The 65432-nt window shown below is 47.8% G+C and overlaps 1 protein-coding gene across 3 annotated transcripts; it reads left to right on the top strand.

Moving 5' to 3' along the window:
- Positions 1–15399: 15399 nt before the first annotated feature.
- Positions 15400–60561, top strand: CREB3L1 (cAMP responsive element binding protein 3 like 1). Of its 3 annotated transcripts, none has more exons than XM_058829589.1 (12): positions 15400–15692; positions 39365–39593; positions 44325–44485; positions 46042–46120; positions 47034–47191; positions 47811–47960; positions 48725–48783; positions 50599–50667; positions 52953–53052; positions 57081–57201; positions 57651–57894; positions 58292–60561. In XM_058829589.1, exons 1-12 carry the CDS (start codon positions 15585–15587, stop codon positions 58326–58328), a joined length of 1515 nt encoding a protein of 504 aa, XP_058685572.1. In that variant the 5' UTR covers positions 15400–15584; the 3' UTR covers positions 58329–60561. The 3 variants fall into 3 exon arrangements, with proteins under 3 accessions (XP_058685572.1, XP_058685573.1, XP_058685570.1); XM_058829590.1 differs by having other exon boundaries at positions 47031–47191; positions 57081–57195; XM_058829587.1 differs by having other exon boundaries at positions 47031–47191.
- The last annotated feature ends 4871 nt before the right edge of the window (positions 60562–65432 follow it).

The following is a 65432-nucleotide window of genomic DNA, read 5'->3' as shown; positions in this document are numbered from 1 at the left end:
TACCCAACACAATTTAGACCCCTTTGTCAAAAACTTTGGATGATGTCAGTGGAATAAATGGTATACAATTGTCATTTTGTCTGGGAAGATGTTAGATCTGTTTGCTCTTGCAATGTCTTGCTATGTGTGGCCATATGGGAGTGTGGCAACAGCTCCCCTAATCTTCAGCCTATGACTGTAGTGGAAAAAATAACATAGAAATGTCATGTAATTGTTTTTTTTTAATTGTGTTGTGGTTTGTTTGGCTTTTTTTTAACCACCTCCCAGTTCTCCTGTACTAGTTGCAGTCCAGGAAACTTTGTGTTTATTAAGCACTGTGTAAATTTGCAGCTCTCTATAAATGTAAAATCAATAGCAGTGATAACAGCAACAAAGTGCTCAGTCCAGCCCTGGTAATAACCCAAGAGTGCTAATTTCTTGATAAGGTCACTTGCTTCACACAGGCACCTCCTCTCCATGTGTGAAAACACAGGGTGCAGCACAGAAAATATTTGTGTTCCCTGACAAGACAGGAGACACTGAAAACATGTAATTTCTAGCAGGTGACGATTGTGGACAACAACCTGAAGGACTCTAACAATCTTTTGTAGAGGCCTTCATCCCTCCACTGCGTGCTGCAAACATGTTCTCTTCTCAAATCTTAGCAAACATCTGTTACCCTTTTTAATCTCTTCTCATAAGCAGATGAGAAAGGGAAATCTCCAGTAACCTTATGAAGTGAGCAAAATTGTATTTCTGGAGGATGAACAGAGTGACAAGACAAAGGGTTGTGTGGCTGACCCCTCTGAACCCCTCTGGTGAAGTGATGCCACCACTCATAGCCTGGGCAGTTTCTGGGCTTTACTGAGTGTGTGTAGGGACCACACTCACACCTTTTCCCAGGTGTTCTAATGTCAGCTCTGCCTGCACAGGCTACCCCACTTCCATCCAAACAGGTGGAAGGGCTTTGGGATTTTCGTGACTGGATCTTTACCACCAGTGGCAATAATTAAGTATTTATGGAAAAATTGCTTGAATACCCCTAATGACTGATAGTCCCCTCTACTTTCTACTGTGGTGATCTCTTAATGGTGGAATTGCTGCAGACAGCTCTGGTTGGCTCCATGCAGTCTGCTCCGCTTCCCTTTCAGGTCCTCTTTAAACCTGGTTTAAGGTTCCCAGGTGGCTTACAGCCATCTCGCCTCTGTCATGACCTCCCCAAGAGAGTTCTCTTGTAGAACTGAGAGCCCTCCTCCCTGCCTAACACTGTCAGTGAGTCTGGTGTCATTTGGCTCTGTGGTGGGTCCAGAGTCACCTTTGGGCTTTTTCTTTGCCATACTGCTGCAGTGAAGCCAATCCATCTGCACATCAGTACCCTTCTGTTTTCTTTTTCCCTGACATCTGCCTGCTAATGCATCCCTAGGTCCAGTGACCATCGGCACAGGAAGAATCCCAAAGGTGGCAACTCCTGTTATTAAATAATAATCATAGAGTAATAATCACCAGAGGGCTGGCAGGGACTTTGGGAGATATCTAAAGCTATCCCCCCGCTTTCCAAGGTGGAGTCACCCAGGAGTAGAGCATGATGTGGGCGTTAAATGCTTCCAGCAATTGGGATGCCGCAGCCTCCCCAGCAGCCCCCTGCGGCCCAGGAGACCGTCCTGGAGAAAAAGCACTTTCTTGAGCACAAATCCTTACTCCTGCAAATAAGGCTGATTATTACTTCTTCTGGTGGATCTGGAGTAGAACTATCACTGTCTGCTTTATACAACCTCTTATATAATAACAAAACAGCTTTTAGAGTAACTGAGAAAGAGGCGTTTGCTCACTTGCAAAGTCAGGAAATTCCCTGCCAATGGACATTCTTTGTCGGAGATCCTTTGCCAGCATAGGCTGAGTACTAAGCCCCACAATCTGCATTTTCCTTTTGAATGACTCCCACAAAATAAACCAAATATCACATCCAAGGAGATTTATTACATCCCTTCCAAGGGTGAAGCATTCCTCAGCTACATTCCACTTCTGTCTTTTGTGCTTAGGAAAGGGGAAAAAAGTCGCTGTGATGCCTCTGGATCCCACCCCTCCAGGGCTTCTGTCGTTAATAAAGTCGAGCAGCTGGAGCCAGATTTGTCAGACTAGTCCTGAATGGCTGGCTCGCTCCTGCTGCAAAAGCAGCACCATCAGAGCAGCGCTGGATTCCTGCTTCTGCTGGAAGACTAATAAGTCGTGGCACCACGTTTCCTCAGTAAAACCACCTTTTGTTGTTCCCAGTGACACCCTATCCCCGTGGCAGCAGCTTGCCAGAGTGGATCTTCTCGCTTCCTAGCTGCTTTGCCTTCTCCTGCCTCTGCATGATGCAAGAGTTTGCAATGCTTTTTGGGAGCTCAGATGTGCTCTCAGAGACTCTGCTTGAAGCAATTGCTCTCTCCAGGCTTTGCAGTGAAGCTTTTATCCAGATGTGTAAATGAGGATGTATATAGAGGGAGGGCAAGGAGATGAAACCTTTGTTGTGTTATCTGAGCTTAATTAAGCTTCTCCCCTAGGCAGTTGCTAATTGATTGACCCCAGGACTGTAAAAGGGAGCAAATCTACCAGAGCTCATTAAAAGAGCAGAGTTTGGTATTTGAATTTTTTTTTTTATTTTATAGATTAATACTTTTGACTGACATCCTGCTGACTGATTCATGAAACAAACTCTGTTCAGCAAACGTTGGTAGGTGGATTTGGCTTTTTAAATCCAAACGAGAGAAGCGGTGAGTACACAGATGCCTGTTCATCCTCACTGTGTCCCTTGCCAGCATTTATAGGTATCACTTAACTGGAGCTCTGATACTGCTTTCTGCCCCAACCAAGGCTGTACTAACCAGCTTGTTGTCTCTTCCAGCAAGGTATCAAGTACATTTCAATTTCACAGGCTTCAAAAGTTTTTCACAAAATTGACAAAAAACCCATTCCCAAACCAGTTCACCCGCCATAAAATGAAGTCCCTGCAGGTGTGGGTGAAGCCAGCTGTGCAATGGCACAGGGCAACACCTCAGTGCAATGTTGTAGTAAGTGGAGAAGGGGGAAGATGCTGTGTCCAAGGGGAGCTGCAGGAAGAACAAAAGGAAGAGGATTGTCTTTTCCCAAACAGCTAGAACATGGACTATACCAAACATTCAAAGATCATTTCCAATCTGATGGTGTTCACATCTGTCCTGCACAATCAAAATCCCATGCAGAACGGAAGTCACCCAAGTGAGAGATGCCTTCTTCTTAAATATATCAAGGCACTGTTTGCAGGTCTCCTCTCCAAGTACTACTCTTGACTCTTTGTTGGTGAGGTTTGACACAAAGGGAGCTCATCCTCTCAGGACTGAGACATAGCCAGTGTGCAGAAAAGGCTACAGAAAATATGGTATGCAGAACAGTGTGGAATCGATATGCACACCTGAAGATGTAAAGGATGAAGGAGACAATTACAAGCAGCCACTGCCCAGGTGACAGGCAGCTATTAGAAGGCCAACTTTTACAACCAGCCCAGCTAAAGCTCCTTTTATCACTTGGAGCCAATTCACTGCAGCTCCCGTCCGCCTTAAAACCATTTCAGATGGGTTTTAAAGCTATTTATAGTGTGGAGGGGAAAATCCTATTGTGTAGCAAACTCAAAAAGTAGCATGTGCACCCTGGTTGTGAGAAATTGCAGCACATTTGAAGTTTCTCCTGTCAGCCTATGAGTTGCTTCCCTTTTTTTCCTTGCAAGGACAGACTGGTGTCCTATTCCCTCCAGGTCATCACTCTCAGAGAAGATGCTCATCTCTCCTGAAGAGTTTTCATGCGTTCTATGAAGGCTTCCAAAATTATATGGAACTGTCAGTTGAACAGCAACATAATGACACCTGTCATACATGAGTTTCACTGTGACCACATCTCTACGGTTATGATTACCTATGTCCTAGGCTTGTTTGTCTCTAGAGTCTTCAGAGCCCTTCTGAGTTGCTTTTCTGTCTCTTCTGTTTGTAAAATGTGTAACATCTGTGAGCACACACAGGAAAGTTCCAAGTTTCACGCCATGTTTGAAAGTTGCTGGCTTGTTGGGTTTCTGGTTTAGGTAGTGGTTCCCAAGAATAAGTCCCTACTTGTGGCTATGAGGAAGAGGGACTGTTACTCTCTCAGTAGTGAAATAACATTTGTTGACAGGAAGAACTGACCTTCCAGGAGATGTTACTGAGGAAAGAGAGGAAGCCAAGTGTCTTCTCCTTGGAGCACATGGACTTCCCCCTCCTGAGAGCACTTGTGACCCTCACAACTGTCTCCCCTACTGTTTGCTCTGTCTGCTTCTTTCTCTTTCTTCTTTTCCTCTCTCCCAACCACACCCACTATTTAACCATTTAGATATAAAAATAAAAAATAAGAAAACCACCCAACCCACTAGACAGAGGGTTTGCTAAAGAAGGGTAATTTTAAAAGCAAGTCTTTGAGGTCAGTGTGTAATTGTACCATTGGGACTATGTGATCTGAGACAAAAATAATCCACTGGGTATCTGGTCAAGAAGGAGAGGATGGCAGATTGCAGTGAGGGAAGAGTGACTTACATGGGATTGACCAGGCAGCAAAAGACCAGGCAAAACTACTTGCTGGCACTGGAATTAATATTTGTGTAGAATACTGCAAAATATTCTGTCTGTGATGGGATCATTACAGCTGTTGCTCAGGTCATGGCCTCCCTTGGTCTGTGCCAGGAGGCACTGAGTACTTCCTGGAAATTTAATGGTCTTCCACACAAATAAAGATATGATGTGAAGTATATTTATATATTAACTTGCTCATGAGGAACACTTCTGGTTTGATGTGGAGTTTAGGGTGCTGAGGTTTTTTTAATGGCTCTCCATTTTCAAACCCTGTTTCAGGTACTTTATGAAAACTTGAATTCTGCAAAGGGTTTATAGGACTGTAATCCATGCCCTTGGAATAAAGAAGGATGCTTTCACACCTATAAATATCAGTTCCTTTCTTTGCAGTTCCTTCTAAGTGACAACAGTAAGTTATGTGGGCCATTCATATAATGTATTTTACCAGTATTTTCTTTAGTGCATTATAAAGGAAGACGTGAGCCTGCTAGATGCCCAAATATTTCTGCTGTCTGGTAGCCCTGAGAGTACAATACAGGGTGTAGGAGGACCACATCACAGTGCTTTGTTTTGTTTATCATTCTAGCAGAGACAGTGGCAGCCCCCATCACTTGGAAATAATGATGCTAATTCCCATACTGGGGCAAAACACCAACTGCTTACAGAGAATCATGATTTTCCTGGCTTCAGAGCTGGTTTGGTGACACCAAGCAGACTTTCATCTCTGTCAGTCCTAAGACAGAGTTACTTTCACACTATGCCAGATAAAAGCACCATAAAAATCAGTTTTACTGTGAAAGTTAAATTTGAGAGAAGGGAGTACGCTTGTACATTGATGCCAGTGGCTGGGGGTATAGACCTTTACCTGAATTGATGCCACTTGTGTTTCTACTCCAAGGTGTCCAGCCATGAGCTCTCCAAGATTTCACTGCAGTTCAGTATTTTCCTTCCTCAAACCACTGTCTGTGCATGAAAGGATTTATTTTTAATCAGAGGCCAGTGCTGTTTGCAGGGGTCTTTACTTTGTGACTTTCAATTCTGTTTTTAGGAGGAGACAGTGGGTTTCAGTACCTTCTTGCTGTGGCTGTCTCTGGGCTAGCCCTTCCCAGAACAGATGCCACTGATTCAGGAGGTCTTGCTGCCTCCCCTTTATTTAAGTGCTGGTTACACAGCTCCGCCAGGATCCATTGCCGTTGCAAACCACGTTAAAGGGATAAGCAGTTTAGGGTTTGGATTCACTGTAGACCAGCCCTGGAGACCTCATGCAATTGTTTTTCATCCCTCTTACACCCACATTTCTGCTAGATTAGAGTTACTGCAAAACCCAGACACTCTCTGACTTGAATTCGAGTTGGGAAAGACACACAAAAAAGAGAAATTTTTGTTGTAAATTAGATTTCTCAGATTTCAGTGATTTGTCATGGTAATGTGGCTCAATCTATGCAGTCATAGAAACATTTCACAAGTTCAAACTCTTCTGATGTTATTAACTTCCCCAGTGTGGCAGGGTGCAGTGACTGTAGGAGGTAAGGTTAATTTCAGATCATCTGCGGTAGAAAAAAGACATGGGGAAGCATTAAACCTGCAAAATGAGGACTAAGCTAGAAAGCATTCCCCAGCCCTAGAGATCTATTTGGGAAGACTGGACTCTTGGCTTAATTGTTTTGTGCCCCTTTTGGACCCTGTACAAGTCCTCCACCAGTCCCTGTCCTGTGCTGCCTCTTGGTGCAGCTCAGGTCAGTGGGACAGCACTCGAACATTTTCCTGTGTGCATTGTGCTTGCCCACAAGCCAAACCAAAAACTATAATTCAGAACTCACTCAATGGGGATGATCTAAAAATAATGCAATTAAAACCAGTAAATGATGGTTTCCTAGGTTTGCCTGCCTATGTTGGAGCCAGTGGGGTGCATTTTCAGCCAGTCCCCTGCAACTGTCAGAAGTCACCTAAGAGCAGGGAAGGCAAGAATTTTCCTTGTTTCCAGGACATCAGGTGCCTAGGCTTTGAGAAAATTGCTAAATGTCCTGAGATACTTGGAGAAAGGAAGATCTAGCAACTGTTATCCCTGTTTGCCACACAAATCAGAATGTCTCATTTCTCTAGTACATCTTTTCCTAGAAAAACTGGCTGCTTGCGGCTTGGATGGGTGGTCTCTTCGATGGGTAAAAAACAGGCTGCATGGCCAGGCCCAGAGAGTTGTGGTGAATAGAGCTAAATACATTTGGCAGCTGGCTGCTAGCAGTGCTCCCCAGGGCTCAGTTTTGGGGCTGGTCCTGTTTAACATCTTTATTGGTGACTTGGATATTGGGATTGATGGCACCCTCAGTAAATTTGCAGATGACACTAAGTTGTGTGGGAGTGTTGATCTGCTTGAGGGTAGGAAGGCTCTGCAGGGGAATCTAGACAGACTCATTCAATGGACTGAGGACAACTGCATGAGGTTCAGTAAGGCAGAGTGCTGGGTCCTGTACTTGGGTCACAACAACCCCAAGCAGCACTGCAGGCTGGGGGAGGAGTGACTGGAAAATTGCCCAGCAGAAAAGGACCTGGGAGTGCTGATCAGCAGTGGCTGAACGTGATCCAGTGTGTGCCCAGGTGGCTAACAAGGCCAACGGCGTCCTGGCCTGTATCAAGGATAGTGTAGCCAGCAGGACCAGGGCAGTGATCTCCCCTCTGTACTCAGTACTGGTGAGGCCACACCTTGAGTGCTGCATCCAGTTTTGGGCCCCTCACTTTAAAAAGGACACTGAGGTGCTGTCCAGGTAGAGGGACTGATCTCTTCTACCATGCTTGCAGTGAAAGAACCAGAGGAAATGGCCTTAAGTTGATATGGGAGATTCAGATTAAGTATTAGAAAAAAAAATTCATTGTTAGGGTGGTCAGACATTGGAATAGATTGTCCAGGAAGGTGGTGAAATCACCATCCCTGAAGGTGTTTAAGAGGCATCTGGATATGTGCTGGGTGATATGGTTTAGTGCTGGGTGATTATGGTTTAAGGGTTACCATGGTACTGCTGGGTGGATGTTAGGACTTGGTGATCTAAAACGTCTCTTCCAGCTTTGATGATTGTGGCTGATCAGTGGATGTTAGGGATGCACAGGCGCAGAGCCACAGGCAGGGAGTTCTTGAGTACTTCAAGGAGACTCTTTCTTAGTGATGCTGCCTTTGGCCATGTTTCATGCTTCATGTTTTAGGCTGCTGCTATACTCAAGTTCTTGATGAATCAAAAGCTGTACAGGAAATGGCAGAACCAAAGGGACTTGCTTGGTATGCCAATGAGACACAGGTACTCTGGGACAGAGGACCCAGGGACTATACTGCTTTGCCTTTCTGTGGCTAACCTATCTACCCCACAGTCAGCTGCAGAAACCACATCTCTCCCCACTTCTGTTTCCTTGCTGGGTATCTCTCTAGCAATCATGAGGGATTTGCTCAGTGGGGCTTACAGAAGACAGCTGATAATTTTTATTTCTTTATTTCAGCTCTCAATCCATGCATGAAGAGCATGCCACACTTGGCAGCAGCTGTATGAGACTTGTTGATTCAGGTGGTCCCTCCCCTCCTTTCTGCAAGTTAATAAAGTCACACTAGGGGCAACTACATTCACCAGACTTCCCCCAAAGTAGTTCTTGCTCAGCAAGAGGGCTGTTGGCTGGCCCGAGTGAGCTCTCCTGAGACTGGGAGAGCAGCGAGACCAGTTCCCAAGAACAACTGCATGCCCAAGTGGTGTGGACAGTGTCAGCCTCACCCAGCTTTCCTGCATCCTGCCCCAGCTCCATGCACTGCTTGGGCAGGGAGAGGAGGGCAGGAGAGTTCACTGCCAAGAGTGACAAGTCTGTGTGCCTGACAGCATCTGTTGCCATAGCAATGCGTATTTGAGCCTGAGCCGAGTTGCATCTTCCCTGAAGTTGTGAATTGAGCTTAGCTTTATTTATTTAAAACCAACCATAACAAGTGAAAGAAAGACAAGAGACACATTACAAATCCCTCTGCACAGGACGTAGCCAAATGAGTCAGAGGCACTGCAGGCTTTAATCAGCCCACCTGACGTCAAACCTCTCCATCAGAGGAAAGTGCCGCCTGGAAATGTCAACATGCCCAAATGGAAAGGCCAGAAGGTAAATCTTTTCCTGTGCTCACTCACTGAGTGGTAAAGAACAATTAAAATTCAGCCAGTTCCCTAGACACATCTTAATAGCACTCTGATTGAACGTTTTTCTCCTCCTGGTCCTGTCCCATTCCTGCTGTTTGCTGCCTGGGGACAAGGCCTATTGGTTTGAAGGATCTTTCTAATGTAGCATCGAACCCCAGATCCTGCAAGAACAAGGTGTTACCACCAGCAACAAAACAGGGTTCTGTTGGAAAATTTTGTCACTGATATGACCTCTCCCACAAACAATGAGTTTACCATGCCATGATAGTGGTTCTCAGTTTCACACATGTGAATGACCGGGGGTAAAAATAGCAACTTAGCTTGGACCTATGCCAGTTGTCAACAGAAGGTTAAAATGAGGAAAAAAAGCAGCAGGTAAGACCATTTTTTTTTTTGCCATAGGTGTCAACCACCTGAGGGTAGGTCAACACCAACCCTGACAGATGCACCACAGCAATAGGAAATGGACATGGGCTGTAATAGATGCATGACCTACTGGGAAAAACCCTCTTGCATCTTTTGGAACAAAACTCATACTTTGGGGCCCTGTAATACACACAAGGTGAGAAGGAGCCCCCAGCTTTGAATACAAGAAGCCTATTCTGGAGTGTATACTTAAGCTAGGTGTGCAAAAGGGAGAGGGGTCAGCCAAGGACACCTATAGCTTTATGTGCCCTGTTAACAAACATCAAGCTAGGAAGCCTAGGAAAACCATCCATTCCAGCCCACTGGTGATTGCCAGGGGTGACATGCAGACACCAAGGAAAACAAGCACCCGGAGAAAGAGGAAGGAAGGAAGGAAGAATGTAAATGCAAACCACACCACTTAAAAGCAGGGCAGCATTCCAGTTCCTCCGAAGTGCTCCCCACACCCAGCAGTGTACAGCAGCCAACTTGATGGGCTTCTGATCTTCCCAAATCACTTAACACTTCTCCCCCTTTTATTTTTGTCCTAAATGTGTTTTGGTTTGGTGGCTGATCCTGGCTATGTGCCTGAGACATTACATTGGGGGTTGCTTTTCTCTAGGAGATGTCTGTAATGAAAGTTTCTTCGACCGTTTTCTCTTCCCCTGTAGTGAAAGTCTGTAATTACCATTGAGGGGTGAGGCAGACAGCATTGAAACAATGTCATTTGAACGGGGGTGAGACATGCCTGAATTGCTGGGTTGTGCTTTTCTCTTCACAGGATTTCTTGTGGATCTGGACCTTGCTTTTAACCCTTGGCAGTGCAGGGAACATCATCCTCCCACTCCCCTGACCAGCCTGTGTGTGCTGTATCTGCTTGGTTCTGACCAGGGCAGATTCTGTTGGATGTAGCCAAGACACAAGTGTCCAAGTTCTCTACCATGCCTGAGGGGTCAAGTGGCACAAATCTGCATGGACTGCACTCTAGTCATTCATGTGGGTAGCTGGGAGTTTGGAGTTGACTATGGCACATATAATGTGTCAAAGCAGAGTTGTTGCCATCCCTTGCCCTGACTCATCCAGTCCTGATCCAGCAGCTCTTCAGCTGCCTCCTGTACCAAAGCCATTTGCTTCCCACTCCTTGATGCAAGGTATTTTCTTGGGGTAAAATTCAGCCAGAGTATGCAGCTCTTCAGCTTTCCTAGGGAGATTTGAGTTATAGGAAATGGTCAGGAAAAATAAGACACTACATCCCCCTAAGAATGACTTTACAGGTTGTCTCCAGCCCTGTGAAGTATGCCTGGGTCCCTTTTGCAAGCAGGTCTTGAAACCATGAAAGCTAAAAGCCTAGTAAATAAAAAGTAGTGCATAGGAAGCAGAGGTGGCTACCCTCTTCTGCTGTCCTGCAACTTCCCATTCACAGTGTCTTCAAATGCTAACAAACTGCTGGAAGGAGATGCAAACCACAGATACAAACCACAAACTCCCTCATACTGAAGCTACTCTGCACCCAGTCAGCCTGAAAGTTGTCTGATTCCCCAGGGAGATTGCCAGCCTATGCTCTTTCTGAGGTATAGAGCAGGAGCGGGGGGGATTGTGACAAGGCAAAGGAACAATCTTAACTTGCCATGAAAAACTAAGGAATTACAAAGGTGCTTTTCTTCCTACATCATTTACTTCCAAAGTGGTGAGTTTTCAGTTCTCATATTTTGTTACAGTACCCATTTACTATTTGGGGGCTTTACTTTCTAACATACTGGCAGAAAGACACACAGCCACAGGCAGCTCAGCCACATTCCCAGGAGGCAAAAGGAGTTTTGTGAAGGGATGTTCCTAGGTCCAGTGTCTTGTATTCAAAGCTTTCCTTTTCCTAGGTCTTTCCTCCTTCCTTGTCTGTCATTTGCTCCTTGTTTGCAAGGCTGATTTAAATCTATCCAAGGGCCCCAAGTTTACCCCAGAAAGAATAATAATTGCAGTGCTGAGCTCTGTGGCTTCCCTTTCATTCCCCACATAGCATTAGGGTGCTCACTGAAACCACAACATTCATGGATCCTTGCCATATGAAAACATGCAATTAATATGTTCTTCACTTTCCCCTCTACTTCCTAAGCAAAATGGGGGGGAAAAAGCACAACTTGGGTGCACATTTCCTTATGACACACGTGTGTGTCTGATCTCTGCAGGCTCCAGCGTGGCTCACACCTACCTAGATTTGGTGGTCACTGATGAAGTGAATCTGCTTGCAGGCAGACATTTGATTTTATGTTCTGTGTAGCTGCACACAAAGCAACATGCAGAACACAATTCATTCCCTCTTTCACTTGTGGCAGCAGACCTATGAACATTCTGGTTTCACAGGTATTACCCCCTTCTCTGTTTTTAGCAGGGAGCTACGATGGATGTGATCTCTGTGCTGGCTCCTCTCCCTGTCCCACTGCTGCTTGCTGGTGGTGGAAACAGGTGTGCTGGGTACCTGGCTGGGAGTGTACACAGCAGGAGGAAGGAAATGGAAAGCAGCTGAAGCCAGCTGGAGAGAGAAGTGTGTGTGCAAGAGAGTTTAAACCAGCTGCTGGAAGGAAATCAAAAGGGAGATGAAGTTCCTGGATGAGGCAGAGCTGTGAATCGGAGTGGAAAGAAAGGGTCCAGAAACTACAAGTCCTTCCACAAAAGTTACCTTTTGCTAGAGAATGTTTTGCTGTATCACTCCCTATCTTGACTTTTTCCTGGGTTTTTAATTGTCCCATAAAAACCTAAGTGAAGAAATTACAGTCAAAGGGTTGGATACGTAACTACTTGTGCCATCACACATGACCCACCTCCTAAGAGTCTGTCTGGGGATTGTAGTACCTCTTCTTTGAACTAGGCTGAAAGATCCATTTCCATCCTCACCTTGTTCTCAGTTCCTGCTTCAGGAGCAGAGGGGACCTACAATGCAGCAGTTTCTCCCTCTGTCCGTAGTGCACAAAACAGTGAGCAAAACCACACCAAAGCGATATACGGAGAAGCAATCAAATCCAGAGAAAAGACAAAGCAAAATGAAGGTAAGACTGTTGCAAAGAGCTACTGAAGGGGTCAAAGTACGGAGCCTGCATGACTCCAGAAAATATTCATGGCTAGGAAGACAGCTTGTGGCAGAAGCTGTCTATTCCATCCATATGAACACCAACACTGGAAAAATAAGCAGGACAAATGGTATTGTTCACAGACTTTAAGTAAAAGCTTGTCTTTGGTGGCAGTCCTAAAGAGCCAGCCTGACACCCAAAGCAAAGGAGTTCTAACAGCATGAATCATTCCCATACTAGCCATCCAGGCTGCAAATGCTATGCAGATGACCCTTCTGTAACAACAGAGCCTGCATGCAGCAGACCAAAAATCACCGACAATTCACCCTACATTCCTCAAGAAACACTTGTCCTCGAAGAGTCTGTGAAACCTCCTGGCACAAACCTGGGTGAGGGAACCAAAAGCTTTAGCCTGACTTGTAGCAGAATGGCCTGTATTGCTGTCCACGTGTTCAAGCCCAGGGCCTGCTTACTTTGTCTTATGTGTCCTACTCATAACAATGAAGGGTGAAGGCAAAGCAAATGCAAAGTAGTACAACAAGAGACTTGCAGTTCTCACTGCATGGACATGAAGGCAAACAGTGAGAGCAGGACCAGGCAGGATGGAACACAGGAGATCATGAAAAGAAAGTAATTTCTTATGAGAAATGGACTGATGATTCACTTCTCAGCAGTGATAAATTTAGCTTGGTTGGTCATACATGTGTATTTGCAGTACCAAATATTGTGAGGCCAGGAAGACTTACCTGTTGTCAGTTTGACTTGTTCAGCCTGAACATACCTGACTGCTATTTCAATCTCCTGCTGTAATCAGATTGCAAATAAATCTAATTATAAAATCAGAGAAAACTGGGTTGAGAAGGAATTTGAATGATCATGTAATTCAGCCCCTGCCCCAAGGTTTCTTCCTGCTCCACTGTATCTATGTCCAAAGAGATGGCTGCAGAACTTGGTTTAAAAGATGCTCTAGTAAGGGTGATGCACCATTCAAGCGTTGCAAGTGCTGCAGTAGCCATGCCTTTGCTTCAGCAGTGCTGCTCAGCCTGTCCTTTTCCCCCTTTGCTGCAGGCACCCATGACCAGCTGTAGCAGCACATCTGAGTTTTTCTGAATTGTAATCACCTCCCCTCACCTATCAATAATTTACCTGTCTCCAGGTCTCTTCTGGAGCACAAAACTGCTTGCCTGAAGAAATAACTCTCCTTTTTGGCTCCAGGAGATCAGCAAGCAACACTCTCTGACCACCTAGATGACATTTCCATTGCCTTTAGTGAACTGCACTCATGTCTGACATAAGCAAAGTGTTCATTTCAAAGCTCTACACAAATGCTAGGGATGGGGGGTCCCATCAGAGCTCTCCAAGATGGGACAGAGCAGCTTTCCTGTTCAATACCAAAATGCAATATTTATTATGATTCTTCCTTGCCTGCAAAGGTGCAGCAGTAATAGGCAGGGAAGCTGCATCTGGGCAGTTACACTCAGTACTAAGAACACTGAATAGAAGCAGGGTTTCAGACCAGGCTATTTAATTTTTTTTTTCTGAGATATTTTAATCTCCAGAATGGATTTCACAGCTCCTATCTGACTGTGCCAAAGCATTTTCCCTTCAGAGCACAGACAAACAAGTGAGGTTTACTTTGCTTGACCTTTTCCGATGACACTGCCACCCATGCTGTGCAAACCGTAGCTGACACCATCTGAGCTTCCTCAGCCTGAGGATAAATAGTGTGTGTCCTGAGAAGAGGCTTCCTTGTGTTAGCTTGGGTGAGGCACTGAACCAGAAACTCTTGGTTTCACGAGTGAGTCTTCATAGTTAGGGAAGCGATATCTGTGTTTGGTTAGTGGCAGGAGGGGAAGCTGCCCCTGCTGTGGCTCTGGCTGTGCTCTGTGACCCTGGCTGTCACTCCATTGCTATGGCAGGATTCGGTCTGTCTACCCTTGCAGCTGAGAACCCTGCTGACTGGGATGTTAAAGGAAATCTTCCCTCTTACTTGGAGACAGCTTTACTTCTTGCTGAAATATGTCTGGACATATTTCTTCTTCCCATCTTACTGTGGTAAAGGTTTTCATGTTCCCCCTTTAAACCCACTGGCATCCACATTAACAAAGAGGTTACTTTACCATTCAGGAAGTAGGAACAGCATTATTTTCTCAGTACAACTCCATCCTGGCTGAATTTATGTTTCTGACCTTTTACCCAAAGGCTCTTTACACTTGACTGAAACATAAGGTAAAAGTAAATGTAACTGAAAGAGCTCATTGTGTGCGTAAGTATAAAAGCTTTTGTGTGCAGGATGTGGCTGCTGGTGCAACCAGTAGCCAAGGAGCACCTTGGGTTGTGCTGTTACTTCTGACAGCCATGGAGAATGGGGAGCACGAGCCTGGATGGATGAAAACCCCACGCCCAGTTTAAGCACAGGCTCCAGCCAGCTTCAAATCAGCGCTTCTTTGCCTTCTCACCGCTGGCAACTTCCGGCCAGGTTTCCCCCAGGAGAGATGCACTGCTGTCTTTGGGGTTTTTTCCGCCAGATGCCTGTGACCAAGAAAGCCCCTCCTTGGAACTGGGACACTTAGTCTGTTCTCTGTGGAGCCGTGAAAACAGGGAGAGATTAATAAAACATAGGGTTTCTTCAACGGGATTATTATAAGTGGTTTTCCTGAGTGTTGGTTGGAGTAATGATCAGAGAAGACAGGGATCCATAATCCTGTTTATCTGAAACCATATAATCTTCCTGATGCTCTTTAATGGTGCCCAGCTCTTTAATTACAGAGCAACCACATGTGCTGCTGCAGCCAGGCCTACCTGCAAGCCCACTGCGGGGAGCGGGGAAAAGGAGACCTCCCTGCCGGCTGCCCTTCAGGCTCCCACCCCGCGGAATGCCCATCTTTCCCGGCGTCGCTCCCCGAGGGATGCAGAAGAGCCACCAAAGCCGGCCGGCTGCTGAAAGGAGGGTTTGTTCGGTTCGTCAAACTGACACGGCTCTGCCGGGGACCAGCACCGCCCTCGGGTCCCTGCGCAGCGCCGCGAGAAGCACGGGAGCCCCGGGCAGCCACCGGGCTCGCCCCGCCCGGCGCTGCGGGGGCTGCCCGGGAGGCGGGGGCGCTGCCTCGAGGGGGTGTCTGCGCGGGAAGTCCCGCCCCGGTGGCTCCCGGAGAACGGCGGGGGCGTGCCGCGGCCGGCCCCTCGGCAGCGGGGCACTGACAGCCGCCCTGAGCGGCACCGGCGCGGCGCTCCGCTCCCGTGCCCGCCCGGCGGTCGCTGCCGCCCCGCCGCCTATGGGCCGCCGCCGCCGGGGGGCGGGCGGGAGCGTACGGCCGCAGTGAGCCCGGCCGGCCGAGCGCGGGGGGCGGCCGAGCCCCGGCGCCGCGGGCACCATGGACAGTATCCTGGAGCCCTTCCCCGCCGAGCGGCTCTTCCCCGCCGCCGGCACCGGTTTCCTCGACTTCGGCGACTTCAGCGAGGCGGACTTCCTCAGCAATGTGGTAAGGGACCGCCGGCAGCACCCCCGCTCCGGCGGGCCGGCCCCGGCAGCGGTGACGGGACACGGCGGCGGGCTCTGCTCGGTCCCCGCCCTGCCCCGCCTGCCCCGAGGTGCCCCGGAGATGCGGGGAGCCGGGTTCCCGCCGTCGCACACGGCCAGCTCCCCGCTGGACTGACCCGGCCGCTGTTACCCCGAGGAGACCCCGCCGGGGAATCTCAGGGCTGCCCTACACTATGGTTTTATGAGCCTGACGGCTGGGGAGAAGTGTGCGGTGCCAGGCGGAGGCTGTCCGTCCTGCCTGTCGTGTGTGAGCTCGGGCAGCACCGGAGGCACGGCCGGTTGCCGTCGGGAGAGCTTTGGGCTCAGCGCCTCCTCTCTCCTTTGCCTGTAACTTTTCCTCAGAGTGGCATTTGGGAGAGGAGGCATCTATCGCCTGGCGCTTTAGCTGGGTTGATTTACTTTGGAGAGAAGGGCGAGGGGGAAGAGTGACTCGGGAGGAAAATGTGTTGCCAGTCTCAGGGAACCAAAGGGGCATTGTTCACCTCTAGGGAAACTGCCCGGCCTCTCCCAGGAGTCAGGCGAGTTCTCAGTCCAGCAGCTCTCCCTGAGAGCACGCACAGACTCTTTGCTGTAGAGCCCGAGCTTTCCATGGGAGTTTCCATGGGATCCTGCAGCCCCTCTGCCAGGCAGGATCCAGCCCTGTTGCAGAAGTGGGAAGGTCCCCACCCCAGAGGTGCTTTGGAGTGAGGGTATCCGGCGCTGGGCAGCAGGGCACTGCCTGAAGGCGAGGCTCCGCCAGCCTGTGAGCGGCTGCAGCCGTGGGACAGTGTGCCTGCCCCGGACAGAGATCTGAGCAATGGCTTGTTACTCCCCTTTCACAGTACTGGCACCTCCCGTGTTCCCGGTGTTAGCACTGTGAGCGTCCCGGAGGACTATCCTTGCAGTGGGAGCAGGGAGAGGGTGAATCCACTGATGAATCCACATCTGCTTTGCTACACAAAAGATGTCTAAAGCCTTTTATGTTGCCTCCTTTGTGAGGGAGACGGTAGAGCTGCAGAATGTGCATAAATATTAAATGCACTGCACCAAGCAGAGGCACACAAGCTCTGGGAAAGAGATTATGGAGGCAGCCCCATCCCTCAGAGATCTTGCCAGCTGCTAATTTCCGAGATAGCATTGTGCCTCAAGGACTGATTCCACTGGGCTCTACCAGAGGCAAGAGTCCACAGTGTTCAGGCAGACCTTCCAATGACACATCACCCCAAGACTGAGCGCTTGCCTTGGCTGCTCATATCTGAGGGACCTGTTGCTAGGAGTTTTGTGCTTTCCCTAATTCTGAACACATCCAGCGTGGATGAAGCTATGCTGATAAGAAGTGCTTTATGCCAAGACCATTTATTCCTTTACCAAAATGAAAATAGTATGTATTGCCACCTTTTACCAGGTGCAACATGGGCTGTGGTCAGAAGTCAGGGAACACCTAACCAGTATAGGTGGTACCTTTTTATAGTTAAACACAACTTCTGCTTGCAAGCAGACTCTGTGAAAAGGAAGCTTTTGTGTAAGAGTGCCATCTGGTGCCACCTGCCAGGACAGTGTGTTTAAAGTGTGTGGTGGCTGTGGGCAGGCTGGCGCTGTCCTGCCTCATTTAAATGGCTTTTCTGCTTGGCGAGCTGCTTCTGGAAGCAGCTTGCCCTTCTCATTTAACTATGTTGCAGTGACTCAGGCATCGTTGTGCTCAGCTGACAGCAGAAAGGCGCTTTTTTTAAGGCTTTTTTTTCTTTTTTTTTTTTTCCTGTGGATTTTTTTCCCAACTGCCAGCACCACAAACTTCTGCTGGAGTGAGAGTCAAGCTGAAACCTTCTCTTCCTGCAGATGATATATATGAAAGATTCTGTAGCCACTTCTGGCCTACCAAATCTATTGATGATACAAAAGCCAGAACATAAAATACATCACTCTCTTTGTTCTCACTCTGCATGACAATGGGGAGGATGGAAGAAATACACTTGGATTTTCTTACTAAATGCAGCAAATCTCCTGGGATCTTGCAATATGTGGAGAAGTTCTTTTGACATCACCGTGCACAATAGCTCACAAAGTTGCCAATGCCTTTGCTTCAAAGATGGGCAAATTTTTCCAGATATTAATCAGGAGGCATTTTTCTAAAAACGGGCCAGGAATTTCAGTCATAAAATGTCAGTATGAAATTTTTGTGAGTAGGATTTCCTCTTTTCAGAAAGGAAACAGAAATAAAAGATGGATGAACCTTACCGCAGAGTCTGTGCTCCTTTGGGGCAAGAATTGCGTGTGTCTAAACTATTCTCTTTTCCACAACCTTGGCAGTCCTAATGAGTCATCTTGGTCTTTAAAAAATGGTTCTCTGTATTGTTCATATGAAGCTGTGACAAAGAATTAATTAAAGCACATCTGTAGATGCATCTTCAGAAAGGTCTGTGTGCTTGCAACAGAAAAAAAATTTGTGTGGGGGCTGCCTTTCAGAGACATCTTCCCAGGCTGTAGGAATAGGTTGACAGAAACATAATGAAATTCTACAAGAACAAACCCTGACTTGTGTCCCTAGGATGGATGGATGGATGGATGGATGGATGGATGGATGGATGGATGGATTGATGGATGGACGGACGGACCCACCAGGGGTCATGGAGGACTGGTGTGCCCCAGCAGCAAAGGCAGCTAGGAGCAGGAGTGACATGGTAGATAGACCCAGGGAAGTAATTATCCCCTTTTTCTTGAGAATAAAACTGTCTTGAATACAGTGTCCAGTTTTGGGCTGCCTGATAACAGAAAGACATGGATAAATCTGAGTGCATCAAGGAGGTTGTCACCAAGGTAACTGGGAGATGGAGAATTTCTCCTGTGAGGACTAGCTAAGGGAGAAGAGGTAGCTCCAGGAGGACCTAGCAGAAGCCTACCTGCCAGGCTCTTTCATAAGTAAATAAATAAAGGTCATAAATTGGAACGGGAAGTTTTAGACTGGGTTTAAGGAATTGATTTATCACTGTGAGGACTTGGGGGGTTTATTTTTTGAAAATCTCACAGAGTGGTGTCTACTTGTTTGTTGGAGGGGAAATCTCCAAAGGACACAAAATGTGTCTCTTCACTTAGCTTCTGCTAAACAGACTTACACAGGGCAGCTGCTAACAGCACTGTCAGTCTCTTTTTGCTTAAGAGACCACATACAGCTCTTGAACTTAGGCAGATTTACTCATCTTTTTCTCCAGAAGGACCTACCATATTACCATAAGCTAATCCTTCATGCAGTGCCTGTTTATAAATTTCACCCATTTGTGTCCTGCCCAGTCCAGCATTTATGATCATTTCTGCAAGCAACCATCTATTTGCTTATGGACTATTACAACTGCACTCAGAGAGCTCTTACTTTCTAATTCAGCTCTTATCAGTGCTGTGAAACTCTTCAAAAGACTTATCTCTCGAGTCAGATTCACCACTGTGCTTCACTGGGTTGTGACACTTGATGTCAGAAGGAAGCCAGAATAAACCAACCAAACAGGAGTCATGTGTTTCTTTTTAACTCAGTACCCCAGTGGGTTTGTTCCTTCCCTCTGCTTCTGTGTTTTATAGTGCAAAAAACACCTTCAAAGATGACTTTGGATATTTATGTAAACACAGCTTTATTTTGACTCTGCTTTTCAAAGCATATACTTTATCTCCTTCAAGAGACATCAAGGCAAGAAAATAGCCTGCATGCTCACTGAGGTCTCCACTGTTAGAAGCTGCAGAATGGCTGTTCAGGCTGTCTCAGGAGTGCTAACCCAGCTCCTCTGGGGAATGCACACTGTGTGCTCTTTCCTTTAATATTGTCCCAGCCTGCAGGAGGAGGAGAGTGGCAGGACTGTACGTAGTGAGCAGGCTGAGAGTGATGCTGGTGCAGCTCAAAGGGGAAGTTTCCTCTGAAGATGAAGAGAGGCTATTCACCATGGATGACTTTCACAGGAAGCCTGCACACACTTTTACTCCTCTTATGCCTACTACAGGGACATAAATAGCACTTAAGTGGTGCTTAGGTGTTGGACTGACCTTTGGTCTGAGTGAGTTTCATGCTCTGTAAACTCCCTCTCACCATCTCAGTGCACAGGGAGAATGGAGAGCTCAGGCAGATTTGGTCACCCACTTTGTATCCTTGGCATGGGAGGCTGGGTCTCCAGGACTGAAGGCAATCCCTTGTGGGGACACATGCAGCAAGTATTTTGGCCCTCTATTCCTGTGCCTGGTAAAATTTGGTCAGTAACACATTTATGGTTAGTCTGCCAAGTACTGGATATGGAAAGGCTGTTTTCTTAAATTTTTTCTTGGAACTTGCCAGCCAGATTACTGTAGGATCTGGAGCACAGATACAGACAACTGATGGGGCCATCAGACCTGGCCTGATGGAAATGAATCCAAACATAATAGTTCCTATAATTTTCTATTTGATTAGTCTCTTTGGATCCATCTCATGGTTTCTACACCTTGTGGTCCTGCTGCTCCTTACTATCTCATGGTGGGACTTACACTTGCAGAAGTGCTACCAGCTGGATGAAACCAGAGCTGAACATGGGTCCATGGATCTCTGAGTCTGGGTCTCTGAGCATCATTGCCATAGAGTCACCACCAGGAAAAATGTTTCCTTTTTGGTAAAGAAGAGGGAAAGAGACTTAAACTTCATTTGGAAGACTCTAGGTGAATACTTTGTCCAGAGACTGTGGCTCATTTGTGTGTCCTATCTGCCAGGAAACTGGTAAACATTTGGGATACTCTTCCTAAATAAACACATTCATCTGTTGGGCAACTGCCTACATGTGCTGGGAACCCATTGTCCTAAATTATCATCTCAGCCAAAGTGGGAGAACCCATTAACTGTGCTCTTGGGCCAGAACTAGGAGAGAGGGTGCAACTCAGAGCAGGAATGCAGGAAGGCATATGTCCAAAACAGGGTTATACAGTGGAGACAGAGCCATCATCTTGGTGGGGAGAAGCAGGAAGGTCTTTGGTGAAGTGCTTGCAGAGTAAACAAAGGGAGGGTTTGGCAGGAGGTGGAAGCACATCTGTGCACACAGTCCACTCCTGCAGAGGGAGGGTGTCATCAGCACCAGCTGGGAGATGCTGGAGTTGTGTACTGCTCAGTCCATGTCTGCTAGGTGATCCTCATCCCCTATGGCATAAGGCAGCTCTTTAATGCCACCACCACCGCTTTCAGAGAGGGACAAACATGAGGTCTCATTTGTATAAATCACGCTATAGAAAACCTCTAAGACTGGCCCACTGCACCTCCTCTTGGTACCAGTACAAGTGGACAAGCTTGTACTGTGTGGTGGCTTCTGAATTTAATGAAGTGTGTTGTACTCATCGATGCAAAATGTCTTCTGCTGTTCAGGACCTCATCTGGTACTGCACTGGTCCCATCCTCTGCTGCTCTGGTCTCATCTATGGCTGGGGCTGTGCTGGTCCTATTGGTGCTGCACTGTTCTTGCTGAAGCCTGGAATGGAGCAGTCTCTGGTAAAGCAGGGATTAGAAAAGAAGAGCATTTTCTGAAGCAACCCCTTAAAGGGGAAATTAGAACTAGGGATTTCATAGCCACACTTGTAGCTGCACTATTTAAAATATGGCCAGGCTGACACCTCTGTGACTTACTGCTGCGTTTCCTCTGAGGAAAGTTATTCCTCTGCTTGCTCCCTTTTTCCCTCAGCATTTCTCCCTAGGTTTTAAGGTAGTATTTAATTAGCATTTAGTAATTACTTATTTACTATTTAAAGAACTCTCAGTGTTAAAGGAAAGAAATGAAAATGTTTAACTCTCTGGAGCTGTCTTTTGGGATGGCCACATGGCAGATCCTCTGCACATAACTGCACATAAGGATTGTTCTTGATACAGCGATTTGATTCTCAAGACTTACTTGTTCCAGTGCATTTCAAGGAAGGGATGAGTCAACCCACTAAAGCTTATGCATCCTTGTCTTGTTGTGGACAACCCACTGTAAGAAACCAGATGGTTCACAAAAGCCAATTGGTGACTCCTTGCTGCAGAGTTACATGAAAACAGGTAGAGCACCACCAATGAAGCAAACCATTATTGCTCTCCTAAGAAATGCCCCAAACCTTTCTCTCGGCCTAATGTGGCTCAGAGATTTTACAAGGAAATTCCAAGTCTGTGCAGCAAGGTTCAATGCAGTCACCTGTGCTTCACAGGCAACCTTGTGGCCAGCATTGTTCTTCTTCAGATCACATGTCTGCTGGAGGAGCCAAGTGTGTTAGGTCCTCAATTCCAAGTTCATGTTAGTCCTGGTGTTACAGTCTAAGCTTTTTGCCAGGGACTGTATTTACACAAATGAACTGCTGGGGCTTCATGTCTTCACATGGGAGATGAGAAGTGAGAACAAAGGTAGAACCAAAAGCCGTCTTTCTCAGCTGACCCCCATGCTGGCACCATCTTTTTCCTTCTGCAGCAGGTGACTTCTGTGCAAGCAACCTCAGTGTAGTCTTGTATCCTCTGACTGAAATCATTGATCCAGTTTTCAGCCTGGCACTAGGACAATGTGGGTGCTTGCACAGAGCTGTTCTCTTACTTTTCCCCGTATCTGGAGCTCAGCTAGTGTTGTAAGTTGTTAGGTGTTTCCTTGGGTTGGTGTCTGCATGTTTTGCAGCGTTCCTCAGAGCAGAAATAGCTGAAAGGTGGTGAAGAGCCAAGGGCATGGCCAGAGTGGTAAGGGACTGCAAGTAGCATGCTGAAAGGCAGGCTGTGTCTTTCAACCCAGTTGTTTCCCATGTCTGTCATGCAGTGTTTACATCTATCTAACTTATTTCCAGCAGCTCAAAAAAAACCAAATTTTACTTCTGCTTTTCCTTTGACTTCCTACTTCTGATTTCCTGGTTATATAATTCAAAGTTTTCTTTTCCTGTAGTTTCCTGAACTGACCCAAACACTCCAGCCTTGTCCTCTCACCCACCCCTTCTGACTTCTTTATCCACCTTCTTTTCTCTTTCTTTCTGTCTCTCCTTTGACTCTTATTTTCTTAAACTTTCACATGGCTATCTGCCTTTGAAGTCATGTGGTGCTGCTCTGGTCTGGTCTGTGTCCAAGTGATAGATGCTTGACACTTACCTTGACACATTGATTAGCCAGAACAAGGTCCCATGAATGTTAGAAGTGTGCATATCCACATACTCTTCCACTCCTTTCTTCCTTGTTCTATTTTATATTCTCACTTTCTAAGATTGAAGAAATTCCCCATACAGTACTGTGCAAGGCTATTCTCCCTGAAACTACTATGTAATCTAAACCAGTACTGGAGTAATTAGTACCATCTTTAGAGCTCAAAGGTGATGCCTTGTGTGAGGTCATTTATTACGATCACTGTCCAGGCTGTTCCAGAGGAAACTCACCCCTGACTACCTCGGCGAAGTTGCTTTTGGCTTCTTTACACTGTGACTTTGTCTTGATTAGGAAAAATGTTCATTTAGGTCAGTCTGGCTGACCCGATTAGAAAAGCCTGCTCAAAATGCAGTTAGCATTTTTCCTAGAATAGATGTAAAACATAATGCTTTCAGCTGAGCAATTTGTGCCAGGAGTTCCCCTGCAACAGGAATGTCAGGGCTCCCTTGGGAGGAACCTGGCAGCTAAGGCTGGAGGAATACTATAACTTGGGCCTGACACCAACTGTGTTAAACAGGAGGGAATTGGATGCTACATTGGTTGTGGACATTCCTACTGGATTGTCAGCATTCCTCCTGCAGGTGAGCTTTCTTAGATCAATGTCCAAACAACATCCTCCATGCTGGCTCCCCACCACAGTGTCATGGGGTCACTGGCTCCTGCTCTCGATGGCGTGGCACATCCAGGGGGAGCACTGCAGCTCGACAATAACCCATCTCTGCTGTTCAAGGCACAGGGGGTCTACCATGAGAACCTGCTCTGGCTCTGCAATATTTGCAGCCCTCCCACTACTTGGAGGAGGGCTTTCCCCTCCAGAAGGGGAAAGAGGTAGAGGGGGACCAGGATGAAGAACAGGACCCAGTTCCAGAGCCTCAAGAGTTAATTGTTGCGTGTCAGAGCAGTTGATGTTAAATGAGTCTGCTAAATTCATGACAGTTGAAGGAAGGAGCTGGGCAGGTGCTTTTGGCTAAGCTCACTGCTGTCCCGGGGGGAGGGACTGCAAGCCAGGCAGCTCAGGGAGGAGGAAACCAGCTCTGACATTTGTTGATGGAAGGTTTATTTCAAAGACTTTTCAGTCTCTCAATCTGAGAGCTCTTTGCCCAGGGAGTGCTGGAAATGTGGCTCTTCTTTCCAAGCAAATGTGGCAGACTCTCAGAGTTGATGAGGTGCTGTTGAGCCATAAATACTGAATTGCCAATTGATTGATGTTGGGTTTGTTTTTGTTGTGTTTCTCCTGTCTTTATGGACAGTGCTGGAGCAAGGTTGTTCAGAATGGGAGAAGTATAGTTTAGTCCTGGCTCTGCCAGTTTCTTAGATCCTCAGGGTGTCACTTGCAGTGATGCAGCTTTTGCTCACTATAAAAAAATGGACATCCTCATTCTTACTGTAAAGAAGCAATGTCATCAGTGAGTGAAGCAGATTAACAAAAACTAAGACTGGAGTGCGGTTTTACTAGTAAGTATCTGCCAGGAAAGGTCCATAGGAGCTATTACTTTGCTTCCCTGGTTAGAGTATTTTTCAATGACTTTGCAGCTACACATGATATTTGCCACATTTTCAGTTTGGCTGATCTGTTCTCCACTGCTATCCCAACTATCCCTCACCCCTCTTGTGTTCCTTATCCCTCTGGACTGCACGTGTCTCTATCTGACCTCAGATACTTCAAGCTAATCCAGAGTAATCTTTCTGTGTAAGTATGAATGACTGCATTGGTCAGCATCAGGATTTAAACTAAAGTACTTTTGGCCCATGCTGTTACTGGCTTTATCACTCTGGGTCTTACTGAAAACCAAACAATTTGTGCTTTATAAAAACAGTGAATAGGCTGTACTCATACCTCATCCTCCACTGTACAACCAGACCCTGGCTCAGGCACAATACCTAACTTCTCTGTCAGTTTGGTGCAACTTGCTGAGAGCACCCTGTTACAGTTTTGCCCCAAATTGCTGCATGGTCAGTGCTGGGCTGAGTTCTCAGACTCCCAAACGATTTCTCCGCTGGTTTGTAAATGCGAAGGAGGTAACAAGCAGAAAATACCAGAATGTCATGGCTTTATCAGTCCCTAGCAGGACATTCAAGACCCATGTCAGTCCCTTGTGCTGCTCAGTGCATGATTTTGCACTTTCCCTTTCTTTGGAGGTGCCTTTTCTTCACAGTAACTCTGTCTGGCCTGCTGTAAAGTTAGGATCACCATCATCCATTGGGAGGAGTGATGCAGAGGTTGCTTTTCTATTCTCTTCTCTTTCTCCTGCTCTTCAGGTTTTGTCAAATATAATTGGCAGCAGCTCAGCAGCTGGATTAGCAGTAATTAATGAGCAAATGGCCTGCAGCCCTTTTTCAGACGTGGCAAAGCACATACCTTTCACTTTTTTCTTACATGGTTTTGAGCTCTTTTTTATCATGCTGGGAGAGAGCGGAGTAGCAGCAGATGCTGCTCTGCTCAATACTGGGGAGTGAACAGAGGCTGCTGCGCTCCTTTCTTTGCTGCTAATTAGTACCAGGGTGGTAGGTAGAGGTTGCTAGCTAGGACAGCAAAACTGTTTTCTCCCTCCCCTTGTAGCTGCAGCCATAGTGAACAGTCAGTAGCAGCTGTAAGCAGCTGGGGTGAGCTGCAGCAGAGCAGGAGCAATGCTGATTTCTTAATTTTCCTGCATGCTTCAGGCTCCAGCCTTTGCAACCTCCTCTTTGTGACCTGGAGTTGAAGTCCCAGGTGAGGTGAAGGCACACATTACTGTGTCAAGCCCAGCAGCCACATGGTGTGGTGAGATCACCCAGCAGGCATAATACCTACAAGTAAGTGCCAGAGACCCATGTCCAGACCAGTTGCTCATCCACTGGTCTCAGATGCCTTTCTGATATTTGATGAAATTGAATTACACAGAGTTGTCCAAGGATTTATTTACTTCTCCTGGGAAAGAGTGAAGGACGCCAGAAAGAATGGAGCACAGGGAAAGAAAGAGGGAAGAAAAACCCAAGATGAGAGAGGTAGCTATGCAGTTAGCATTCCTGAGCCATCTGGACCTGTTGGCATGGCCCCATCTGGATGGGCTCACGTGTTCATCCACAGCATGATGTAATCTTCATTGTCCAGCATTTGATTTTTCTTCTTGTGCTGGATGGCCTCATATCTAGTGCATGTCTGGAGCGGGCATTTTGATTTCCTGTTGCTATTTGTGGACTTTTCCTGGCGAATCCTCAAGCACAGCTGAGGCGGTTTGCATTCCTCAAGCAGAAGAAGCAATGCCACCCTGCCAGCAGGAGCAGAGGCCAGCTGCAGCCAGCCTGCCAGCCCAGGAGAGGCAGCTCTGCACAGGGAACCAGCTGTGGTTTGCACCATGCTGCAGCTGGAGAGAGAGTGACACCTCTGTCTGGTGCTTGGACCATGGCAGCTGAGCTCCAGAGCCTGCTCAGCCTTCAACACCAGCCCAGGGAGGGTTAGTGGGACCACTGCTCCCAGATGTTCATGGGCTTTCCTGCCCTGCTGGATCTTGTAGCAGAACAGGAGGAGGGAGAGTTTTACTTAGACCCCAGACCCTTTGGGACGTGTGAGTAAAAAGCAACTGATGATCTCAGTCTGTCTTTACAAATACCAGCACCAGAGAACACCAGGCCTCTTGAGTGCCCTGTGAAGCAGGTGGGCTTCCAACCACATAGGAAGGGAGGCTAGGAAGGTTCTGGTCTGACATTGCCAAGTACCCAGTCTTGATAGTGGAAGGCCTGTTGTCCCCTTCCCTCCATCACTCAGTGCCATGTGCAGGAGGCAGTGCAGTCTAGTGACAAGGATTCACTCAGGTTGCCACCATGTTCTGTGGGAGACTGCCATGCCTCACCAAGACTGCCATACCTCACCAAGACCAGCCATCTCTTTTTTTCTTGTGTCCTTCCTAGCACATGAAATGAAGAAGATTTGTACATCTGCCTCCATAAGAGCACACTGTTTGAAGGTCTTTAAGTCACAGGAGCCACACAGGAACAAAACAGCCTTCTTCTCTATGTAAAGTCAACGTGTAGAAGGGCAAACAGTCAAGCCATAGGTCTCCTCCTGCTTTTAGAATCAGAGCAATTCCCACCCTTGCCTGCATGGCTGGGAAAGTCTGAGACACTCAGAGGATGAAGATGGGATTTCTCTACCATGTACCACTGCTGCAAGCAATCTTCAAACCCAGCAATATGAGGGCCTGCTTCAGATGATGCCATTCCCCACTCTGACTCAAAATGTGGGTAGCTGAGTGATGATACATTAGGCAACAGTCTGACCTGAGCATCCAGTACTCCCTCCCTTACAATGCCTCATCCTGTCCACATGACTCCTTTAGCTTTGTTTCCTCCAGGGGCTTAGGAATGGGGAAATTGAGGGCAGTGACCCCCAGGGAGCAAAATTATTTTCAGTGGAGAATCCTACTGCCTGGTTCAGAAATCGTCCTGTTTGCACGCAAAGGGAGCAGGGCTTTGCTTTCATAATAACCCAGGGACAGCCTGTCCACCAGGGATGGACTCCCTGGAACCACAGAGCTGAGCTTTTCCACCCAGCTCAGCTCTGTTGAGTGAGAGAGTAGCTCTGGAAAATGATTGCATCTTTTTAAACCCATTGGCAAAACTCTTGCATCTCTCCTGGGAACAGGCCAGGGATTCTGAGTCACTGCTTGAGTGGGTTGTGGCCAAGGTAGTCGTACCCAAGATATTAAGTGAGAGAGGAGAGATCCACCCAGGAGTGCCAGCAGAAAGAGAAATAGTCATGACCATAATTAATAATAATATAATGATGAAAAGATTCAGAAATGCACTGCCCACTCCAAAAATAAAGTTTGAGGACAACTCAACTGTTGTAAAGAAAAGAGAGGAAAGAGTCGAGAAAGACCGCCAAAGCCTGCATGTCAGCTGCAATGCAAGGAGTCCTGTCCAGCTGGCCTGGGTTCAAAGAGCTCCTATTGTCCAACAGCATTTCCAAGACACCATTCAAAACTTTCAGAAAATGAACCCAAGATGCAGGGTGAGATTTATCACACAATAAAGGCAAGCCAGATGTGTGCACCCTTTCGGAGAAAGACAGGAGGAAGGCGAAGAAGAGTGAAGCAGAGGGGGTGTCAAGCAGCAGAGGCATGAAAGAAGAGGTTGGCATGAAAAGGCCTGATGCTGTGAGGATCCAGGGAGGAGCAGGGGACTGGATCTGTGCTGGGACACAAATTGGGCACTTGTGAAAGGTTTCCTGTATATTGAGAGCACGATACTTGGGAAAATTCATTTAGCATCAAGGTTAAGGGACAAAAAGGGAAAATCTCACTGATGTTTTGTTTTTTTTTTTTCTTTTGCTGCACATAGAACCATGATGGATACTACAAGGTTGCTTCTTGTCCTGAATAATATATTTGCAAAATAAGGCCCTGTGTGAAAGAATGTCCAGAAGCCAAACCACTGTAGATTTTGTCTTGATTTTCTAAGGCTCACACGGTCTTCATTATTGCTTTGCAGCACTGGCCACCATGGCAGGGCTGTAACTTCTTTTGCCACAGGAATCACTTACTTCCACCTGTGATTTGATTCTGTTAAAATCTATTTAACATAATCAAATAATAATAATAGAAGCAATTAATTACACAGAGAGATAATTTAATCTTTGAATATGATGCTAATATGGAGTTACACGAGTACAACCTGCCATCACTAGATAACTCCTCAAGTTTTCCCTGCCTGCAGAACAACCTGGCAAGGTAGCCATGCCGTACCACACTCCACAGATGAAAAGGTGACTTAGATTTGCTCTCAGGAAAATCTATGGTAGTAAGGACTTGTTCATCTAAGAGCAAAAAGCCTGAGAAAACATTTTGGAGGCTTAAGTTAGAGAGTCCCTCTTTGCAGTGACTCGTTTGGTGACTGTATTTCTCTTCTACAACAGTTGGTTGTTTTTTGTGGGTTTTTTTTGTTTGTTTGTTTTTGGTTTGTTTTTTTGGAAAGGTCTGGATATATGTGGAGCTTTTAAACTGAGCTCAGTTGTAGATGACAAATTTGAAGGAGGAGGCACTCAGCTCTCTAAGGAACCATATTTGATTACCAGAGTGGTTCCTTTAAGCCCTAAAGCACATGAGGCTATCCATCATCTTCCTTGTCCAGGGATATTCAGAAAATGGATTCCCAAATCCACCAGCTTCCGCAGAGACCACCCCAATGCTGGGGTGCAGATGTCTGTTTGATTTCAGACACAGGAGCTTTCACAGCAGGAGTTCAGGGCATAATAGGTTTCCTGGCTTCAAAGGAACGTGGGATCTTTTCTTTTCCAAAGCTTCTGACATTACTTGCGTACATGATACCATGCATCTCCACATTTCAACTTCTTTTTACCAGCTAGAGGGTCCTTAGCTGCTGGGCCTTGTTGTGGAGTAGTCTGGCTTGAGGAAGGGATAGCTGGAGAGCCAGGTGTGGGAAAAGGGTTTACATAGGCTTAATTTTCTCCTTCAGCTGTGTTTTTCATCCCATGGTTGAAGTGACTGCCTGATCTCTGACCAATTGGATATCCATCCTTATCTTTGGAGATCCAAGGCTTTTACCCCTGGCTCACCAGCATCATCACATCTTCGTTCTACCCAAGGATAGTGTTAATGCAGGCTACCCCAACAGTGAGTGACAAATGGTCTGAGAGGTGTTACTGCTCTTTGTGGCCTAGGAAGAATTTGATTTCCCTGTTCTCCAGAGATTTTGGTTTTTGCAGCTCCACTGCTGAGGTGAAAATGGTACCCTCAGCACTGGAGCTGAAGTTTAATTTCCTATCTGCTGCTTAGGGCACAGATTTTCCACTGAGATATTGGCAGAAGGTCAGAAATCTGCATTCCAAGTTGAATTGCTGTCCTGGTGCAAGACCCTGTTCAGTCTGCTGCTTGTAAAACCCAACTCTTGCCCAGCCTGGCCACTGAAGAGAGTCCCAGCTCTTGCTCTCTCAAGATTTTATGTGAAAATCCCTCACATCCTTGAGTCACAAATCAGCTGGCTCAGACTCAGTTGCTCTGTTAAGTGCCCTTTACAAAGGCCCAAGGAATGAAAGCCACCAGTAATGTTTGGTATTAGCTGCATGCCTCAGCTTTTGGACTTGAACAGAGTACAGCTCTTCCTCTTTCAAGGCCTGCTTTTCTTTATGGTCTCCAGGGACCTGCCAGGGGACAAAATGTGAATTATCTCTGATTTTGCTCTCGGAGCACTGAAGAGAAACAGTTTCAATGAGACAAATGAAGATGATTGTAAAGATAATTCAGACCTTTCCTCCTTTTCTGGTTATCTTCCAGAACAGATTTCCTCTATCTCCAAGTGTGTCTTTCTTGTTTCTTTCTTGCAAAATGCAGGAAAAAAGGCACAAAATGGCATGGGGCTGACGAGCTGTGTAAGAGCAGAGATCTGCCAACTCTGGCAGCTTCAAATCCTTACTGGCCACGGCCAGAAGCTTCAAAAAAAGATAGAAGAAATGGTGGAGTTGCATTTACTCAAATTTATTTTGGTTACTGAATAAAAATTCCCCTCACACTGACTGGTGAACAGTTGGAGCAGTTGCACCCCTCTAATATATTTTTAATTGTACTGAACGTACATGCTGCATTTCATGTCTCTTGGTGATAGTGTGACGTGTTTTCACATCAGCATGGCAATATTGTTCACAGAGAGTCACACAGAATAAACCAGTATTTTCTGTCATTTGCCCTGCCTGCTGTGACACCGTGCATCTCTCACCATTAGGCAGAATTTTTCTTTAAACTACCCAGGCAGACATGCCACACACAATTAAATCCACTAGGCTTTTCCAGGGTAGATTCACCTCTAGATTTGCAGGGCTGGACTAGGGATACATCCCTCAGATGTGCAGACATGGCTATGGACAGCCAGCTGCTGTGCCTCTGTGGGGATTGAGGAAGGGTGGATGGGCTCTGCAGGGGCACACTTGGGTGGAGGTGGATCAGGTTAACATAGCAGATAGGGCCTTCCCAAAAATGACATAAGGATAAAAACACATAAGGACGCAAAGTTCATGTGAGCTTCCACCCCCAGATGCTACAGCAGCTGAAAGCCCCATCATGGTGTGGAGTTAGGGTGTCACTGGGAGCCTGCTGCAAATGCAGCAGAGGCTGCCGTGTTCACACAAACAGGCAAAGCACCAGTTCAGCCAAATCAGCAGAGATCTGGGGACAGAGGTGACAATACAGCTTCTCTTTCTAAGGGCTACTGCTCGTGTGAAGTCTCTGTCTGGAAACTGACCTTGGCTTGGGAAGGAGGAAGAGACCCCTGCCAGCTTGCCCAGGGATACCTGCATTCCCATGGAGAACAGCTCCTACGCATCGCTGTTTGAACACAGCCCAGCTGCCACCACAATGGCTTAGAAATAAGGACGGCTTTGTTTTGTAGCAAGCAGGTGTCTTCAGTTCTCCAAGGTCAAAAAAAGCCTAGCAGGACACGCTTTTTATTTACCTTTCACAGACTCCTAGAAATTTGTCCCAAATCTTCTGCCAAATGAGGGTTAAGAGCAGCTGATCCAAATGTTTCATCCTGCGAGAGTTGTGTCCAGTTCTGCGTATGGTTTAAGTCCCGCTCTAATTTTTTTTTTTTTATCAGAGTCAGCTGCAAGGCAGTTGTAAGCCAAAGGAAATTTGGGACATTTCATTGCATATGTAGCATACACACAGCAAAAGCATGCTGAAAAGCAGAGGCATTCCTTTTTATCGTCCAGGGTGCCACTGCTGGGAGGAGAGGTGCTCCTATCTCTGCAGATTCAGCTAGTCTCATGCCACAGGTAAACCATGTACTGTAGCTGCTTTCCACCCCAGGCCAGAGGAGCCTGTTTTGCCCAAGGGGAGGCTGCTATTTCCACCCTCCTCCCTAGCACGTGCATATCTGCTGTGAACCTGGCGCCCACAGGTGGCGGGAGGGCACGCAAGTGGCCGCACCGCTGCAATGCCACTTGTCTTGTAAATCGCCTCCGCCTGGGCTCTGTGCTCTTCCACAGTCGTTCCCCGTGCAGGGCACTTCCAATCTCTCCCACATCAGCACTGCCTGTGGCGCTGCGTGCCGGCTGCTAATCCCATTTGTGCTGAACACACTAGTGCCAGGTGTGGAGACACCAGTGTCCATGACTTTAGCAGCACTCAGAGTCCTCCGTTGGGGCTGCTGGGAAACCAAATCACAGGCTAGCAGATTTGAACTTTCCACATACCTTTTACTCCCTTCCTTTTATTCTTTCAGGGGCAGAAGCATTTAAGTTAGACTTAACTCGCCCTCTCCTCCTGCACCTGGTGCATCCCAAGATTCTCCCCAGTGAACCGCAGGCTTGTGGACTCCGAGCTGGATATTACACGGCTGCAATCTCGGAATTTCCACGCGGTCTGTGTTGTGCACATGCTTTTTAACAACATCACCCACTCCGTCAGCCGATGGCTTTGTCCCCCCTGCCGGGGTTGTAGGGCAGGAGGGGGCGAGACCAGGAAGGCCAGGGAGGTTTCGGCACGCCGTGTGTGCCGGCGGGGCTGCGGCGATGTTCCCGGGCCGGTGTCCATGGCGGCATCCCGGCAGGAGCGGGACCGGCCCGCGCCGCTCCGTCCTAACCCTGCACTCCTCCCGCGCGCCGCGCCGCTGGCAGCCGCCTCCCATTGGCCGCCTCCCGGCGGCGCCGGCCAATGGGCGGCCGCGGCTGCGGGCCGTTGGAAGCTCGCCGCGGCGACCGTTAAACCGCCGTCCCCGCGCGCGGCCGCCCTGAGGGGCTGCGGCTCCCCGGCCGCGGCTGCCCCGCCGCTGCTGCGCCCGGCCCGGGCGCCGCGCCCACCGCCCTCCCCCGGCTGTGCCTTGAGCCGCCGACGGTCCCTCCTAGGTCCTGTGGCGCCTAGCGCTGGAAATTGTAAATCCAGGCCCTTGGCACGGATGCGCGGTGGAAGGAGGTTTCCATAGCGAGTTATGCCTGAGCCTTGAAGGACAAGAGTAGGCTCAGGGGAGAGCTTAGCGCTCTCTACAAGTACCTGAAAGGGGGTTGTAGCCAGGTGGGAGTCGGCCTCTTCTCCCAGGGAACTAGAGACAGGATGAGAGGATGTATTCTTAAACTGCAGGTTTAGGTTGAACATTAGCAAGGATTTATTCAGAAAAGGGGTGATTAGACATTGGAATGGGCTGCCCAGAGAGGTAGTGGAGTCACCGTCCCTGGAGGTGTTTAAAAGACTGGCTGTGCCATATTGCAGTTGATACAGTATTTAGTCATAGCTTAGACTTTTCCCACCTAAGTGATTCTGTGATTCTATGATTCTACAGAAAGCAGAAAATTCTGGGCCTAGTTCCAAATCAGGTTCAGTCAAACCCTGCCAGCCCTGGGGTATCTGGAGTGTTTGGTCCACCATACATGCCAAGGCTGTGATGCTGAAAGTAGTCACAGGTGACTTGGGCATTGACGCAGCGCCTGGGAAAGACAGGGGTGCTGCTGCTTGGGATGGTGTCCTGCTGCTGGAGGGGAATGACAGTGGCACTCACAGGCAGTTTGGCCTTTGGTGCTTTGGCCGTGCCACACAGAGAAGCAGCAACAGCCAAGAGGGTAGCAGGTCAGTGGCAGGCTGTTCAGGGACACCAGGGACCTGGGCAGACCAGGCATGGAGCAGCAGGAACCTGTGGTATGTGAGGTACAAGAGCAATATGGGTTCAGGATGGAGGAGCAGCAGAGAGGTTGCAGCCAAGGGGTGGTTGGGTGATCACTTCTGCCCCTTGGGGTGCACAGGCACTGACTGGCTGTGTGGAGAAGTGTGCACAGCATCTGTCCATCCTGCCTGAATCTTATTAATGCTGTTGAGAACTTCACTTTCATAAGGTCTAAAATTCTCTGCGTTTTAAAGAGAGCAGAAGGACTGTCTGGAGTGTATGGGCTCTTCTTTCCTGGAATGTAAAGAAAACCTCGGCTGTGCAGCTGGAGTGCAGGGGGCTTCATTCCTTAGTGAAAGCAGAGAAGGGAAATGCAGATGTCACAGCTGGGACAAGAGATTTATCTTGGCAAGCAAAGAGGAAAAAATTTTCAAAAAGAAAAGAGAAAACTCAGAAGAATCCCCTCCCCATCTTCACTGCTTGCCAGCATGAGCAGAACCTCCAACCTGCAAAGGCCTTTCGTCTCCTGGGCCTGGGCTGCCGCCCAGCTGGATTTAGCCCCTCTGCCGCTTTCTCTTTGGAGCGAGACCGTTGTGGTGGGATGAGAGAGGCTGTGAGAACCAGGCTGATCCTGAAGTAAGACTGTGTCCAAACAACTCAGCTGGAGGTGGGGAGGGGAAAGTCACAGTCAAAGAATGGAAGCATGAAAGGGAAGAGGAGGGACAAGATGTAGCCAGGATGAGTACTGAGAAGCGGATCCACAGGGAGAAAGTCATCACCTCCTCAGCCATGGTGCCACTGGACTACAAGAGTGCTACCTTAAGGCATCCCATGTGCAACCAGGCAGGGGAGGTTTAGTGCCTCAGTCTCTGATGGGGCCTCCAGAGTTCTCACATCAGCTCTGGGTGGGGGTATATGTAGAGCTTGCATGTGGATATCTGGATGCCTTACATTAGCTCCCAAGATAACTGTTGTACAACAGGAAAGGGTGTTTGAATGAGAAGTGCACGCACGCACATACAGTGTGCTATTTAGACAACCCTAAGCATGAGGTCAGGATGAAAACATGTGGTGGAAATATGTTTGGAAAAGTCAGTGCCTATGTCGATCACAAGGAGTGGGAGGGAGCAGAAGCCAGGAGCTGACAGATTCTCACTCTCTCCCCATGGCTGTGGTGGCCTCAGCCTGAGCAGATTCTACAGAAATCTGCTGAGCAGAATCTACAGAAATGTTCTGGTGGCACCAGAACAGGTTCAGGCACTCTGTAGGGCCTAGAGATGCAATGGTTATCGCCTCCCCATACCTGTACACACTGGCTCATCCTCTTTGGGTGCTTCCTCCCCATCCTCCTAGAGTTTGAGGGGGACAGGCAGCCAGAAATCAGGCTTGGATCAGGAAATCCAGCACATCCTCGCCATTGCGTTTCTGTCCCTTGGCTGCCCCCTCCCTGACCGCTCACTGGTAATACAGCTTTGGAAACACATCTCGTGCTATTTCTTGGCTTTGGAGCATAGTTAGAAGGAGAAGGAAGGAGGGTGTGAAGGGGAGGGGAAGATAACGGGAGCGAATAATGCAAAATGAGACTGCTGTGAGCTTTGTATCCCATCTGGAAACTGTTTTCCCTCAGTACACTGCACACCCACTCCCTCTAGGCCAGGATAGTAAGGGTCAAGTTTCCCTGTTGACTGGTCCCCGTGCTAAAGCCAGACCCTTCTGCATGAGCGATACTTGAAATATCTTAAAGGAGAATCTCAACAGAGTTTCCGAGTCCTTCATTGTCACTATTAGAAATTCTTGTCCAATCCTCTGAGGAGCAGGAGCTGGCTGGTCTCAGCCCAGCTGGAAGGCACTCTCAAGGAGTTTTGGTCTTGAAGAAGCTGTGAGAGGATGAGGCTTTTGTGCGTGTGTATCTCTGTCCATCCCACTTCCATTCACACCCAAATTTCCATGGACTCTTTCTTGGACCCTCCCTGGTCTGCTGAGACCTTTGTTGCCATTGTGTTGGCAAAAGTCTCCCCAAAGGCCAGTCGTGTCATTTTGTGGCAGCACATGAAGACCTTTAGCTGTGCTGGGCCCAGCCTGGGTGGGAATGGAGGGCTAGTGACCACCCAGCACCTTCCATTCCAGCAAGGATAAAGCTACTATCTATTTGATCAGGTGATAAGGTGCTAAACCTGCTTCTCTTCATTGCTCAGAAACTTGGAGCACTGACCCTGCCATGTACTGCTGTGATATACACAGCCAAGTCACCGTATCCTAGTTCCCTGAAGCCTGTCTCACACATGCAAAGGAAGAGTATGGCTGAAGCTTTCTCTGAGTTAAGTGCAGCTCCCAAAATTAGGCTGGGTGGGACAAAATTTGCATATTCTGAGTTAAAAGGCTTAATCTAAACTAATTAGTAGCAGTTTTGATGGCATCTAGCCAAAATAAACTCTGGGTTGCTCTTCACTGTGTCTATCACAGTTGGATCTTGACAAGAGGACACTTTCTTCTTATGATGTGGTTGAATGCACAGCTGTCTTATACAAATTAGAAGTCTAAAATTAACAATACCTGTTGGCTTCAGGAGAGAACAGTCAACCCAAGAGCCCCAGTAGTCTTCCTGGGATGTGGTGACAGCTTCCTGCTGGTCCCATAATTTCCATTGTGGGTATAGCCAGCTACAAAGCCATGTTATTATTTTTGTTAGCTTTACCCTTCCTTCAGCTGCTTTCCTCTGCCTCTTGCCACCTTCTTTGAGTAAAACAGCAATCTCCAGCTTTGTGTCAGCTCTAGGTGCCCTCCCTTCTTGAGGCTGTTGGATCCTTGGTGCCGCCTTTGATGATAACTAATTTGATAATAAATAATAACCATAATTATGGCAAATCTCATGGGCTACATCCCTTTTCTTCACTATCTGTGTTTGGAGATGTTGGACTGCTATATGTGTGAGTGGTGAGAACTGAAACACCTTTGTGTTTCATCAGCAAAGGCTGCTTTGATGAGAAGACTTTGCCAGTATTTAGTTGTCATGAAGGATAGGTCCCAGAATGCCAGATATGGGTAGATGCCCCAACATTTCTGGATTCCTATAGAGGGGTGCAAATTTCATTCTCTGTGCATCACCCATGTTTTTCCTGTACTGTGCAGTAGGCCTCTGTCTCTTGGGAGAGAATGGTCTCTTGGGGACCTGAACTCCTGCACCTCTGGGAGAGCAGTGTTACCTTCATTCTCATTTCCAAACAGCGAGGTCTTCCAGCAGCAAATCTGCTGTGTGGTGTCTAAAAGAATCAGAAACCTGAAATTACTCCTGCCAATGTTGGTGCCTGTGTTAAGGCTCTGATACTCAGTCCCTTGCACTCATTACTCATCTCTCATCCCTCAGCAACTGCTGGGGTGATTTCTTTTAGTCTCGGAATAATGCCAGAGGCGCATCTCCAACTCCTCCTTCTAGGTAGGTTTGTCCAACAATGGAGAGATTGTTGACTGACCAAGGGATCATTGTTCTAAATGTGGGTGGGATGCCGCTAGAAGATAATCTGTGTAACTACTGCATGAATGAGTTTACATGACTCTCTTCAATCCCACCTCTGCCTTTGTTAATGCACAGTTGTGAAAGAAATTGGAAGCATGTCACAGACAGCTCTCCCCACAACTGTCTATCCAGCTCTGCTTCTCTACCATGGCTACACAGTGGTTCTAGTTTTGATGGTCACAACACTAAATATAATTTGAGCCTAGCTCTGCTGTGTCGTGGTGCATTAGCAGCCAGCACTCTGAATCCCTTGACTTTTCTGTGGTTCTCACCCTTACCATAAGGCTATCGTGTTCACATCCTGTGTTTGCTTGTGTTGTTTAGAGAACACAAGACAAAGAACAGCTGTTACATGAGCAGTCACTCTCTGGGGTTAATGCTCAGGACTCCAAACTCTTTATCCTTCTATGCTGTAGGATAGGACAAAACCTGGTTTTCCAGTGCTTTTTAGATAACTATCTAACCCAGTTCCATCTGCTGACTCAGCTCCCTCTGAAGTTACACTCCCCACAGATGGTAGGTGTTTTCTGTTACTTGATTCAAGTGCAAAAATGCTCCTAGGCAACTTGGAAATGGCTGGGTAGATTTTACCAAACTATCCCGCCAACTCTGCTTCTGCTGTGGGAACAAGTGGAGAAAACTTTAGCCCAGACATTGCAGGGAGGGCCTCAACACTAGGATTTAGCACGAATGTGCCTTCTTCACCCTACTTGCACATGCAGTGTTTGGTCTCCAGGGAAGCCTTGGATGGTCGTTTGTGGGGCTGTCACTCTAGGCAGTCAGAGGACAAGTGGGAAGGAGGTGAATGGAGAGAAATCTCATGTAAGTCAATGCAGGTGGCAGGGACTCCACCCCCACTTCCAGCATGCTCTGTAAGCATCTGAGGTTTTATAGTGAGCAGCTGAAGGATGATGTTGGAGGGTGAAAGGCACTGACATATTGGAGATTGCTGCCACTTACCATCTCCCTCCCCCACTTGGTGGGAAGTGTGGGTCTGTTCATCTAGAGCCTGCTTCACTCCCCAGCCTCACCCCAAAGCTCTGACAGCCAGTGGAATGTTGACAGAGTGGTACTACACTCAGGTAAAACAAATATACCTTCCGGTAGGAGCAGGAACCTGCAGGCTCCAGCATCCGGGGTCCTCTGGCCACCTCCTGCCTCAGTCCTAGCGCTGGGGAAAGAAAGGACTGCACACACCCAGTGCTTCTCTAGAAGCCAGGCTCTCTCCTGAGCTGAGCTGTCACACTGGAATTCATTGGCATTCATGTCTCCACTCTAGGACCTACGTGGTCTCTCCCACTCTCATTCATACCCTGTTGCTCTTGGTATTTCAGTATACTGCTTTCAATGCCTTTCTGCCCACCAAGATGCTTTTCCAGGCAGGGGGTGTGGGGACAGACCCAGTCTGACTCTGCTGAGCTCTCTCCAGTTCATTTAAGTTACACAGTTCTGTCTGTGTAATATAGTCTCTTGAATCTATCTGTCTTTTCTTTCCTCTCCCTGAGCCAGAAGCCTCAATCTGCCAACAAATGGGATAATTTTTCAGCTGGTGTTTGGCAGCCATCATTTTTCTCCCTGCCCAACCAATGCTTTGTTGTAGCAAATGGAAAAGTTAGTGATTTGACTTCTGAATAGGAGGATATGCCTCAAAGGAAACAGGTTCCCTGTAGCATCAGGAGCTCAGCTCTGCAGCAGCACTGGCCAGATTTACTGACTGTTACTGGAATGATTAGTGGAATGATTGTTTGTTGTTAACAGCCCGTCTGTAGTGTTTAAACTTCATCGGGGAGCTGAATTTCACAGGCATTATCTGGCTGAAGTACAGCCTCATATGGTCCACAGAGGGGCTGTTAAATCCCAGAGGAAATTAAATACAACAGGGGGCCTTCCTGTTATGTTGATCCAACTGATCTTTTTTCTCTGATAGAAATCAGCAGCTGAGTTGATGTTCTCTGGGGCAACAGTGTGCCTATTGCTGCTGGCAGAGAACATGAAAAAGTGTCTGTCACTAAGGACAGGTGCTGAGACCATGACTTTCTGCCACACGTACATTTTGTCATCACAGGAATCTCTTTCCTTGTACTCTATTGGTTTTGTTGTCACAGTGAGATGATGTTTGGAAGACACAGATAGATACTCACAAATGAGGGGGGAAATAAGATAATGTAGAAAAGTTTCGTGCGTGTTTGTGGCATAGATAAGCATGCAGTGATGCACAGCACCACATCTCTTTCTATCTTACCAAGGTGTTTTTGTCAGACTGATGCAGGTGAGGAATAGGAACTGTTTTTTGCCTTGCAAAAAGGGCTGATGCTGAGGTTTGACTTTCAGTGCAGAGGAAGGCTCTCAGATCCCTCTTGGAGTTGACATTAATGCTCTTTCTCCCTTTGTCTTACCTCAGCATTTCTCAGAGAACCTGGATCACTTCTCTGACAACATGGAGGATTTCTCCAATGACCTCTTCAGCAGTTTCTTCGATGACCCTGTACTGGCTGAGAAGAACCCTCTGCTGGACATGGACCTGGATCCACCCACTCCAGGCATCCAGGCAGAGCACAGCTATTCCCTCAGTGGAGATTCTGCTCCCCAGAGCCCCCTCGTGCCTGTCAAGACTGAAGATAATGCTAACGGTGAGCATGAGATGTGTGCACTCCACAGCTTTGGGCACATCTGTTAGCAGAGGCTCTGGCTGGCTTTCATATATGAGGACAAACTAGCTATTCCTTGGACTTGCACATGGCTAATCCAGGGAAGAATTTGATTTGCTGTTGTCAAATACAGCCCACATTTTTCCCTTCCATTTGTGCTCTGATTGTCACATTACTCCTTTGCCGGGCTTACTGTTATTTATGAGGATAATAATTGCCTGTGGCTTAGTGTGCTGCCAGCTTCTGGCAAGCAATAGGCAATGTCTTTTTAGGACCCTGCAAACTTGGGTGTGGATGCCCTAGATCCAGCTCTGTTTTTGCATCAGGCAGCAGGGTTTTGGCTTGCACATAGGAAGCATGAGTCTCTGGCTGCAACCAGTGCTGGTATGTGTGGAAAGCTAAGTGGCTTCTTTACCAGCAGATTTTAGCAGGAGACAGAGAGAAACAGTCATTTAAAAACTTATTTTTAAAACAATTCATTTCAGGATAATTTATGATGGCTGGGTATTTTTAGAGCTGTCCTTGCAGAGAGTCCTGTAATTTGTGGGATTGTGTGGGTGTCCCAACAGCTGATGGACACCAGGCTGCCTGAAAAAGCAGTGGCACAGGCTCAGTACACACAGAAGACAGCTATTCCTTTGAGCAACAGTGAGACCTGGGGCAGAGGCTTCCCTCTCATGACTAGGAATGATCCCAGCTTTCTGGTACAAACGCCAAGGCAGAAGGAGAGAAGACTGGCCTCTGCTACCTCTTTGGTCCTTGAAAAGGCACAACCATCTGCCACATTCCTTAGGGGCATCTCAGAGAGATGCTGGGAGAGAGGTTTATGGCAGGCCAAGCAGCTCTGCCTTAGTATCAAAAAGCTTTCAATTTGCATTTATTTTTCCTTAGTTTTAACCCCAGTACAATCTTGGAGGGGGCAACTAACAAAAAAAAAAAAAAACCCAAACTGGCATAAACAAATAAACACAACTTTGTTTTGCCCCAGAAAACAGGAGAAAAAAAGAGGAGATAAGACTTGAGAATGAGAGAAGCCAAAAGAGTGCATTTGTAGAAAGTGAAATGAAGACTGCCTACATGAAGCTATCTCAAGGACTCCTCTCTGAGACACTTAGCACCACTTCTCCTTCTCTCCACTGTGTCTGCACATGCCCTTCCTTCAGCTGTCATGTCTCAAAGGCAAGACTCTCTTGAATGGAGTATGACACTGATCCTTGGGCAGAGGCCAGCACAGGGTGTACAGTGCACAACCCAGGAGAGCTGGGCCTGGCATTTGCTCTCTGAGAGTGCAGATCAGTTTAATAAGGGGCTAAGGCCTAGCATTATGATGGCAGGTATAGAAGTATCCATACACCCAGTCCTGCAGCTAGATAATTCAGGTCATCTTTCCAGGGCTTTTTTGGCTCATAATTGCATGTGAGTCATATTCTAGTGAAACCCTGAGTCAGGTCCAGTATTTGCAACACTGTGCAGTCCTTTTGGCACAGCTCCATCCAGTCTCAGTCCTTTTAGACATTCAGTTCCAATTAATTACCCAGAAATGTTTTTTCTTTAACATTAAGCAAGCTCTGCTCAGTCTACAGAGCTCCTCAGGAATGCCCCTGCTCCGTCTAGGCTTGGAGCTGGCTGAGGCTTGCTTTTTATCAGCTTTCTCCCAGCTTTTCTACAGATCTTCAAAACTCTTCCAAATCCTGCCCCTTCCCACATGGTTCCCACTAACACAGGTCAGCTAGGGCAAGCCACTGGGTGCATTGTGACCCTGCTTATCAGTGGAGTCTGCTTTCCAGATGGCTTGTGCATACGGACTGGCTGTTTCATTTCTCAGTACCAGCCCTGAGTTTTGCAGGGTGTGATTTGATGCCAGGAGCAGGGGGAGCCAGGGTTCTGCAGAACAGCGGGCATTGGATCAGCCTCGGGTTAGTGCCTGCCTTTCTGTATGGGTCCTGCTTTCTCACTGCTCTTTGCCTGACCTCCTCAACCCTGGGCAGCTACAGATATCTGTCAGCCATATTTCTTCCCAATAGGTACAGACTCTTTGCTCATCTAGAGCAAAGATGAGCGTCTTGGCATGCCTCATCCACCAACATACAGTGAAATCTGCAGTGTTACAGTGTTACCTCTAAAACTGAAAAAAATCCTCTGAAAAATCCTCTCAAGCAGCAGAACAACCTAGACATGTCCACACTAGATGCCTACTCCTCAGTCCCTCATTGACCCTCTGATGGCTTATTTGTCTCTGATTCTGTAACCCAATCACTCCCCAGATGAATCTCCAAGGGTGGGAAAAAGAGCAGGGTCAGAATGTAGACAGGAAATGGGAGGACGGCACATACTTATTTGGGTGTCTGCTCCTTGGCCTGTCTGGATTGACAGCACTGGGGGCTGCTCTCTCACTGAGTCAAGTCTGACCGGGGAGAGCCCTTGGTGGTCTGCTCCCCCTTGTCTGGTAATTTGCTTCAGCAGCAGCCCTCACAGACAGAGGATACCTCACACATCTGAGAAAAGAGAAATGCAGATCTTTGCAACAGAAAGGATGAGGAGGAAAAGGCTTCAAATGACAGTAAGGAACTTCAGAGTAGCCAGTAGGCAGTGTTCCCACGGTGGGCATAACAAAACCATAGAAGAGTTTAAATGGGGAAGATGTGAACTCTTTAGCACTTTTCAAAGGGGTAGGTTCAAGTGAATCATCTATCAGGACTGACACAGGTTTAGTTGAACTTGCCTAGAGCAGTGGGATAGACTTGAAGATCTCTCAAGGTCCCTTATTTCTTTGAAAGGCAGAAGTCAGTCCAAATTTTCTGGACACAAACACTTGTGTCTATGTGACACCTTGCCTCCTTCCATCAGAAGGGGTTTGTCTGCATACTAGGGTAACTAGGACATCACTACCAGTTGTGGGTTTGGTGTCCTTAGCTGGACAGAGAAAACACAATCCATTCTATGTCTGCTCAGTAGGCTCTGCATTGTCTCAGCTGTACAGTGCACCCCTGCCTGAGATACTGCCTGATGACATTAGCCCTGCTGCATTGTGGGAAGCTCTAGAAGGCAATCCAACAGCACTGAGAGCAGCACAGGCAGCTGAGACACACGCAGCAGCCACAGGAGCTGTGTCTGTGCTTGAAGGTGTCTAGTCACAGAGGCAGCTGGAAGGAATGAACATCTGCTAGAGAGACATGTCTAGGCAGAAATAAGAGGTGCTAGACCAAAGACAGGAAAACAGCATAACCCATTGGCAAGGCCTACACGGTGTTACCATATATAGTTCTTATCTGGGCTTTAACACCACTCTGTCCAAGCAAAGGCCAGAGGCAGGATTCTGCCCTGGCCTCTCCTGAAGACAACAGAGGCTGAATAGGGCAAAGACAATGTTAACATGTCTTTAAGTTAGATCAAATGGCAGCTCCTATATGAACAGCTGCTTGTTTGTACTCTTCTTCATGCAGGTTTTTCTGGAGCAGAGGAAGACCTTTCTCCCTCTCTCCTCTTGCCAGCACATCTTCTGGACTGAGGCCTGCACTGCAGAACAGCTCTGGCAGCAGACAGCTAGGCAACGTCCCTGGGCCTGACTGAATGTGCTGCATGCAGAGAAGTTAGAGAGTGAGTCAGACTGTGGCCTTGTGGAGGCAACTGGAGCTCTCTCTGGTGACACGCTTAGCAATAATCTGTCCTGTGTCAAGCCAAATGTATTTTTGCTTGTCAGATGAAAAGGGAAAGGGAAGAGATGAGGATTAGGAAGGAGGGTGCAGGCTGCAGGCCAGCTAAGAGTAGCCTTTTGGCAGGCTGAAGTATTTGAAGAGCAAAGAACGAAACTTTAGAGCAGAGCCCAGGCAGCTCCCCTAGCAGTCTTTTTCCCATCTGATCTGCAGTTTATCTGGGATCTGTACTTCCAGTGGCAAGCCAGGCTCACACCACAGATGCACACTGGACAGAGCAGGCAGGAGGCAAGGGGAGCATGCCCCCAAGTGTTCTCTTCAGACACTCCCTTTCCCTCACTGCTGCTTTTTGTCCCTGCCAGCAATGGCAGCAGGGTACAGCTGTGGACAGCAGTCCCCTGAGCAGCCCAGGGTAGAGAAGAGAGTCTCAGAGGTGAGACTGAGTGGAGCAGCTGTGGAAGCAGCCTCACAAGCAGGTGCTGCAGTGGGCTTCCTTCCACAGAAATGGGCCTTCCTCCTCTTCTGTCATGCAGCAAAGCCCTGGTACTTGGCACAACATCATGAGGAGGCCAAAGTAGCACTGTCAGCCTTTCACTGTCATCATGCTTGCTCTCTCACCAGCTCTCTAGCACAGAGGTGGTGCTATTCTTGATAACACACCTGGCAGCTCTGTGATGCTGGCCATGCTGCCTAAGGAGTAGCAACCCAGCACACTCCTCTCACTGAGCCCTAAATATAAATAAGCTCCAGAGGATGAGACCTAGACATTGCTGGAGGAAAAACCCTGCAGCTGTCCTCCAGAGCTTGGGCTGTACACTCAGAGCACAGCAGTGACACAATTCCTCTATCTCTGTCCTGTCTGCTCTCCATGCACTGGGGGTTCATTCCCTTTTGTACTCTGTGTTGTGGGCCTGCACATGCTTGTGTGGTGACAGTGCTAAACTTGGAAAGGCAGCCTCCTAAGTCAGAGGAAGCTGTCTGCATGGCTTTTTTTTCCTTTGCCTTGTTCTTGCTGGAGTTTGTTCTTGCTGGAGTTTGACTCATGTTGTGCATGTTTCAGAGCTGGAGAATGGAGTGTGGTCACTGGGGCCCAAGCTCTGCTCCATCATGGTGAAACAGGAACAGAACCTGCCTCTAGACCTGCCTGAGTCCCAGCTACCTGCCAGCTCCATACCAGTGCTGAACCTCAACCCTCTGCAGAGACTGACGCTCCCTGAGGAGGTGAGCCCATCTAAGATCTGTCGGAAGCCTGGGCTCTCACACAGCAGCACTCCTGGTGATGCAGACTCAGCCATGTGACTTCAGGGTCCTGGAAGGTGATTTAGCTACTGAACAGACAGAAGGTGTTACAAAGCCCAAATACTGCATTATTTGTCATTCTCCTCTTGAAATGGCAGCACAGGAGGCTTTACAATCTCAGTTAAATATAAGCATGTTTCCTTGGCACAAAAGCCAAAAGCTTTAAGCTTGCACCTACTGGAGATCTGTCCCCTCCAGTATGCCAGTATTTCTGTAGCCACTCTTGGCTTATTTTAATTTTTCAGAGAACAGTGTAAATTAATTTGATGCTAGTGACTCCACTATTCTTGCATATAGACCCCTGCTCTGCCACTGTCTTTTTCATGGCTTTGGACTTGTCACATGGCCTCTCACTCTTTGTAGCTGCTCACTGGAAATGCTGGTTCCACTCCACGTCCTGCTTGCTTTTTCCTATGAAGCAGCAGGATTTATTATTTCTGTGCAACAAGGGGACAACTCTTTTGGTCACATCTAAGTTCTTAAGAAGTCTGTTTGTCTGAAGGAGGTTCACTTATGCCACTGGTATGTGGGTGTGAATTGAGGGCTTAGTTCAGCTGGCCTTGAGACCAGCTGTGTTGGATGAGAAGGTCTGACCAGTCTCACACAGACCTTGCCTGTCTTGTAGCAGCTCAGCAGATAACAGTAGAGCATCTCTGGGGTTCACTTCCTTTTTTCACTCATGTTGAACATCTTCCCATTTAAACAGCCATCCAACACAAATGGGTTCTTCCAGCCAAAACTGTGCACAAACTTCCTCTATTGTTTACACAGCTTGAACTTGCTGTGCCCTCCAGTCTCTGCTGTGTATGCTCATCAGCCATACCATGGTGCTCTCAGCTGTGTTTACAGTCTGGAGGAGTTTGCAATGTGTCTGTTTAGTGTGAAAACTCCACCCTATGGTGGGCTGGGGGCTGGCAAGCCAGGAGGCTGAGGGGCAGCATAATGCAGATGGGAGTAAATCTACTCTTTATTTAGCTCTCGGTCCCCTCCAACTGGAAACAGTTGCCCAGTGGTCCTGGTGAAAATCACATGAACAGGACAGCAGGGTTGTTCTGTTTCTGTACAACCTTTATACTCCCATTTATAATGAAGACAGATCAAAGAGGGACTTCCCATGGTAACACAGGGGTTGGTTTAAATTACATTGTCTGGGTGTATCAGAGGAAGAATTGCCAAGGATAAAAGTCATCTCCCTTTTGGAGGTACTCAGCTCAGTGCATTGCTTGGCAGCACATCCATCTGCCAGTGCCACTTCCTCTGTAAATGTGTTTGCACTCTGTGTGCCCAGCAACTGAGACTTCAGGGGCTTATGTTTGAACTCTTGGTTTCCTCCATGGTGAGAGGCTCCTTTGGGGCAGAGCTGTGAGATGGGGCTGGATAGGCAGCAGGGGAGCAGTGGCTATGGACAGAACTGGTGGGGGCCTTCTGGGCAGGGGAGGTGGCAGTGGCCAAGATCTTTTTCTGCTTTTCTTCCACAGATTCCTGTAGAAATGACTCCAGCACCTGTGATCAAAGCTGAACCCAAAGAGGTGAACCAGTTTCTAAATGTACCTACAGGTAAGAAGATAGAATTTCCTGGTCAACTATATTACTCAGCTATAGATTGTTATTATACAGGGCAGAAAGACAACACCTAAAGGCAGAGCTGTGCATATAAGGTAGCACTGGGGCAGAGAACAATAGAGAAGTGGGCACTGCACTGTTCTAACTCAGATCAGTGTCTGCATCAGGAGCCACACACAAAATTGTTCAGACAGGGACTCACAGGCAAAACAGGCTCCTTCAGAGTTGGAAATATGCAAGAGTGCCTTTAAAATCCTCAGAGAGACTGTAGAGCTGTCCAAAAATAACCATCTGAAAGTCAGGAAATTCAGGATCCAGTTTAATTTGAAAGAAACCCAAGCATCTGAAAATCTGCCGATGCACAAATGAAAGCACTAAGGGAACTCCCACTGCCGCAGAGAGACATTCCTTAGGCATATTCCCACCTCCATTAAGGCCCCTAGGGCTCTCCAGTACAAAGTGGGGACAGTTTTCAAGTGCTTGGAAACCAACTGAGTGACCAGAGCCCTGCTGGATCAAGTGTGCTGGCAAGTGTGTGAGCCCTGCAGTGCTTTTGGAAGAGCTTTTCTCTCACAGAGCTTCCTGTACTTGCAAACAGGCTATGGAGCAAAACATCATTGGCTTTTTACTTCATGTTGGTTAACACTGGAGTACCTTACTGCTTTGTAAATACCTTCTGTTCCTTGGCAAAGCCCTGCCAGCTCCTCTGCAGTTCCTAGTTTAGTACATTTGAGGTCAGTCTAACCTCTGTCTTGGGCAGCACGCAGTCAAGCCTTTTTCTCAGACTCACCCCATCTTGTGAAACTCATCATCCTCTCCTTTCAGCCCTGTGTTATGGCAGGGCCCTATGCCTATACCAACAGGCTGACATGAGAGACATTGACCTGATCTCCTTATTTCTCAGTAGATGACCTGGTGCAGATGCCTCCAACTCCACCCAGCAGCCATGGCAGTGACAGTGATGGATCTCAGAGTCCTCGGTCCCTGCCTCCTTCCAGTCCAGCCCGGCCTGCTGCTCGCTCTTCTACTGCCATCTCCTCCTCACCTCTCCTCACAGCACCACATGTAAGGAGCCAACAGGGCTGGGACGCAGGGCTCTTTGCTGCTTAGAGGGGTTTGTAGGAATTCCAAGGCTTAGGTGGAGGTTCCTGCCCTTGCTAAGGTCTCCAAGATTAAATGCTCTCTCAAGGCAATGTGATGTCTTAGCACAAGGATGTGGGGACAAGAAGTGCTCACAGGAGTGAGAAGAGGCACAGTGAATCTTGCACATCTACCAGCAGCTATCTTGTTTTAGCAGGTGCTGTCTTTCATCCATACTTTGGGAAGTGACCTATGCACTATGAGGACTTTCTGAGAAGGCTAATGAGAGAGGAATTCCCATAACCAGACCTTTTTAACTATTGCCCAGAAGTTTTTTGACAGGGTCCTGCAGTGCAGGTGTGTAGCCAGCCTCACAGTGAAGGAACAGATGCCCTCCCAAGGAAAAGAGGAAAGGAGTGGCTGAGCTGTGCCCCCAGGATCAAGTTGAGAGTAGGAAAGAGCACTGCCCTGCACCTGTTTGGTGTCAATGGGCAGCAGTGTATTCTATTCTGATGCAGCCTCTGGCTGCTCTGCAAGGCTTTAAGGAAGATCACTGGAGTAGAACGCCTTGCTGACACTGATGGATGCTCTCTGTGTTTTTCAGAAGTTACAAGGAACCTCTGGCCCACTGCTCTTGACTGAAGAGGAGAAGCGCACCTTGATTGCAGAGGGTTACCCCATTCCTACCAAGCTGCCCCTCACCAAAGCAGAGGAGAAAGCACTGAAGAGGGTCAGGAGGAAAATCAAGAACAAGGTGACTGCAAAATATGTAATCATGCAGTTCCCATGATTCCAGAGCATCCTCAGCTGACCAATGTTATAGTTACCCTCACCTCCTCAGCTGCACTGCAGCTCAAGAAAGGTGGGATTGTGTCTTTGGTACATTAGCACGAGCCTCCCAACCCACAAAAACGGTGCCAAGGGGCATCTCTGCTTGCATGCTCTGCATACAGCCATACCTGGGAACTGTGGCTTCCTGCTCAGCTCCTGGGAGTGTGTGGAGTGGGATAGGGTCCACAGATCAGACAAACTGGTCTGGTCAGGCCTTGTTGCAAGGACAGGGAAACCAAAGCCATTGCATGGTGCAGGATGGGTGATGCAGAGTGTTCACTAGCCAGGCAGAGGCTGTGAGACTTTAGACTGGGATTAGAAAGCATCCTGTGGGAAAAATGGTGAGACTGAACTAATCACCCAGTGACTCAGAAGTGGCCTGGGGTAGAATCAGCCCAGATGGCCACAGCATATACCCATGTGAGTCAGAGGAGTGGAATGAAGCCCTAAAGATGCTCTCAGCATCGAGGGGCATAACGCAACAAATGGTTGCAGGCTCCAAGCCAAGGAAGGCTGCATACCTACAGCATTCATTGCCCCCCAGTTTTGGCCTATAGATCATCAGGAATGGCAGACTGGAAGGCAGCTCCTCACTTGCCTTTAGTGCAAGGAAACAGACAAGATGCATGAGCCACAAAGAAATGTCCAGAGGCTTATGATACTGACTCCCCTCTGCCCCCCTCACAGATCTCTGCTCAGGAGAGCCGAAGGAAGAAGAAAGAATATGTGGAATGTCTAGAGAAAAAGTAAGTTTCTTCTTCTCAGTCTTACGTTGAAAACAGGAATCCTGTCCATGCACAGGCCCCCTTTCTAGTGTTTTGTCTCTGAATTGCTAAAAAAATACAATTCCTTGCAAGGCTGGCTGCCCAGGAGTTTGGTTTGGGATCCTGCCCCTACTCTCCTCCCTCCTAGAAATCCTCTTGCGGGATAAAGATTGGTCAGGAAATTTTGTGTTTCCAACTACTTCATTTGGCTGGTCCCCTGAAAAACACAGGCCATTTTGGCTGCCAACAAGGTGGGATTTTGGGTTTCCCCACTAGAAGTTGCTTCTATTTTGTCTGTCCCATAGGTGGCAAGCTGTCTGAGGGCACTGATCATGGCTTTTTCCCCCTCTCTTCCCATGAAGGTGGACACACAAACACTTGACAGTGAGAAAAACCTTGCCTTGCAGTTATTCCCCACTCTCCCCCACTTCCACTCTCTGCATTAGCTTTGTTTTTCTCCTTGTAGCCTTGCTTTTCTCCTATGCATGGTAGGCATAAGCCTAAGGTGATGTCATGTGACACTGACTGGGTAGAAAATAACTCCTGTACTAGCAACCCCTAATGTGCATTCCCAGGCAAAGAAGAATGCTGGAATCCAGGCATAAACTCGTGTTTCTGTATAATTACCATCTTCTTCCCAGTTACTAACACCATCTGAGATCAGCAAATGGAAAAAAAACAACCCCCAAACCCAACTTTAATTAACTCTTTTCCCTGATGCTATTTATCTTCTCTAGTTGCACAGAAATGCTCAATTAAAGCAGATGATTCAAGGCACCTCAGTGTGCATGGGTATGTCCAGGCATCAGAGTACATCACCTCCAGCTAGTGTCCCATATGGGGACCTTGAAGCCAGGGCTGGGGAGTTGGCTGACCTCGCTCAAGGGGCAGGTCCAGGGCGTTTGGTGCTGGGGCCTCCTCCCCAGATGTGACTCTGGTGCCTGTATGTACTCAGCAGTTTGTTACACTAGAGCATTGCTATGACAGATGGCTTTCAAACAATGCCAGGTTTAAATGTGAACCAAAAGCAGCATTCAGTGATTTTTTTTTTTTTAATAGAATATGTCTTTGGTCAGCTTGGCTTACTAAAAACTGGTTTGTCAAAACCTGTACTTGGGTCCTTCCCCATTCAGTTAGACAGTTTTGCTGGAAGCCCAGTTTTTGCACGGAACGTCTGGTCCAAAAGCTGTGCTGCAAACCTCCAGCAGGATTAGGCTGTGCCTCTGGCTTGCCTTTCTCCCAACCTGGAGGCACTCCCCTTCCCTTGTCCCAGCTGCAGCCCAACCACTTTCCCGTCGGAAGCCGCGGGAAGGAGCCTGCAGGTTCTCTGCTGCCCTCAAGTGCCTGCAGTGGGAGCTGGCCCAGCGTTTGCACAGAGCGGCCTGGATTTCACAGCTAGGGTGCAAAGCCCAGGGCAGGTTCTCAGGGAGGGATTTGACTTTGTCCCCCTCTTCCTTTTTCATTCTTCTTAGGGGGGTTTGGAAGTGATGGAAATGTCTACATAACTTTGGGTCTGTCCTGACTTGACCTGCCTGTAACCAGGTGCTCCTGTCTCTCCCAAGCCTCAGAAGACCCTGAACTGGGAAATGTCCCATGTAACTGTCCACCTGCAGTCTCATCCCTGCCCCATTGGGGCTGGCTGCAATCAGATGGGCCAAGTAACATTTGATTTCAGGACCATATCTGCAGGTGATGGACGAAGCCACTGAGCCTCCATACCTTATGAAAAGCAGGGAATGCATTGTCTTAATCTCTCTGGCCCTTGTGACTAACTGGCTATGGGTTTTATTCCCATAGGGTAGAGACATACACAACAGAAAATAATGAACTCTGGAAAAAAGTGGAGACCTTAGAAAATGCAAACAGGTAAGAGGAGCTAGACTTGACCCTCTGTGGGTAGGGCAGGGTGGGTAGGATGGGAAGTCAGGAGCGCTGAAGCAGGGAGACAAGAAGAGAAAAGCAGGCTCCCCCAGCTCCTGGACGGGTGTTGCTTGGCGAGGTGCTGGGTTTCAGCCCGTGACAGCAACAAGGCAGCTGGGTTTGGTTAGCAAGCCTGGAATGTTTGTGTTGGGACGCCAGGACACTCCGCAGCGAGGAGAGGGAGAGAAGGCATGTTTCCCATATCTCTTTGTCCTTCTCCCTGCAATCCTTTGGGCTCATGCTGCCTTCTCCATTCCCCTCCAGGGCTCTCTCTGTCTCCAGGGCAGATGCATTAAGGGAGGCTCCTCACACCAGCCTCTCACTGGTTCTGCTTTTTGGCTCTTCAGAGAAATACAAGGCCCTGGGCATATTGTGGCTGTTTCAGGTTTCTCCTGAGAAAGCTGAACAGACTTGGTAAATACAGGGAAAGCCCGTTCTTCTAATAAAAGTAGAGATCCCAACTTCCACCAAATCCAGGGCAATTCCTTGTGCATGTGGTGTTCTAGCCCTTTCTCAGTCTCTTTTGGGCAAAGCAAGCCCAAAGAATCTTTGTCTCATCTGCTGCTGCTGCTCACCTGAAAGGAGCAAGCTTGCTCTCACAACCCCAAAGTTCTTTCACCCAAGGCTCTGGGTTTCCTAATTCTAATTCTGGTGAGCACTTGTGTTTCTAATATGCAGAGCTGGCCAACCAACCAGGGGAATTTGGTTCCTTGGAAGCAAATAATGAAGACTTCCACCCTGCAGTGGGGTAGGCAGCTGGAGCTACAGGAGAGCCTAGCTCTGCCCCCTCTTATTGGGCACAACACGTGTGAGCAAGGACAGCGTGAACTGCAGGGGATACTTGTCTCTATAGCTCCATTTATATAAGCTCAAATTGAAGGGAGAGCCACAGCCAGAGAGCCAGTTCCTTACCCACTCCTCTGCTGCCATGACAGCTCATGGAGTACTCCTAGAGGCTCCACTGCACACCTTCCTCCCATCCATGACACGAGTGCAGTGGCCTTGGCTTCTAGGCCTGAACTGGTGCTGGGACAGGGGGTTGCCAGGCATGGTCTGGCTGAGGTGTGTGAGAGACAGAGGTCTCCTGTCTGCCAGAGATACAGCTGCCCAGCTGCTCTCATGCATGGGGCACATCTTGCCCCCCAGCCTTTCTGGGAGTGTGGTCAGCCCTGCTGCTGAAAAAGTGTGAGCTCCACCCAGAAAAATCAGGACACTGGCCTAAAAGCCAAAAGATTTTTATTTTTTTTTCCTAAAATACATATTATATTCTTTCTAATTTGGTTTGGTTTTTGAGCACTGCCAGTGGGACACTCTGTGCTTCTCTCCACATGTACAGAGAGCAAAACAGGATTTGGAAAGGGATAAAGCTGGGATTCTCCTGCAATCTCCTGGTTCCAGGACCTGGCATTTTATAAAAGCTCAAACATACTTGTGTAGAACAGTCAGTGCTCCCAGAGGGAAAGTCAGCAATAGTCTCCACTTCAATAATATGCAACTCTTGGGAACTGTGTGCTCTGTAGTCTCCCTTATCCCAGATTCCTTCACCAGCTCAGTGAAGGGTTCAGTAGCTCTTGTTAACACCTACCACTGTTTTGTGTTACGTGTGCAGATGCCCGTGAACAGTTAAATGGGGCAGAGAGACCTTAGCATGTGCTCCAACCAGGGCAGTCAGAGAATGAATTAATTGCTGAACTCAAGATTTGGCTTTGCCTACATCCCTCTGCAGAATTTGCCAAGACTGAAGAAGCTCAAGGGGATCACAACTGTTTCTTATTTCTCTCTCCACCACAGTTTGGGCACAGGTCAAGCTTCAGAGTATGTGTCTCTGCGTGAAGTGGGAACAGGCAAGCCTGTGCTGAAGGCTTGATCTGTCTACAAAGTTCAGCCTCCATGCCAGGGCTTGGTTTTCATGGTACTCTGGCTTGCCACTGCTCAGGGAATTGACTGGATGGGCTTTCAGGCACCCAGGAGTCCTAAATGAATGGGTCATTCATAATAGTGGGTAGGTGCAGTGAAGATGGTGGTGGACCCACTGATAAGACCCTTTTTTTTTCTTGTTTCCCAAGCCTGTTTGGTCAGAGAACTTAAGCAATATACAGCAAAGGGGAGAAACTTGTTTTCACAAGAAGGGGAAATCAAGGTACAATATGAAGTGGGTAGTGGTATTCTTGGCTCACTTACTGGCTTCTACCTCCTTATTAAGTTTTGATATGCATTGTTTCCTATCACAGGACTCTGCTCCAGCAGTTACAGAAGCTTCAGGCTCTGGTAGCTGGGAAAGTCTCCAGACCTTATAAAATGGCTTCCACGCAGACTGGGACCTGTCTAATGGTATAAGCTTCATTTCCATCTTCCTTATTGGCCATGCTTCTCCAGACAGCTTTGTTGATTGCCTGTCTCTGCCCTCTTCCCTGCTGCCCAGCTCTGTTGTCAGTTACATCTGCTCTTTCCTTTTGTGTTATAGTCACCAGAGCTGGGCCCTGTGTCATACATACATCAGTTGTTTATGCAACAACATTAGAATAATTCCTGCATTTTCACTGCCTTCTTCTTTGGGCAAAAAAGCATTTTGTTTGCTTTTCATTAGCTATTAGCCATTCAGCAAAAATCTTCAATGAGCTTCCATCGTAATGGGCAGAGTTTTCTTTTGCTGAGCTGGTAATGCTTAATGTTTAACTCAGCAGGGCAGATGAACACTCCAAGTATTCATCCCAGTGGGCATTACCTTTTGTTTATCAGCAAGAAATGGCATCTGTTCTTGCTATGCCTGCACACAGGCTTTGTTAAATCCAGCTGGAATTCTCTTTGTCTTTTTGACTAAGCATAATAGTTTGGGGTTGTCTGTTGTTTTGGTAATCCCTGTTTGCCTCATAGTGGAGGATCATGGTTAATAAAAATTGGCTTCATTGAGGAGTTTTAGGGCATGCCAGTGTGTAGCCATAAAGAGCCAATTGCTTATTCTTCATCTAATTTTTTTTGCTGGGGGAAAGTTTCTGAGCCATAGTAAAAATATAATATTTACCCCTGTGATGTCTTTGCAGGATTGTCACAGTAGCTGCTCGTGACAAATTTGTCAGAGTTTATATTATCTATATCTGGTTATCACTTCTGTACTGTTAGCAGTCACAAAATGCAAACAGATGGTGAGGTACTTGCCCCACTTTCTCAGCACCATCAGTGTCCTGAGGGATTGTTTTTTGGTACTGGTTCAATGAGTTTCCTTGGATCCAGAGCCCCTGCTCTGTCATGTCAAGCACTTCCTCCTTTCAAAATCTACTCAGCCTTTTGCTACTCTTTGCTGCCCCCATGTCAGACCAGATTTTAATGTCTGTCTTTTTCCCCTGCTCTCCGTCTTCATTCCCAAGTTCTTTCCACATTTTTGGGTGTGACCCAGCTGAGCCTAGTGACTCATTGCTCCTTAATGCAGCAGCTCATCAGAGCATTCCTGGCTCCAACAATTCTTCAGTGCTACTACCTGGAATAAACAAGTTTAGAAGAGGTGCCTTCCCCTGTGCTACAGGCTGATATAATATCTAATTTAGCTTCCCAACAATGCCTTATGTCTCCTTGCTGCTCCCTTTGTTGCAGGCATCCCAGCCCACACACCCACTCTCTCAGACTTCCTAGCTTTGAAGTATTTCAAGAATTTGTAATTTGCTTTTCTATCTTTGACCAGTTCCTTTCATAAGCCTCTGAGTTCTCATTTTCCATTTTAAACTACGGCATTCCTTATCATGACAGATATGTAGAATCACTGTGTCTTGCAGCATGGGAGTGGAGCAGGCTACCCTTCTTCTTTAGCCCTGTGTCATTGCTGCTGGATATTTGTACTGCCACTTCTTGAAGGCCTCCAGTGGTGAGCAGTCCTCAACCTCCTCAGGCAAACCATTCCAATGTTATGTTATCTTTCCCGGATAAAGCTTTCTTGCTATCTCATCTTAATCTTCCTTGCAGCAGCTTAAGCCTGTTAGAACTTCTTCTGCCCATTGTAAGCAAGATCTGTTTATTCTCCCTTTGTGAAATGCAGCTGCATTTGACATATTTGAAAACTCCTGTTTTTGAACAACTCCTTTCAGTCTGGTCTGCTAAATCACCATGATTTCTTCAGCCTTCCCTCAAAGGCTGAGTTACTGAATCACTGCTTGTTCCCAGAGCTGTCTTCCAGACTTTCTCCAATGGCCCTGCATCTTTTTGGAAGTACAGGGCCCAAAGCTGGGTATAGCATTCCACCTGAAGGCCAATACAAATCCAGCCAGAAAGCCTGTTCATAATGCCTGGGCTGAGATTTGCCCTTTGCAAAGTGACACTGACCTGGACCCATCTTATGGACCAGTTTAACTCACAGAGCCTCTTCCATAGAACAGCTGAAATATGTAGCCACTGATATATTTCCCCTGTTAATCACTCCTGCCACCTCAGAGCTTTCAGCAGGTCTCCACATTTGTCTGTGTAGATCTTCCCACTGTTCTCTTGGACCACTTCTTCCCATGGTCAAGATCATTCCAAATTTGAATACTGACCAAAAGTCAGTCTGCTTGTAGTCTCTCCCATCTGCAGATTTGATACAGTCCATCATCTAAATCAAGCTTAAAAATTATGAATCTTGCCAGATCTGTAACAGATCTCTCTGCTACTCCATCTGCTACTTCCTCACAGTTTGATAGTGAACCCTTTGATAAATACGCTCTTGGTATGTCTTTTTTTTCTGGTTAATTTTGCCTACACCTTTCCAAATGGTTTTGCAGTAGTTTTCTCTAGCTTAATTTCCCGTAATTTTAAGAGGTCAAATAATGAGATGGTCAAAAGCTGTGACATAAATGTTACTTAGAATCAAGCCAACAGTTACTGTTATGAAGTGTTGTAGAATGTCAATTAGAAGTGAATCAGAGCATCAGAGTTAACCTGAAACAAAACAGAGTAAAAACAGTGCTGTTTTGCAAAACCCCAGCTGAAATCCATGTTAAAGCAAGATGTTAAGTATACTGCTCTTTCTCAGCCCCAAAAGCCTGTTTTGTTTTAGAAGGAAAGAACAGACTTTACAGGGCTGGCTCCCTTTTCTCCAAGTTGTGTGTTTGGCTGCGATAATTCCAACAACAACATCCAATTCAGAATTTATTTTTTCCTTGTTTTTGTCAAATAAGAATTCTAAATTCTTCATGTGCCCAATATGACATACTTAAACAGCATCTATGCTGCCTTCATTTAATGTCCTTACTTTAAAACCAGCCATGAAGAGTCTGGACAATTAAAATCCTTCTTTACATAACATAGTATCCGCATGTTAATATTTCATCTTCCACATCTCCTGGAATCCACTGGTGGTCAAAACTACCTTGATGTACCAGCTTCCGTGCATTACTTAGGCACAGGTATTCCAAAATAGGTGGTTTCTGAAAAGCAATCTGCTGGCTGTCCCCACAGGCATCCACCCAGGTCAAATTTGCTAGTTTATACATAGGTAGTAGAAATCACCAACAGATGCATCGCTTCTTTGGCTGCTCAGTCTGAGCACTGAGCTGGCAGCAGGTAGTTACAGACGATGCATGGTGCATGAGTGTTCAATAATTTGGCTCTGTACCATTCCCCATGTGTGCCTTCTTGCTGTGTACTGGCAGCTCCCTAAGCTCTGTAGAGTCCCTTACGTTCACTCTGAAGCTTTACTGTTATGGCAGAATTTCCAGATAGCTCCGGACCTACCTGAGGGGGATTTCAGGGGAGATTTCACATACCTTTCTTCTGTTATCACTGCCTAGTAGCTCTGGCTGGTCTGCCTGATAGCAGAAGGCACTGACACATGGTCCTGCATATCAACATGTCAAGCATAAATTTAACCCTTTCCTAGAATTCTGCATCTTTACTATCAGGTATTAGAACCTGATATAGAACTGCAGTTCTGCTGTCATTTCTGTCCTTGCATGGATGGTAGCTTCACTTTTCTCTGTGTATAGTACCTCACAGATTTCTCACAGTGGGCTTGTTTTCTTTACAGCCTGCAACAGCTCCTGCTAAGCCAATGGCCAGGTTCCCTTTGGTCAAGGCAGAGTTTGTCCCTTCTGTTGAGTCCCCCTTTTTTTCAGCTTGTTTCTCAGCTGTGCCTTCCACTGTCTCTCCTCAATAGGATAGGCAAGTTCTCACAATTGAACCAGAAATACTTCAGATAAAGCAACAAGAGGAAGTTTCTGACTTCCCTTCTTGAATTTGCAACAGAGATTAGCACAGCAAGCCCCTTCCCTGCCTGGTGACCACAGGTACCCAGTTGTCAGTCTGACTAGATCTTACACAGCCTCATGTTGTTGTGCTGTGGGAGGAGTGCTTCTTCATGGCCAGTGGCACTGATTCTGTTCTGATCTCCTTTCTAGGTGCTGGCACTCTGCTTCGTTCTGATCCTGGGATCCCTGATGCCCTGTCTCCCTGAATTCTCTTCAGTATCACAGACAGTGAAAGCAACACCAGCACCAGACATTTACACAACTAGTAAGAGTGAGTCTAACGCAGTTCCTCCATTTCAGCTTGTCAAACTATTTCCAGCTCTTCTCTCGACACTCCCTGGTCTGGCATAGCATCCTCACCTCTGTGCCTACCACATATGCTGGGACTGTGGCAAGGGAAGGCTCCTAATCTGTCGGTGGTACAAACTCCATAACAGCTCCTTGTTGGGCCTGTTGTCATTCTGTGCTAACCATTGTCCCAAAACATGACAAGTATCAAAGGAAGGAACATGAGGGAAAATTTCCCAAGCAGAGTGCTTGTCTTCTGAAAAGGCTGAGTGTCCAGGGGGGCATTTGCTTCATAAAGCTGGGGAGGAGGGTATCCTGCACAGTTACACATGGATAAGGCTGGGTGAGAATGTGCTGAAGTCACCATCATGACCCACACCCATTTCAAGATACCTTGGCCTCATTTCTAACCAATGCTCTCCTTTTTTCCAGTTCAGTCACGGAGCCTTCTTTTCTATGATGAGGGTGCTGGCTCCTTAGAAGAGAGCTATAGCTCCTTTCTAACCATGGACCATCCTGAGGGGTGGGAGGCCAAAAAAAGGCAATCTGAGGAGGGAAGACCTCATCTGGCCAGGACACATGAGACGGCTAAATATTTGAGCAAAACCCAGGGGGGTCCTGACCAGAACCAAACTGACCCAACTCTCAGTCACCTCAAAGAGCAGTTCCGTGAGAGGTAAGCAGGTGGGGCCACCTTCTGAGCCCAAAACACAGCATGGTGTCTGGGAGTAAGCAGCAGGCATGTCCATCCCCTCTGCTGCAAGCTAAGGACATCTGAGCTGCCCGGGACAGGCAGTCAGCTAAGAGCAGCAGCTGGCGGAGGACAGTGCTGGCAGGGAGCATAAGAACAAGTTCATTTTCTAGAGCAAAAGTCTGTCCATAAAGCAGTGTCCCACTTGCATAAAAATGTGGAGGGCTGGATGACTCACGTGGTCCCAGGTTTGTGTTCCATTAAGTGCCCTGGGGAAGGAGTTCATCCTGGTCAGAGCAAATTCACTGGGCACACAGAGAGGTGAATTTGCATAGGAGGCTATGATGAACCTTGACTGATATTTGTCTTTTCTTTTCCTCAGGGAGACAAGCTCCAGTGAGACAACTGAATTCTTGTAGCAGCTGCTGGACCTCAAGGCCTCATCTGTCTGATTGCAGGATTCCCTCCTCACTAAGCAACTGAGGGGACTTGGCAGGAGAGGACACTGCATTTAGACACTCCTAAACTGGCCTTGGGTTCAGCTTCTTCCCTTCCCCATCGTCCCCATTAGTGCTGATCTCTCTGAGGGGAGTCACAGGACTGCCAGAACCAGCAATAAGTGTATGGAGAAGCCCTGAGACTCCCTCTTCTCTGGCCTTACCTCCTGCTTAAATGAGCACTACCCTATGGATGTGGGCTCACCTTGGAGAGGAGGGAGATCAGGGGAAGCCCACAAACTATTCAGCTCACTCCCCAAAGCCTCCAGACCAAGGGGGCTGTCCCCACATGTGTACCCCTTGGCTACATCAGATGCACCTGAAGGAGAGAGAAAGTGCTGGATTTACTGTCCTGCCTGAGGGTTTTAGGAGTGGGTGATACTGGTGCTGGAGAGATGGCTCTGGAGAGTTTGAGCTCATTCCTTGCCCTCCTTATGTTAGGATATTTCTACTTCCATTGAGAGAAAACCTAGTTCTTCCTTGCTCTAGTTTTCTCTTGATGGACATGCCTACGTAACTTCAACACCAACTATCTGCAAAGATCTGCACACAAATGGAGTGGGGAAGAGAAATCCCAGACAGATAAGTCACCATAAAAATTAGCCAGCAGTTTCTGGGTAACCAGAACTCTAAAAGAGAACAACTTTCCCTCACAACCCACCTCCCCCCACCCTTAGCACCCCTGTTTTGGCAGGGGTGGTATTTTTCTTTCTGTTCCCAGCTTGGGCCCTATAGTGCAGTGCTAACCAGGTCAGTGGTCTTCTCATTTTCCATTCTTCAGGCTTCCCCCTTTGAGAGTGAGTGAGAAAAACACATTCCCATAACCCAACCCCCATCCCAGCTCTCCATCCCTGATTCTGCTTAATGCCTAATGGGGTCTTCCTAGGAACCACCAAGGAGAGGTCTACAACCCATTGGAGAGCTGTCAGATTAGCCATCATTCCCCTCACATCCTCTGTGTGCACAATAGTGTTGTGAAAGCCACTGAGGACATACTGGCATTTCTGGAGACAGGTACATCTGTCAGGAAAGAGGTGGTTTGTTGGAATTGGCCAGGGTCACCAAAGACAGTTTTAGACCTCTTCTTTCTAACTGCTGACAGCAAATGTAGCAAACTCTTGCCATACCACCTCTCAGGTCAGAATTGCCAAGTTTGGTGTTGAAGTGACATCGTCTCAAGCTTATGCCATCCTCTTTAGCACCCAGACACCCATTTCTGACCCTTCTTCCTCTCCAGCAAAAGCCCTGCAAAAAGGCAGAAGTGTCTCCTCACTCCATTCCCTCAGCTGCCATTTGATGGAAGGACAATGTGGGACATGAGTGTCAGAGATCTGGGACGTGGCAGGTTGCCCCATGTGTAACATGGGAATCCCTGTGCACTCTGCCAGGTCTCACAGCAGGCCCCTCTTCTGCTTGTTTCTCATCAAGCACCCTGGACTCACTCTGCACTGCCCCAGCCTCTCCTCTTCCCCCAGCCTGGGAGTGGAGAAGGCACCCTGTAGAGGAAGGATGGGATGGCTCTTGTTCAAGGACTGGGAGAGGTGAGGGAAGAGCCCCCACATCTTTCTTTTCTCCCTATTGAAAATTGGCTTTGCCCCTCCAAAGAAAATTTGGACACAGCTGGTTGCAATCGTGCCAGTGGGGTGATGAAGAGGAAAGCTTTCAGCATTGCTCTGCTCTCCCCACAGCACCCACTGGTCACCAGATACCACTGCATTCTCCATCCTCCACCTCCACCCCAGCACAAAGAACCACTGCCGGGTCCAAGCACACCCTCCTCCACCCCAACACTTCCACTGAGCATGTTCCCATGCCTCCCACTCCCACCGTTGTACAGAGATCAAGAGCAGAACTCGTTTGTACATAATGAAACTTATTTTGTATTATTGCCGATCCCTTAAGATATTGTATTTTGGAGACTCTCAGATCCTATTTTCAGTATTGTATTTTATTAAGAATTAGTGCGGGCTTGGCATCTATGAACTTCTTTCCTGTAGCAGCTCACTTTCTACTTATACTCCAGCAGCTGCTTCTTCCCTCTTAGTTTTCTTGCGGTTTTTGTTTTGTTTTGTTTTCAAGCCATCCTTTCTCCTCCTTCTATCACTTGCTCTGCATTTGCTTTATGAAGCAAAATAAAAATAAAATAAAAAGATGCAGCATCAGCCCTGGGTTGACAGGTGCTTTCATTGAGGCATGGTTGTCATGCCAGCCCACATGCACAGCTCCTCACCTCCTGCTCCCTCTCCCATTCCCTGGCCACATGCAAAATTGGTTCACTACTGGGGCTTCATGCTCCATGTCAGGGGCTAAAAAAAAAAAATTGGTGTGTTTTATTTCCAGCAGCACTGTCATTGTCATTTCTTCTGCAGTTCTGAACAAGTCAGAACTCTTCTGCCTCAGTTTCTTCTCCCCCCTCGAAATACCACTATCATCCTCTTGGAAGGAGGAAGGTCATAGAAGAAAGTATATGAGGAGCAAAGAGCTTCTTCAACTAAGAGGCTGTGCAGGGGTCTGTACAACAAAGACATAGCTCATAGCATGATGGTCCTGTCCTGTCTGAAAAAATACCTAAATCTTTTCATTAACTGTAAAAGCAGAGCAACTGCACTCAAATGGGCAATGACCTGGGTCCTGGCTATCTGTCAGCCTGTACCTCTGACAGTCCATTTACGTCTTCAAAAACTGATAGGTTTTGTCCTGATTTTGTGTGAAACACAAAGCAACAAGGGGTATAGAAAACGAATTTTCATTTTCTAGCAAGCTTCAAGTGGATTCATTAGAATTTGGCCATTGGAGCAACTGCTTGCAGTCAGCCCTTTCTGTCTGGAAGGCAGCCCAAGCAGGAGCTCCTTTCAGAGATGCTATAAGGTGTCTTTATCTCCCACCTCTGGCTGGGCTGGTATAACAGGACTGTGCCACAGCAGAATGTGAGGCTTGGGGCTTACAAAGGTCTCTTTCTGCAGATTATAAATTTTTTTTTGTGGAGAGGAGTAAAGTTGTTGCCTTGCTGTTTTGACTGAGCTAGCCATTGGACAGGATCTGGGAGAGACAGGAACTCTCTCTTCTGAGCCAGGTCTGTACTGCCAAGAGGGAGTTTGATGTGCACATGGCAGGTTAATCTGACGTGGTTTTGCAGACCCATGCAGACCTCCCTTCTCCTGCCCACCCAACAACGCAGGGAAATGCCTGACCTTGCCCTGCAGTTTCTTCCTGGGCCAGAACTAGTTGTCAGTTGAGAATCTGATATTTTCCCTGCAGCACCCCATCCAAAAGCAGCCTGCTAACCTTGCATCTGTATGATGCACCTTCCCCCACTATGGGGTGGGACTGCTACCTGCACTCATCAGATTTCATCCAAAGGACAGCCTCAGCCCTGCTTTGCTCAGCCCTGTGAAACTTCACACAGCTCTTTGGGAATTGCCTTCCAGGGAGATTTTGGTCTCCACCCGTCATGTACACTCTGAAACAGGTGCAAGAGGGAAGCTTTTAGGAGGATGAGTCCTCTGGCTCCTTTAACGCAGCCAGACCAATCAGAACCCTTCCATCAGGAGAAAATTTCCCCTCATCTTGACAAATCCTCCTAATTTTGCAGTCTACCAGATATCTCTGAGCTGCTTAAAGCAGGCACATTAGGATCTTTTGATCCCTGCTATGCCTCCCAAAATGCACCAGCCAATCACACCTACCAATTTGGCTACAGCAACTAATTGGAGCAGATTGAGAGAATTAGCAAAGCAAGAGTCACCTTCTTTACAAGTCACCTTCAGCCTCACTCAGTTGTGCTTGGCCTGCTCCAAGTGCCCCAGTTGAGCTCTGCCACAACAAGCTGGGTTTCTGCCCAATCAGGGTCACATTTCTCAGAAGCCTCTGCACTGTCAATTCATACAAGCCCTGAACAAAAAAATGCTAACAGCACATGGACTTTGTTTTTCAGAGACAAATTATTCCCAATTGTTCTGTTACCAGGCCAATTAAAAACAACAGAAAAAGAGAAAATACTTAGGTTTTGTGGCTTACCACTGCCAAGAGGGTCACTGGCAAGCAGTGTGTGGCAGCAGCCTGGTGGGTGTGTTTTCTTTGTTACAGAAGGACACATGGTGTTAGGGCACTCAGGAGAGTATCCATGCTCTCCAAGACTGGCATGATCTCTCTTGCTGTTCCCTTTTGGGGGTGTGCTAGCAGCTGTCTCACATATCCATCATGGGATAAACAGGCTTTGGTCCTGATACCAGGCAAGAAGCCTGGGCTTTTGGACACCTTCTGGGGAAAATGGGGCAGTTGTACCCCCTCACATCCCCCAGGTGCTGGGGGGCTTGTTAACAGTGATAGCACCTGGATGGACACTGACTTGGCCTGCCTCAACAAATCTGTGTTGATTTTCTAATCTGGTGGCTGAAATGGGGCTTAGAGGTGAGCAGGTTGTTCTTGTGCCCAGGGAAAGTGACTGTACCTTCTCAGAATTTTACTCACTAGAAACGCTGCTTCCTAGAAAGCTCATGTCCTGCCTATGCCTGCAAAAACAAGGATGGGGTCTGTATGGTAAATACCAATATGCCTTTGCACTGTCCCACGTGCCCACACAGAAGCAAATCCCTACCCAGAGCACAGAAGAGGCACGCTCCTTCCTGTCCCCCGGGTACACAGGTAAGCACCAGGTAAGCAGGTGACCTGGATCAGCTGAAGGGTGCAAGGAGGACAGGACTGACCCAATCCTACTGTCCAGCCCCGTCATCCTCAGGCAGCATCTGCCTGCTCTTCCCAAGTCCTCAGGGAGCTCTAAGTGAAGGGTGACCCCATTCATGACAGAAACACAAAATATCCAGCAGAGTCAGGTGGGAAGAGAGAGATGCAGAGGCCTGTGCAAGCCATTACATCCCCTCATGCAGGCATATCCTGTGATGTCTCCTCTTCCAAACAAAATCTGGCCTGCCCAGCCTGTGTGTCAGCTATACCATCTGGCATGTGGGAAGAAAGGTAGAAATCCTCTGCTGGCAGCTCCTGCCCACAGAGAGGGTTTCTGTGGAGCAAGATCAGGTCCCTTGGGAATGCAGGAGGCACCTACTGTCCACCTTTACTCTGACTTGACCAAAAGCACTGTTAGTTCAGGGCTCTGCTGTGCCTGGCTCAGGGGTCTCCTGTGTCTGCTTCCCACTGACGCTCCTTTCCTATGGCATTGACACACCCAACAGTGAGAAATGCTCTCCCTTACTTCCTACTTGGAAGTCTGGACCCTGCTCTCACCCAGCTTCCTATTTGTATCCATCCCTGACCGGCCATCCACTTCCTCAGCCTGATGGCCACAAACTTCTTTAACCATAAGACACATATTTCTCAGAGTTCCCTGGGAGCAAGAGGGGACCAGCATTCTGCATCCCCAGTAGCTCCTCTGGGCAGCCCATCTTTGTCCTGCCCTAACAGCCCAGCTGGCACAGGTGAAGGTGGCTCTCACAGTCCGTGGCAACAGAGGCTCCCTAGGCCAGGAAGAGCCCAGGCCAGAAAGAGAAGCATCTCACTGTGGTGGTTAGAAGAACAGGTGCCACTGGGCCCCTGCCACTGCTTCTCCCTTTGCACAGCCTGCTCCCAGCCCTGTGGGCAGCAGGAGGACATGGAGTGGGGCCATGCACCCATGCAGGGAGTACTGGCAAGCTCCCAAGCAGGTCTCTGTCCCCACAAGTGAAGGTAGATCTGCTTCCCCAGGGCCAGCTGTGCCTGTTCACAGCGCTGCTGGGGGAGGGCTCACCCAGCAGCACTCCAGCTTTCAAGGAGAACAAAACCCCTGTGGGGGCTGGAGGGGCTGAGTCACACAGCAAGGAGGGTGTGGGGCTCCCTTGCCAGTCACGATTCCATGGAGGAGTGGGCTTGGGGGCTGCTGTGCCCCTGAGAGAAACAAATCCCCCAGGAGGCACAGCCAGAGAGATGTCATTGTGACTTTTAGAGCCAGACAAAGGTTTGGTAACTTGAACTGGAGGTGCCAGTGGGCTGTGGTCACCAGGAAAAACCACAGCACTTCCTCAGCCCCTGCTGTTTCCCAAGTTGGGGTCAAAGGTGGCATGGGAGTGCTGTTCCACAGCACCCTCCAGCAGAGGTGCCACAGGGCCATATGGAGGTGATGGAGAGTGCTGCCACAAGGGATGAGATGTTCCTGATGACTCCCAAGGTGATACAGCAGTCAGAGCTGGTTGAGAATGGGTTCCTACTCCCATCATACTAGACTTTCATGGGAAAACACTGGGATTACAGGAGACTGCAATGTGCTCTTCGTGCAATACATGATTGTAGGACCTTGCCATGACGCTGGGGATGGCTTTTATGGACACGAAGTTTGAATTTTCCAGGGCCTAGCAGGTAAAGGCACAGCATGTGAATCTGGGACAGACAAATCAGGGGAGCTTTGTAGGGATCTCTTACCCCAGCTGACAGGTAGCACCAAGGTGGGCTGGGACTGGGATCACAAAGTCCAGCCACTGCCTGGGACAAATAATGCTGCAACTTTTCTGATGGATGTGAGCAGAGAACAAAAGGCCATTTCTACCTCTGGATGCCAAGACTGGAGAAAAATTTACTTGAATGAGGAAAAATCAGGGATAATGCAGCCTCCTAAGTGGCGAGGAGCTGAGTGAGCCAGCTGGAAGGACAGAGGCCATACTACAGCAGTAGCTCTGCTCAGATGGGTACCACTGTACACAGCGGGGGACCCAGTCCCTGGACAGATGTCATCCTTGTTGGATGACTGGGCATAACAGCAGGTACTTTGCTCTGCTGGGGCTGCTGCTGCCATGCAGTTTTCCAGGGTACCTGACTTTACCTGACAGCGGGTCTGGTTAAGACAAGTGGCCAAGACCCAGCTCCCTAGGCAGCCCTGGCAGGCAGGCAGGTGCCAGCTGGATTGTGGGCAGAGAGGGGCAGCTGAGTTGTCACCCTCCTCTGCCTTCCCAGACTCTGAAGAGTTAAGTGCCAGTTTCAAGTGTCTCTAAGGTGACACCAGGCTGCCTGCTGGATGCAGCTCCCCGCAGCCCCCTCCCCACG

This window comes from Poecile atricapillus, chromosome 1 (genome assembly GCF_030490865.1).
Source record: "Poecile atricapillus isolate bPoeAtr1 chromosome 1, bPoeAtr1.hap1, whole genome shotgun sequence".
In the NCBI taxonomy this organism is placed as follows: domain Eukaryota; kingdom Metazoa; phylum Chordata; class Aves; order Passeriformes; family Paridae; genus Poecile; species Poecile atricapillus.
This window is presented reverse-complemented; position numbering and strand designations above follow the sequence as displayed.

What these genes read in the sequence shown, in the direction of transcription:
- CREB3L1 (XM_058829587.1), top strand. Translation starts at nt 15,585, where the DNA reads ATGGACAGTATCCTGGAGCCCTTCCCCGCCGAGCGGCTCTTCCCCGCC. An exon ending in CGGACTTCCTCAGCAATGTG is followed by an intron (nt 15,693 to 39,364) that starts GTAAGGGACCGC and finishes GTCTTACCTCAG; the next exon opens with CATTTCTCAGAGAACCTGGA. An exon ending in GTGGAATGTCTAGAGAAAAA is followed by an intron (nt 48,784 to 50,598) that starts GTAAGTTTCTTC and finishes TTATTCCCATAG; the next exon opens with GGTAGAGACATACACAACAG.